At 38.0% G+C, this 72,089-nt stretch overlaps 4 protein-coding genes across 4 annotated transcripts in view; all 4 read right to left on the reverse strand.

The window, feature by feature from the left end:
- Window positions 1-648, reverse strand: part of LOC134670964 (uncharacterized) — a 1,996-nt gene extending 1,348 nt beyond the window's left edge. The window contains exons 1-2 of the mRNA XM_063528789.1: window positions 178-648; window positions 1-73 (exon numbers count right to left, since the gene is read on the reverse strand). The exon at window positions 1-73 is cut by the window's left edge and continues 47 nt beyond it. Of these exons, the coding sequence (XP_063384859.1) occupies window positions 1-73; window positions 178-313 (209 nt within the window). The 5' untranslated portion in view covers window positions 314-648. The remainder of the gene's footprint in view (window positions 74-177) is intronic.
- A 15,946-nt stretch (window positions 649-16,594) lies between these two features.
- On the reverse strand, window positions 16,595-18,559 carry LOC134670611 (uncharacterized). The gene is made up of 3 exons (XM_063528412.1): window positions 18,175-18,559; window positions 17,951-18,070; window positions 16,595-17,854 (listed from the first exon to the last, which is right to left on the reverse strand). The coding sequence occupies exons 1-3, from the start codon at window positions 18,308-18,310 to the stop codon at window positions 16,650-16,652; spliced, it is 1,461 nt and encodes a 486-aa protein (XP_063384482.1). The 5' UTR covers window positions 18,311-18,559; the 3' UTR covers window positions 16,595-16,649.
- Window positions 18,560-20,877: 2,318 nt separating this feature from the next.
- LOC134670612 (uncharacterized) lies at window positions 20,878-22,844 on the reverse strand. The gene is made up of 3 exons (XM_063528413.1): window positions 22,458-22,844; window positions 22,234-22,353; window positions 20,878-22,137 (listed from the first exon to the last, which is right to left on the reverse strand). Exons 1-3 carry the CDS (start codon window positions 22,591-22,593, stop codon window positions 20,933-20,935), a joined length of 1,461 nt encoding a protein of 486 aa, XP_063384483.1. The 5' UTR covers window positions 22,594-22,844; the 3' UTR covers window positions 20,878-20,932.
- A 49,130-nt stretch (window positions 22,845-71,974) lies between these two features.
- LOC134670965 (myb-like protein X) overlaps window positions 71,975-72,089 on the reverse strand; it is a 2,007-nt gene continuing 1,892 nt past the window's right edge. The window contains exon 2 of the mRNA XM_063528790.1: window positions 71,975-72,089. This exon is cut by the window's right edge and continues 407 nt beyond it. Within this exon, the coding sequence (XP_063384860.1) occupies window positions 71,975-72,089 (115 nt within the window).

The raw sequence follows: 72,089 nt of genomic DNA on the forward strand, positions 1-72,089 counted from the left end.
TTATCAATAACATTCTTCAGTTCGCTTGCTAGCTTTTGAATAGTTTCTCTAACATTTTCGTCATCTACGCCCGCTGTAATATAAATAAATCATAAGTTTAGTAATACAAACAAATGTTCCTATCTCGTAAATTAAATTTGGTACAAGAAGCATCAACATTGTTTGATAATGACTTACCGGTCGCCTGAATGATTTCGTCCAATATTCGCTTCTTTTCTAGTAATCTCTCATTTTCGTCGTGTCGAACTTGATTATAGTTACAGATTATCGTAAATAACATGCTCCTCACACTGCTTCTAATCGGTTTAGCCATTATAATACGATATAAACTATAAACTTCCGTAACGAATGAACTAACATGAGAATTTGTGAATCTAGGTTATGTGTAAACTCGTTTGACAATATTTTTGACACTTTTGACAGCTAAAATTATTGCCATATATAGAATTCTCTAAAAACGCTTGTGCAGCGACTCGCTGGTCAAACATATGTTTGCAAATAAAAACTCACATAAATGTGACACAAATATCAATATTGTTTGGTAACAGAAGCTGTCAACATTTTGACAGTTGTTTGACACTTTTGACAGATAAAATTGTTGCCATATGAAGAATTCTGTAAAAATGCTTGTGCAGCGACTCGCTGGTCAGACTCTATTGGGCGCCAGCACGCCATAGAGCGTTACAAGAAAGGTAAAAACTAAGATGAGAAATAAAAGAAAACTATTGTTTAAGCTCGAGATACAGTTTATAATATTTATGTTTTGCATAAAGAAACAGTACAGGAAGGCATTAGAAAAGATAACCTTATGTTATTATTAAGTATACTAAGAACGCTATGCTATTGGACTGGTTACGCAGTCCTAGTTAAAGTTTGTTAAGTTTATTCACTAAGTATGCACTGAGCACTTGAAGTCTGTTAAGAAGCCACTATTGCGTGAAGCTAATAAAAAGTTTATGGACTTAGCACACCTAATCACGTGTCCATAGTGGAAAGCAGACGAGCTGTGATCACGTGTTGCCCCAGAGGCGCAGGGGGACTGCCAAAAGTCGCGGTGACACGCGGTGAAACCGTCAGCCACGTGTCCAAGTGGCTGCTGATCTACTACGCCAACGTCGCGATGCGCAACATAAATCACAAGCTCGAAAGAGCCAACAACAAATTAGATCTGACCACACCTGAGTCACGTGTCCGTAGCAGAAGACGGTGAAGCCGTGGCCACGTGCTGTTCCAGAGGCGCGCAGGGGGGACAGCCAAAAGTCGCGGTGACACGCGGTGATACCGTCAGCCACGTGTCCTGGTGGCTGCCTATCTGCTTCGTCAACGTCGCGCTGAGCAGCACGAAGCTCCAGCCCAAGGTCCACAGCAACGCCCAGCGCCGACACGTGTCCGAAGAAAGAGCCCAGGGTAGGGACCGGCATTAAAGCTAAAGAAAAAAACACATATTGAAACCCAATATCAAAAGGATTGAGGTTACGCACATGTCAGACCTTGTCTTTACGAGTGCATTTGCTGTCCTATTTTCCACAGAAAACTAACTAGACAATAATTAAATAGATTGCCACGTGATCTTTTGCCACACAGGGAAAAAGACGAAAAGGAAAACTACACTTTCTACAGTAAAATCATAATTGCTTACCCGGATTTTAAGTGAAGCGATTGGTGCTACACTGCTGACATTTATAAAGAAATAATTTTTGAGTGTCCCTTACACGGATTTAGTGTGCGACGCCATATTGTTTCGCATGCTGTAACAAAGAAATGTAAAAAAACTCAGTATAGACGAACGTTACAGAGTCCGGGCTATATTTCTCCTAACACTAAACATTTTTATTGCGACTTACCTCGCCACTAAAAGTGTGGGTGCATATTTTGAGGGATGCCTCCCGAACGGATCGGACCTGGAGCTACGACGCCGAACTGGTTCACATCGTTCTTGCAGTCCAAGTGCTCGTCATGTTCCACAAATCAAATTCCTCTCTTAATTTATTTTCTAAACCTAGATCCATGCTCCAGAGCCACGGATTTTTGCCAGGCAGTGTAAGCGATGTAACAATATTTAGAAATTAAATATTAAAAGACTAACGATATTGAGTATTAATATTTTAGAAGAATTAAACCTAAATATTTCAACCATTAAAGAAAATATTTAATGTTAAATAATAACCATAGAGTATCATAGAATGACAGCTCGCGACTAGGTGATCGAGTACCTCTTGATGCGGACAGATGGCGCTGAAAACAATCCTGTACAGCCTGTTTTACTACAATGCCGCTAGGTGTCGTTGTAAGTATCAAACTAAAAAAAGGAAATTGCCTTGTTTGAAACGTAACATTACCACCAAACTTAGATAAAAAAAATGTAAATGTAATTCAAACATTTTTTTTAACACCCTACTAACTATATTGACTATGCCATGAGGCTTACACAATCCTAACTATCAAGTTAAACTATGTTTATAACTAACATGCAAGAAAACTATCGACTAATGAGAGATTGGGAGAGTAAATCTCGGCGGTGCAGCGAGCGAAGAATAGTTCTAGGCGGGGTGCACGTCCGAGCTTTGCCTACTCCACAACCACTAGAAGCTAAGAGTAGACTGCAGAAACACCACAACGTGGCGTACGGACAGGAAGAAAACAAAATTTCAACCTTATCGACTCCATGGAGGCGTGCAGCAGAAGAACACGAACTCCCCATGCACGGACCGCAAGCGAAAATCCAATGCATGAAATTAAGTAGACCGCGACTTAGCAGTCAAATGCATTCCTTATTAAAAGAAACTACAAAATATTTTAAGTGTCAAAACCAGTGACACATTTTTCCCCTCTCTCCCCTATTGTACCAATTGTGCAGAAACACCGAACACTACCGTCCCCTTTCAGAGATACGTAGGTCACTCGATAAGTTTTGAGATACAGAAAAACTATTCAAGATATTAGCACTATTTATATTACATTTTTAGTGTTCCGTACAAAACTTTGTTTACGGAACACTTATGGGATCACTTCGGTCTTGCAAATCAGTTAAATACGTTTTTCTCAGAGACCGTTTGACATAGATACCTAAAATTTGGAACAGTTATAGCAATTACCACCACTCATATTGTAAATAAGTCAAAACTGCTTATTTCTTATTAAAGGGGGAGATTTAGGGGGTTGAGAGGGGTAGGCTGAAACTTTTTTCATTTGTAAGAATCGTGTGGGGTACCATTAGAAAGCTTGCAAAAAATTGAGTCGATGGACTGATTTTGACTTCATTTTAGACTGCAATAGTTTCGTCAAAAAATGCATTTAAAGTTGCAAGTTTTCATACAAAAAATTTCACCTCTGTCCTGGCGATTTTCGCGAAAACTATAGCTAACAGGCAGCTGACCAGTCAATACCCAACTTAAAGAAGCATGGAGACGGCGGGAAAATTATCAGCTTAACTTTATCTTTATTAGTTTTTCAACTGCAGCTTGACCTTTGATTGCTTAGGGCTAGCTAACTGATGCTTACACTGGTCAATTCATATTAGGCGAGAAACATCCTTAGTTAAAACGTTGGCATTGAAATTTATGACTTATGTCTTTGACACAAAGTTTAATTCTGCTTGCTTATTTTTGTGGGATATTTAATTTTATCTCAATAGCCTACTATAAGTATGAAAGAGATCTACAAAATACGACCTTATTATATTGCAAATAAGTTTCAATTTCGAACGGGCTTTCCAAGCAATGGACTACGTATCTCAAAAATCGGAAAAATTCAAATTAAGAATTCCGTTCTTGACTGTCGTTGTGTTTTTTTTTTCACAATAGGACACATAGAGTTAGTAAGGCGTATAGAGATAATAAAGTCATTTAATATTTATGAACAGCTTTGGCCTCATGTATAGATTTTATTGAGAGTATCTGATTCGTCGAAACAATATACACAATATTCCTTTTCATTAAGTACCATTACATTTCTGTATTAATTGTATAATTATAATATCTATTAATTATATTCAGTACTTATGTATATTTTTGAACGGATCGGTGAGCAACAAGATTCAGGGCTATAACCGCGAAAATAGAAGTTCGCAAATTGCGAGCATTTTTCTCTGTCACTCTAATTACGCCTTCATTGGAGTAAAAGAGAAAGATCCCCGCAAATTGCGAATTTCGGTTTTCGCGGTAGCCCCTCAGTCCTGTTACGAGAAAATAATTTTGGAAGACATTAATAGTATATGACAGTTAAATATCACAGTTTTTAGAAACAAAGGTAAAATTGACGAAATATTTAAAGTAAGCCGATCTTGTTTTTTAGCAGTTCTAAATAATATTAAAGTCTATATATATGGCATAGAACTAGAAACAAAATCAAATAAAAAATAATAATGAGTTCTAAATTCAAATTGAAGGAGTATACATTTAAGGTATTATAGGCCAAGCGCGCACCACGATATTAATTTTTGCGACACGATTTTAGAATCGCGCTGTAATATATCGCAGAAAATTCACTGCGCGCACTGCGATGAAAATGAAAAAGTCGACCAGTCGCTTGTCATGAAACGTGTCTTTAATATGCGATTGCTGTATGACTTTGAGCATTTATAACACAAAGGTGATCCCCGTCTATTTCCATAATTAAATGGTCGACATCTAGCATCTCATTTTGAGACTCCATTGGAGATGCAGGTGCCGAGATGTTGGGGTTTGGAGAGCGAAATGCCGACATTGCCGACTGAGGTCCGGCCGGGGTGCGATTTTATTATCATAGTGCTCGCGGGGCCATACAACTCCGCATGCTGCAATTCACTTTGCGACAATCGCGTCGCGAACAATCGCGGAAAAATGTGACAAATCACAATTTTAATATCGCTGCAATTTTTTTGTCGCATATGCGCGCACTAACATATGAACACATACGTTGCATTTCTGCGACAAAATTATCGCAGGACAAAAAATCGTGGTGCGCGTTTGGCCTTACTCTAAATTATTATAATACATGCATTCGCGAGATGCTCGACTTCGGTATTCAAACACAAAGCAATAGTACAAATATCTAACTAAATGCAAAGGCCGAAGGAGCGATTCGAAGATCCGAAGCGTCCGACAGACGCGCGCCTCCCGTAACTTTTCCAAGTATTTTTAAGTACAAGTGTCTAAGTCGCAAGATCCAAAGGCTGAAGTCGCATTGGGCCGAAAGCCCGAAGCATCCAGGAGGTCAGTTCTAAACACAGGTAATTAATAGGGATGTACCGACTAGTCGCCGACTAGTCGGGAAAGCCGACTATCCGGCCACATTTGTAGTCGACGATTAGTCGGCGACTAGTCGGCAAAAATGGCCGATTGGTCGGCACTTTATAAATGACAGAAAAACAGGGCAAAAAGAAATACACAGCAAATATTTACGATAAGTTTTTCACCTATTTTACCCACATTCCTATTTAGGGTGCTTACGAAAACTTTTGTTTGAATTATTGACCGCTTGGTCGCTTTCTTGTTTGCTTGTCGTACATATTATATATAGCCTTAGGATTTTTTATTCAGTTCATTTTTCAGCGTTACTATATGTATATTTATAATATGACGAATAGAGAGGGGTAAAACGGTTTTTTATTAAGTGCATCTGAACCGAACTTAGACGAAACTAATGATCCGGCCGACTAGCCGACTAATCGGCCATCCGAGCGCCGATTAGTCGGCTAGTCGGCCAAATCAATAGTCGGTACATCACTAGTAATTAATACAAGTGTCTAAATGCGAACGCCGGAGGCCGAGCTCCGCGTAGGGCCGAAGGCCCGACGCCTGCAAGATGTCAGTGGTTAAACACAGAACTGACAGCCTGGACGCTTCGGGCCTTCGGCCCTACGCGGAGCTCGGCCTTCGGCCTTCGCATTTAGATACTTATACTATTGTTCTGTGTTTAAGTACTAAAATCCTGGACGCTTCGGGCCTTCGGCCCTACGCGGAGCTCGGCCTTCGGCTTTCGCATTTAGACACTTGTACTATTGTACTGTGTTAAAGCACTGACACCCTGGACGCTTCGGGTCTTCGGGCTACGCGGAGGTCGGCCTTTGGCCTTCACATTTAGACACTTGTAAAGCTCTGTGCTAAAGCGATGACATTTTGCTAAAGCTCGGCCTTCGGCCTTCGCACTTAGACACTTTGTACTATTGTTCTGTGTGTGTAGTTGAATACAGTATCCTAAAAACAGGCAAACAACCTCTGTAAAATGTAACGATGCGAGCGGTACGGCTACCATCAGTTTGGCATTGACATAAACGCTACCGTGGGCGTGAACGTAATTTACTTTCTATGCATCTCGCTCGTACTGACATATTAGTGCGAAAGAGATATACCTATAGGAAGTAAATTACGTTCACGATATCGTTTATGTCAATGCCAAACTGATGGTAGCCGTACGGAACACTAAATGCCTCGAGCTATCTCGGACTTGGCCAAATTATTTCAAAATACTCTCTATCATTCTATATTAAAAGTTCCATTCATCTAAACCAACTTTGAAAACATTTTTGCCAGTCTTGATCCGATAGGGCAGAAATCGCAACTTCATCAGTTTGTTAGAGCAAACGCGGGATCTAACGACAACAGAGCTTCCTCACTCCAAGATATTGATGTAGGATTATATTAACGCTCCCCGAATTGACCACTAGGATCTTCTCTATGTCCTTGCATGTTATTCGTGGATCTTCTCGCACCAACATTTCAGTAGTCCACACGTTTTCTGTAGTTACTGCTATTTGCGGGCGACCACTTCGGTGGTCATCTTCGAGGCTGGTTTTACCCCTTTTAAATTCGTTGAACCATCTAAAAACTGTTGCCCGTGAAGGAGCAGAATCTCCTAACGCTGACTGCAATCGTTGCAAACACAATTGTTCAGATAAACCAAATTTAAAATCATAAAATATCATAGCAAGCAAATGTTCGCGGTTAAGCTCCATCGTTTTAAAGAAAAAACGCGGGAACCGTTTTGGAAAAATGACTGTAACATATTCATTTTTTAAATTGGAGCGAATCGGCAACTTGTGTCATATTTTTAAATAAATTTGCTTTTTAAAAACATATGATTCAGGTGCGTTCCATTTTCGAATTTCAAGCATCTCAAAACTTATCGAGTGACCTACGTACAAAGAGAAGCATCCAGATTAAACTATTTTATCAAAATATAGAGTTACGTGAGTATATGTCCTTAAGAATTTGTCTCAACAGAAGTGAAAACAATTTCCCATACACTGTTTATAGAGAGAGAAACAGTGCACAACAAACAGAACGTACCTACCCAGAGAACTTCAATTTTTAATTAAAGTTTAAAATCATTATAAAAGTTAGAGTTTTTAAAAGAGATGGGCACTAAATTGCCCCAGTCTCCCCTTTTCCAGTGTCACTATGTGTAGGAACACACCATGAAATTATTTCCATAATATAGAACACAAGAACTAACACTTGAACACAGATCCAATTAAGTTTTAAGTGAAACGAAACGCATATAGTTTGACGTATAGGCTTCGACGGGTACGTTAAGATAGTGCCGTTGGCCTACCATGTGGTTTCATTTCACGGTTTTTATGGCGGCATAGTACTGATTTTGATATGTTGTATTTTTCAGCCACATATTTTAAGCTTATATTGGTAGATGCTATCTCATCCAGAGCTTGTTTTATTAGTAGATTGTCATATTTTTTATAACGCTTGGCTCCTGGCTTGGGTACGTAGTTGCGAGGCATCCTGAAAAACATTAAAACATTAACTGATTTCATAAATAAATGTTAACATCGCGTGTTAAAGAAAAAATCGGAAACAAGAAAAATACTACATTATTAAGTAATATTTTTAAGTGAAAACTTATTAAAGAAAAAAAATATTATTTTTGCCATCAGCGCTGGTGGCCTAGCGGTAGGAGCGTACGAATTTCAATCCGAAGGTCGTGGGTTCAAACCCCGGCTCGTACCAATGAGAATTTCTGAACTTGTGTACGAAATGTCATTATATATTTACCACTTTTACCAGTCGCTTTTTAGTGAAGGAAAGCATCGTGAGGAAACCGGACTAATTCCGATAAGGTCCGGTAAGCTGACCATTAATGTCAACATGCCTTATATATTTTACCTTATAGAACAATAATATTTTCGTATATATTTAGATCGTATACATTGTAAAGTTATATATTTTAATTGTATACAGAGTGTTTCCTGTAATACGAGCAATAAATTAAAACGTAGATTCTACTCCTCAAACAACAAAACTTTTGTTCAACAACTTTTAAAAAATATGTATTTTGTAGATTGCCTCTTTTTCATACAAACTAAATAAAATTTTCAATGTACGCTAAAATCCGTCTATTTGACATTGCTTGTCACCCTACAGACATCAAATTCGGAATACCTACATTGCGTGTTCGGAAAAACTTTAAAATGTCCTAGTAATCAAACCATAAGTTATTTTTGAAAGTCGCTGAACAAACGTTGTCTGGTTTGAGGAGTAGAATCTACGTTTTGATTTATTGCTCCTATTACAGGAAACACCCGGTATATAACAGTGAACATTGCATTAGACATATAATACATAGGTATCTAGGTAGGGGCACAGAAGTAGGTAGGTACCTACCTACCTAGTAGCTACCTAAATAAAATTTCCTTAAATTTACTAAGATTTTAATTTTTGACAACCCTATTAGGCAATGCCAATTTTCCCCATTAACAAACCAAATAACCGGACGTTGTTCCAATTAGACCTGTTGACGTGCCAATTTCCCCCTTCACCGTTCCTATTATCTCAAAAATAACCTAAAAACGAGTGGTTATCGAAAAACAAAGATTTGTAATGAAATATTACAATTATTTACTTACTTTTTGATTTATATAAACCACAATACACTATTATGATCGATATTACACAAATTTCAACACTTTTCACAATATTACTTACCTAAAACTTGAAGTTAAAACGCACCATGCACACGTGTTGACGACTACCCTGACTTTAAATGTGTTTTTCTTACTGAAACGCCATTAGCTGATTTAAATGCTCAGTGTAGCCAGTAGCAAAAAATACCATGTTCGTTCAGAAATTAATAAGTTGACCTCCTGTCTCATTGTAATGGAACTAACAGACCAGTTTAGAAAAGCAGACTTTTATTCCAATTTACCCCGCGATTCCTATTTTCCCCGTTTTACGGTACATTTGATACTTATTCTGGTGATACTTAAGACATGGATCGTGGAGGGATAATGCACCTGACAATCCAGCTACACGAAATATACGTCTCGTTCCTAGGAGGTCTCAGAGGACAACAGTAGAAATAAGAAATGCGTTTGCTAACCACTTTCACCATTGATAACTTATTAACATAAATTTATTACGATATAATAAAGAAATGTAAACAATGAAATGTTTTACTTACCTCTGTATTCATAGACGCATTGCATTTGTATACACCTGACAAAAAACTATCCATACACTCGTAGGCGAACCATGAAGGACTGAAAACTTGAGATGCACCTGCACCTGATACTTCCGACTTCTTGACCTTAGTTCTATATCCTCGGTACATTGACATGAGAGAATCCTTCTTCTTTTTAAGTTCTTTCACCGTACATGTTGGTTCTCCCATATTATTTTTTATTTCAACCCAGGCATCGTTAACCTTTGTTTTTACCTTATGGCAACCATTTCTTGGATCCCAGATGCACGGCTGCATTTGATATAACTCCAGAAATCGCATTACTTTCTCGTTCGTCCACTCCATTTTCACATACACAGCACAATACTAGTAGGTACACGGTACACGTCGAGACACGACCGCCGTAAGCGAGTGAATGAGTGAACGAAGTGTGGGCAGTCGAGACCAAAGAATAATACTCACTAGGAGAAGAACGATAACTCCATACAAAAAAATGTCCCCAAACGTTTATACTCGTACTAGTAGCGCCTACGTTGTGTATGTGTACCAAACACTAAAGTTGACAACCGGTTTAGCCTGGCGGGTATTGGTAGGTATATAGTAATTCTGTTGATAAACATATGTGTTTGTAATCTTCATATCACGAAATATATGAAAGGTGCAAATAAACCCTTGTTTGTGGTTATCAATTGATTTAAATAAAAGGCATGTTTATGTTTACAACATTGTATTAATTATTAAAAAATGTTTAACATATAGAAATATACACTGAAAACTGGCAACTGGCCACTTACAAAAAAAATAGACATTAATAAAGCGCATTCACAAAGTTTTCAGTATAATACAAATAACATTAGGCATGCCTACCTATTACACTTTACACACAGATACACTACACTTTACACACGGCATTTTACACAGATTTCCAACTTCTATTCCTACATTTCTTCATGGTTAATTAATACGCTTTCTAGATGCGTTATGACTCTGTTCCTGAACCCACTAAAGCTGTAAATTTCACTCTGGCTGCTTCAACAGCCGTTGCTCCGCATTTAGCACATTTTCTATGTGCATTGCTGTAATCCATCTAGGTACAGACTTACAGTCTTAAGTGGTAGTACCGCTACGTTGTATTTATTATTTAAAGATTTAATAAATAAAATTTTCGTGATGAACTTTAACCACAGCAGTTTTGGACAAAGGCATTGACAAATATATTTTTGTATTATGGTGGGTAGATGTACCTACCCTCCATATATTTTATGGACATTGATAAAGACAGTTGGAAGCAAATATTCAGTTTTATAACTTAATCGCGTATATTTAAGTTTTAAGCGTTTTAAGTCCCGTTTTATGATTGATAATAAATAAAATTCGTGATAATTTAAATCAGAGTTGGGAGCAATGTTGCTGTAGAAAAATGTTTTTATTTTTATTACTCGCAACTTTTTCTCAGAGGCCAATGCACACATAGAAGCTTCAGGCGCACACATGCACAATTATTTGGGGACATAACTTTCTTAGGAAGTGAACAGGCCTTGGTCTGAGGAGCCAGTTGAGTTCTTGGAATCTGATTTTGAGTATGATAGTTATAGGTAGAATAGTTCTAGATTAGTTCAGTCCAGAGCAAGGCCTGTTCACTTCCTAAGAAAGCTATGTCCCCAAATAATTGCGCATGTATGCGCCTGAAGCATGTGTGCTTTGGCCTCCTAGAAAAAGTTGCTAGTAATCAAAATAAAAACATTTTTCTACAGCAACATTGCTCCCAACTAAGATATACATTTTCACGAATTTTTTACATTATTAATCATAAAACGGGACTTAAAACACTTAAAACCTAACTACACGCGATTAAGTTTTATAATGAATATTTGCTTCCAACTGTCTTTATCAATGTTCATAAAATATATGGAGGGTAGGTAAGTCTACCCACCTTTATAAAAAAATATATTTGTTAATGAATCTGTCCAACTGCTGTGGTTAAAGTTCATAACGAAAATTTTATTTATTAAATCTTTAAATAATAAATACAACGTAGCGGTACTACCACTTAAGACTCTGTAAGTCTGTACCTACATGGATTACAGCAATGCCCATAGAAAATGTGCTAAATGCGGAGCAACGGCTGTTGAAGATACATATTTGAGTGAAATTGATAGCTTTAGTGGGTTCAGAAGGAACCGCGTCATAACGCATCTGGAAAGCGTATTAATTAACCGAGAAGAAATGTATGAATACAAGTTGGAAATGTCTGTAAAATGCCGTGTGTAAAGTGTAATAGGTAGGCATGCCTAAAGTTATTTGTATTATACTGAAAACTTTGTGAATGCGCTTTATTAATGTCTATTTTTTTATTAAGTTGTCAGAGTTTAATTTTCAGTGTATATTTCTATATGTACGAGTAAAACATTTTTTTAATAAATAAAATAATACAATGTTATAAACATAAATATGCCTTTTATTTAAATCAATTGATAATACCACAAACAAGGGGTAATATTTGCATCTTGCATATATTTCGTGATATGAAGATAACAAATATGTTTATCAACAGAATTACTACCTACCAATACCCGCCAGGCTAAACCGGTTGTCAACTTTAGTTCCATTGGTACACAAAGACGGCGGCACTAGTATAAACGAATAAACGGTTGGGGACGTTTTTTTGTATGGAGTTACCGTTCTTCTCCTAGTGAGTATTATATTCTTTGCCTCAGACTCACTGCTTGAGCCCCTGTCACTGGTTACATTTATAATGAATGGTTCTAATGTTGTGACGATTCCATCTCGTTCTATATATTTTTGTTCCACGTGCAGTACATGATCAGTGCATTTTTTCCAGTCCTCTGGAGTTACAGTCCCAAATTCCGCCGAAATCGCTTTTTCTACTTCTTTTACAGTGAGACCCATATTTTTGCTGCCAACTTTCCTTTTAGCTAAACTCTATATTTGTTCAATGGCGTTAAGGTCACAATGGTATGGGAGCAACCATAGAACTTCATGTCCATTTTCATTTAAAATTTCGTCAACCTCATATTTTGGGTCGGGCTTGTATTTGTCCACCAGACACATCAGCTCTTCCTTCGACATGTAAGTTTCATAATCAATTCCATTGGTAGTGAGCCAATCTTGAATTTCTGCCTTTCTCTGATGCATTGTGGGTGGTTTATTTACCTGAGTTGAATGATAACTTGCGTTATCCATTATTATTACACTTGGTTCCCTTAAATTAGGGATTAATTTCTCTTGCAGCTATTTTAAAAAGTTCTGTCGGTTCATGTCATGATGATAATCAGCTGACATAGATTTTGTGCTAAAAACCAAGAGGGCATTAGGCACAAATCCATTTTCGGACCCGGCATGTACAATAATGAAACGTTTTCCTGGGGAAATTTTTTCAATCACGCCGCTAGTAGATGGACCTTGCAGCTCTCACGTGCAGCTTCATTTCGTCGGGCCGGATAATCTTTTGAACGAGAGATTTTGTCTCCTCACTCGATTTCAACTTGTCGACTGGGTAGATTGCGACTGAGCTAATGTTAGGGGGCTGGACGTACCTCGTTCCATTATTCTTAAGGGCGTCGGCAAACGAAACAGGTCCGGAAATTTGGCGGCTGGATTCTTCAATCGACTCCTTTAGGTCTTGGATACATTGTACAAGGTCCATTTTTTCTTGGTGAGCTTGGCGGGCCTGATATGCTTGGATTGCGTGATTTTTTAGGGATTGGTATTCTATAGCCATTTGTGAGGCTAAGTGGCTCACGCTGCGACACATGTTGTTAATCCTGATCTTCTGGTCAGTGTTAATGAAAAAGATGGGAAAGGTGGACTGTATATGAGTGGAAATAAAAGTGAGATATTACCTGGTGAATTATGTATTTAATTATGATAATATTTACAAATGGATAAGAAAAACACGTTCTTATGTGACAGCCAAATCGAAACCAAACATAACACAATATGACAATTTCCTTTTCTTCTTAATAATTTTGAATTTAGATAACTAGAAATAAGAATGATATGATGATTGATGATGATTCTCCAAAGAGTATGTAACAGTTAAGTTTACCTTCAGCAGATGTAGAGCAGACGTCTTGCACTTCTTGCAGGTTCAGTTCAATCTTTTTGAGCCATGTTTGGATATCACTTGTGGGAATTACCTTCGGGGGCTCTTCTTCCTGTTGCATGTTTGCTGGTGCGGGCCGGGCTGCGGCGTGGGCGTTGAGGGCGGGCTGCGGCGTGTTAGTCCACTCCGGTTAAATGGACTATTCCCCGACATTTTTCGATTACAATTGTTTATTGATGACTAATGACCCAGATAATGCACGATTCGAAATGCAGACAATCGCGAATTATGCACGCGAATAATTAATTATTTAAATAAACACGTCCGATCTCATAGACGACATTTTTTTTCTTCTTTTCTTTATTAATTGATTATACATTATGCTGATTATACATGGATTATATAAGCTCTTATACTACAGTTCAAAGTTATGTTGTTTCCATAATTTTTCCCAAGTGTGCGGCGGTATATTGATGAATCCCTGCAACTTCCAGTTGAATTCAAACTTGAGCGTCCTTTCATCGATTGCCTGTTTTGCCTGCGGCACCTTACAGTACATTTCAATCGGGTAATTACTGCACGTGTACAGGGTACAATTGTACACATCACATCGATCCTTGTATAAACTAGTAGGTACACGGTACACGTCGAGACACGACCGCCGTAAGCGAGTGAATGAGTGAACGAAGTGTGGGCAGTCGAGACGCATATTCGGCTTATTCGTTTCCTTTGAAGTGTGTCAAAAAACCGACAGGTGGACGGATAGGTCATAGGCGTATTTGCTATTTGCGCTTATGCGTTATGCGGGCAAATATAGCAAATATAGACGAATGAACCCTCCACACTTCGTCGTATGCGGCCGAATAACGCGCATAACAAATAACGCATAGCGAAGTGTGGTTCCGGCATCAAATAGACATAAGCTTAGTTAAGGTGAGACAGAGCGAACTAACTTTGACCTTCTAGAAGAGATGACCTGTGCCGAGAGAACCAGAGATGGCTGCGAGACAACGTTGAGAGGTATAAACCACCAGCAACATCCGCAGACCTGAAATTGACCAGCGACCAACAAGTTTAAGAAAAAAAAGAAGCAGATTAATTTTAGTGCTAGCGCTTGGTGCATTTTGGAGAAAGAAAATAATGTTTTAAAGTTTTACTTAATAGTGGTCTCTTTTTACATAAAAAATGAGTTCATCTTTGAGCAACAGTAAGCATACATATGTAAGCCTAATTTTACATACAGAGTAATATTATTATTAAATCATTGATATACAATTTAGGTACAGAGTAGTAAATCTTTAGAGAGTTTCTTATACAAAGTATCAGAAAATACAATTTTATGTTTTAGTGAAAAGTTATATTACATATTTTGATGTATTAGAGATAACATAGTAAAAGGTCAAAGTATTAAATAATTTGTAGGCAAGCAAGCAGAGCAAATAGTGGCGTCTTAAAAATAAAAAGAAAGATGTGCACAGTGCATTACAGAGCTCAAAAAATAGTAAAGAGAGATTTCTTCAGAATCCACAGACTGTGACAACATTAATAAAAAGCAAAAGCGTGGCCCCATACGTTGGGTGTCAAATGTAACAGGTGTTTTGGTTTTAGTAAGCCATGGACTATCGGTGGTACTCAGGGTTCGTGGGTCTGACGCTCTATTGTCACACTACACGTCTGTTATTCCTAAAAAATCTATTTACTAAGTAAATTAATTTCAGACATAAAGAGTGAGATAATAGAGTTTGACCAGCGAGTGGCTGCACAAAAAAAAAGCGGCAAATTCAAAAAATCTTTAACTGGTAACACGAAGCATAGTGCAAAAAAAGTAATTTGATACTTGGTAATTCATACGTAATTAATTTTTGTTTTGATTAGTGACTGACTGAAGTCTGCAACGTAGCAGACTGTAAATTTAATACAGTAAACAGACTGAGGATATCGTTGCAATGCAATTATAACCCCTGGCTTCTAATTTAGCCCACTTAAAAATTAAAAATATGATTGAATAGTTATCATTATTATCAGAGATACTAAAAAACGAAGGAACGAATTGTTAGTAGACTAATCAGTCAATCATTACAAAAATATGTAGTAAACATAAATATCTTTACTTCAACTGTACAAAAAGTAAGTTATTATATTATCCTAAGATTCCTAAGTTATAGAAAATGATACTTTGTTGTTACAAATAAATTTCAGGACTGACCATTAATAGCGATGTGACGAGTCCACTTTTTTTCGATTCGAATCATTCGAATCGATTCGGCCACTGATCCGAGTTGAAATTCGAACTGACTCGACTCGACGGTTTGCGTGGTTCGCGACAAGGTCACGGGCCGCGGAGCCGCAAACGAGTCAAGCGGCAGTTGTTGTAAACAGAACCTTCAGAACACCAAATTAAGGTTTATTTTTCAATGGCCATACTACCAGTGAACTCGACTCGGGATGGCGAATCAAGCGGCAGTTGTTGTAAAAAGAACCTTCGGGCTACGGAATTAAGGTTTATTTTTGAATGGTCATAGTACCAGTCAACTCGGATTGAAACGACGAATCAAGCGGCAGTTGTTGTAAAAAGAACCTTCGGGCTATCGAATTAAGGTTTATTTTTGAATGGCCTTAGCGTAGCGTTGACTCGGCTCGGAGAGTTGGTGAATTTGCGATTCATTCGCCGAGTCAGCGGACCAAGTTACCAGTCAGTTTAGTGGCCAAGTTGATTCGGATTGCCAATAGTCTTGATTCGAATCAACTCATCTGTAGGTTGATTCGGATTATTCGAATCAGATAACTCGACTCGCCCATCGCTAACCATTAAACGGCACCCTTTAAATCTCATTTCTTTGGTCGTTGAAGTCAACAACCAAGGCATATGTCATAATATTGAACTTGGTTCTCATATGACATTTATATTTTTGATAGGATTAAAAATTACTTTATTTGTGTTTTATTTTGAAGTTTTGAACTCGGGTTAATTACAGGCGATTATTTATTAAGCATAAATATTTCCCTTGTGCTATTAAAGTAAACCTTCACAAGGGAAATATTTATGCTTCCCGTTGTACTTATAAAGTTAGTAATAATAAAAAGTCACATATTGTATAATGGAGCTGAACTGAAGGTAGGTGAAAGAAAACACAATTTAGTTTCAATCTACTTTTAATATTGTTAGTTTATAAAGAAGGTGCCTATTTATTTAAGAATCATAATCGAAATCGGATTCAAGAAATTCAATTCCTGACAGAGAACTATCACTGTCATTGTCACTTTCCCGAACTTCTATTATGAATGGAGCTAGTTCAGTGTCTGTAATGTTGTCCTTAGACTTGTATTTTCGTTCCACATTTATTACATGGTCTGTACTTTTTTTCCAATCTTCCGGGGTAATCATTGCAAAACATTCTCGGATCAAGTTTTCCGTATCTGAACCCGGTAGCCCCACATTTCTGCTGGCTATTTTTCGCTTTGTGAGGCTCCATATCAACTCAATAGCGTTTAGATCGCAATGGTATGGAGGCAATTTAAGGACCTCATGCCCATGCTGCTTCAATAACTCCTCTGCTGCATATATGGGACCAATTTTATTTTCCTCAACGAGGCACATCAATTCCTCCTTTTTGAAACACTCTTCATATGGGATATTATTTTCCCTTAGCCATTTTTGAATATCAGCCTTTAAGCTGTGCATGGTTGGAGGCTTATTTATTTGTGTTACATGGTAACTGGCATTGTCCATAACAATTACACTGGGCTCAGTCAAATTTGGGATTAACATTTCTCGTAGCCACTTTAAAAAATTAGAACTGTTCATGTCATCATGATAGTCAGCTGCTTTGGATTTTGTGCTAAAAACAAGCAAAGCATTGGGCACAAATCCTTGCTCTGATCCAGCATGCACTATAATATGCCGCTTACCCGAGGAAATTTTTTCAACTAAACCGGAAGTTGAAGGCCCTTGCCATGACTTCTTCGGTCTGTAATTTTGATGGACATATGTCTCATCAAGATACACAATATTTTTTCCTTCTTCCCGTTTTTTATGTATAGCTCTAAGAAACCTTTGCCTCCACCCAGATATTTCAAACTTTTCCATGAGGATGGAGCGCTCTTCTTTATTTTTTTTAAACTCAAATCCGTTCTCGTGTAGTATTTTCCTCAGTGTTTCACAACATCCTGAGAATCCTATAGATTCTTTCAAATCCGCATGTAAGGCTCTTAGAGTAGGTACCTGCTTTTTGACGCAATAAAACTCATTAATTTTATTACGGATGGCTGACACATCAAAATTGTCTAAATTTGACAAAGTTGGTGGCCGGGGTCGTTTTTTCCCTGGCGTATTCCATTGGCCTTGGTTAATAGAACCCTCTTTTTTAATTGTGCGTAGTGTACGAATGCTTGCACCTGAAAAAAAAAACAGTTTTAACAATAGGAATTTTAACAAAAGAACACTAAAATATTAATAAACCTAGATGTGAAAATATAGATTATTTATATTACCTGTCATAGTAGACACTTTCTCTAAATAACTTGATTCTGATGCGTTATTATCAATAACATTCTTCAGTTCGCTTGCTAGCTTTTGAATAGTTTCTCTAACATTTTCGTCATCTACGCCCGCTGTAATATAAATAAATCATAAGTTTAGTAATACAAACAAATGTTCCTATCTCGTAAATTAAATTTGGTACAAGAAGCATCAACATTGTTTGATAATGACTTACCGGTCGCCTGAATGATTTCGTCCAATATTCGCTTCTTTTCTAGTAATCTCTCATTTTCGTCGTGTCGAACTTGATTATAGTTACAGATTATCGTAAATAACATGCTCCTCACACTGCTTCTAATCGGTTTAGCCATTATAATACGATATAAACTTCCGTAACGAATGAACTAACATGAGAATTTGAGAATCTAGGTTATGTGTAAACTCGTTTGACAATATTTTTGACACTTTTGACAGCTAAAATTATTGCCATATATAGAATTCTCTAAAAACGCTTGTGCAGCGACTCGCTGGTCAGACTCTATTGGGCGCCAGCACGCCATAGAGCGTTACAAGAAAGGTAAAAACTAAGATGAGAAATAAAAGAAAACTATTGTTTAAGCTCGAGATACAGTTTATAATATTTATGTTTTGCATAAAGAAACAGTACAGGAAGGCATTAGAAAAGATAACCTTATGTTATTATTAAGTATACTAAGAACGCTATGCTATTGGACTGGTTACGCAGTCCTAGTTAAAGTTTGTTAAGTTTATTCACTAAGTATGCACTGAGCACTTGAAGTCTGTTAAGAAGCCACTATTGCGTGAAGCTAATAAAAAGTTTATGGACTTAGCACACCTAATCACGTGTCCATAGTGGAAAGCAGACGAGCTGTGATCACGTGTTGCCCCAGAGGCGCAGGGGGACTGCCAAAAGTCGCGGTGACACGCGGTGAAACCGTCAGCCACGTGTCCAAGTGGCTGCTGATCTACTACGCCAACGTCGCGATGCGCAACATAAATCACAAGCTCGAAAGAGCCAACAACAAATTAGATCTGACCACACCTGAGTCACGTGTCCGTAGCAGAAGACGGTGAAGCCGTGGCCACGTGCTGCTCCAGAGGCGCGCAGGGGGGACAGCCAAAAGTCGCGGTGATACCGTCAGCCACATATTTTGATGTATTAGAGATAACATAGTAAAAGGTCAAAGTATTAAATAATTTGTAGGCAAGCAAGCAGAGCAAATAGTGGCGTCTTAAAAATAAAAAGAAAGATGTGCACAGTGCATTACAGAGCTCAAAAAATAGTAAAGAGAGATTTCTTCAGAATCCACAGACTGTGACAACATTAATAAAAAGCAAAAGCGTGGCCCCATACGTTGGGTGTCAAATGTAACAGGTGTTTTGGTTTTAGTAAGCCATGGACTATCGGTGGTACTCAGGGTTCGTGGGTCTGACGCTCTATTGTCACACTACACGTCTGTTATTCCTAAAAAATCTATTTACTAAGTAAATTAATTTCAGACATAAAGAGTGAGATAATAGAGTTTGACCAGCGAGTGGCTGCACAAAAAAAAAGCGGCAAATTCAAAAAATCTTTAACTGGTAACACGAAGCATAGTGCAAAAAAAGTAATTTGATACTTGGTAATTCATACGTAATTAATTTTTGTTTTGATTAGTGACTGACTGAAGTCTGCAACGTAGCAGACTGTAAATTTAATACAGTAAACAGACTGAGGATATCGTTGCAATGCAATTATAACCCCTGGCTTCTAATTTAGCCCACTTAAAAATTAAAAATATGATTGAATAGTTATCATTATTATCAGAGATACTAAAAAACGAAGGAACGAATTGTTAGTAGACTAATCAGTCAATCATTACAAAAATATGTAGTAAACATAAATATCTTTACTTCAACTGTACAAAAAGTAAGTTATTATATTATCCTAAGATTCCTAAGTTATAGAAAATGATACTTTGTTGTTACAAATAAATTTCAGGACTGACCATTAATAGCGATGTGACGAGTCCACTTTTTTTCGATTCGAATCATTCGAATCGATTCGGCCACTGATCCGAGTTGAAATTCGAACTGACTCGACTCGACGGTTTGCGTGGTTCGCGACAAGGTCACGGGCCGCGGAGCCGCAAACGAGTCAAGCGGCAGTTGTTGTAAACAGAACCTTCAGAACACCAAATTAAGGTTTATTTTTCAATGGCCATACTACCAGTGAACTCGACTCGGGATGGCGAATCAAGCGGCAGTTGTTGTAAAAAGAACCTTCGGGCTACGGAATTAAGGTTTATTTTTGAATGGTCATAGTACCAGTCAACTCGGATTGAAACGACGAATCAAGCGGCAGTTGTTGTAAAAAGAACCTTCGGGCTATCGAATTAAGGTTTATTTTTGAATGGCCTTAGCGTAGCGTTGACTCGGCTCGGAGAGTTGGTGAATTTGCGATTCATTCGCCGAGTCAGCGGACCAAGTTACCAGTCAGTTTAGTGGCCAAGTTGATTCGGATTGCCAATAGTCTTGATTCGAATCAACTCATCTGTAGGTTGATTCGGATTATTCGAATCAGATAACTCGACTCGCCCATCGCTAACCATTAAACGGCACCCTTTAAATCTCATTTCTTTGGTCGTTGAAGTCAACAACCAAGGCATATGTCATAATATTGAACTTGGTTCTCATATGACATTTATATTTTTGATAGGATTAAAAATTACTTTATTTGTGTTTTATTTTGAAGTTTTGAACTCGGGTTAATTACAGGCGATTATTTATTAAGCATAAATATTTCCCTTGTGCTATTAAAGTAAACCTTCACAAGGGAAATATTTATGCTTCCCGTTGTACTTATAAAGTTAGTAATAATAAAAAGTCACATATTGTATAATGGAGCTGAACTGAAGGTAGGTGAAAGAAAACACAATTTAGTTTCAATCTACTTTTAATATTGTTAGTTTATAAAGAAGGTGCCTATTTATTTAAGAATCATAATCGAAATCGGATTCAAGAAATTCAATTCCTGACAGAGAACTATCACTGTCATTGTCACTTTCCCGAACTTCTATTATGAATGGAGCTAGTTCAGTGTCTGTAATGTTGTCCTTAGACTTGTATTTTCGTTCCACATTTATTACATGGTCTGTACTTTTTTTCCAATCTTCCGGGGTAATCATTGCAAAACATTCTCGGATCAAGTTTTCCGTATCTGAACCCGGTAGCCCCACATTTCTGCTGGCTATTTTTCGCTTTGTGAGGCTCCATATCAACTCAATAGCGTTTAGATCGCAATGGTATGGAGGCAATTTAAGGACCTCATGCCCATGCTGCTTCAATAACTCCTCTGCTGCATATATGGGACCAATTTTATTTTCCTCAACGAGGCACATCAATTCCTCCTTTTTGAAACACTCTTCATATGGGATATTATTTTCCCTTAGCCATTTTTGAATATCAGCCTTTAAGCTGTGCATGGTTGGAGGCTTATTTATTTGTGTTACATGGTAACTGGCATTGTCCATAACAATTACACTGGGCTCAGTCAAATTTGGGATTAACATTTCTCGTAGCCACTTTAAAAAATTAGAACTGTTCATGTCATCATGATAGTCAGCTGCTTTGGATTTTGTGCTAAAAACAAGCAAAGCATTGGGCACAAATCCTTGCTCTGATCCAGCATGCACTATAATATGCCGCTTACCCGAGGAAATTTTTTCAACTAAACCGGAAGTTGAAGGCCCTTGCCATGACTTCTTCGGTCTGTAATTTTGATGGACATATGTCTCATCAAGATACACAATATTTTTTCCTTCTTCCCGTTTTTTATGTATAGCTCTAAGAAACCTTTGCCTCCACCCAGATATTTCAAACTTTTCCATGAGGATGGAGCGCTCTTCTTTATTTTTTTTAAACTCAAATCCGTTCTCGTGTAGTATTTTCCTCAGTGTTTCACAACATCCTGAGAATCCTATAGATTCTTTCAAATCCGCATGTAAGGCTCTTAGAGTAGGTACCTGCTTTTTGACGCAATAAAACTCATTAATTTTATTACGGATGGCTGACACATCAAAATTGTCTAAATTTGACAAAGTTGGTGGCCGGGGTCGTTTTTTCCCTGGCGTATTCCATTGGCCTTGGTTAATAGAACCCTCTTTTTTAATTGTGCGTAGTGTACGAATGCTTGCACCTGAAAAAAAAAACAGTTTTAACAATAGGAATTTTAACAAAAGAACACTAAAATATTAATAAACCTAGATGTGAAAATATAGATTATTTATATTACCTGTCATAGTAGACACTTTCTCTAAATAACTTGATTCTGATGCGTTATTATCAATAACATTCTTCAGTTCGCTTGCTAGCTTTTGAATAGTTTCTCTAACATTTTCGTCATCTACGCCCGCTGTAATATAAATAAATCATAAGTTTAGTAATACAAACAAATGTTCCTATCTCGTAAATTAAATTTGGTACAAGAAGCATCAACATTGTTTGATAATGACTTACCGGTCGCCTGAATGATTTCGTCCAATATTCGCTTCTTTTCTAGTAATCTCTCATTTTCGTCGTGTCGAACTTGATTATAGTTACAGATTATCGTAAATAACATGCTCCTCACACTGCTTCTAATCGGTTTAGCCATTATAATACGATATAAACTTCCGTAACGAATGAACTAACATGAGAATTTGAGAATCTAGGTTATGTGTAAACTCGTTTGACAATATTTTTGACACTTTTGACAGCTAAAATTATTGCCATATATAGAATTCTCTAAAAACGCTTGTGCAGCGACTCGCTGGTCAGACTCTATTGGGCGCCAGCACGCCATAGAGCGTTACAAGAAAGGTAAAAACTAAGATGAGAAATAAAAGAAAACTATTGTTTAAGCTCGAGATACAGTTTATAATATTTATGTTTTGCATAAAGAAACAGTACAGGAAGGCATTAGAAAAGATAACCTTATGTTATTATTAAGTATACTAAGAACGCTATGCTATTGGACTGGTTACGCAGTCCTAGTTAAAGTTTGTTAAGTTTATTCACTAAGTATGCACTGAGCACTTGAAGTCTGTTAAGAAGCCACTATTGCGTGAAGCTAATAAAAAGTTTATGGACTTAGCACACCTAATCACGTGTCCATAGTGGAAAGCAGACGAGCTGTGATCACGTGTTGCCCCAGAGGCGCAGGGGGACTGCCAAAAGTCGCGGTGACACGCGGTGAAACCGTCAGCCACGTGTCCAAGTGGCTGCTGATCTACTACGCCAACGTCGCGATGCGCAACATAAATCACAAGCTCGAAAGAGCCAACAACAAATTAGATCTGACCACACCTGAGTCACGTGTCCGTAGCAGAAGACGGTGAAGCCGTGGCCACGTGCTGCTCCAGAGGCGCGCAGGGGGGACAGCCAAAAGTCGCGGTGATACCGTCAGCCACGTTTCCAGGTGGCTGCTTATCTGCTTCGCCAACGTCGCGCTGAGCAGCACGAAGCTCCAGCCCAAGGTCCACAGCAACGCCCAGCGCCGACACGTGTCCGAAGAAAGAGCCCAGGGTGGGGACCGGCATTAAAGCTAAAGAAAAAAACACATATTAAAACCCAATATCAAAAGGATTGAGGTTACGCACATGTCAGACCTTGTCTTTACGAGTGCATTTGCTGCCCTATTTTCCACAGAAAACTAACTAGACAATAATTAAATAGATTGCCACGTGATCATTTGCCACACATGGACAAAGACGAAAAGGAAAACTACACTTTATACAGTAAAATCATAATTGCTTACCCGGATTTTAAGTGAAGCGATTGGTGCTACACTGCTGACATTCATAAAGAAATATTTTTTGAGTGTCCCTTACAGGGATTTAGTGTGCGACGCCATATTGTTTCGCATGCTGTAACAAAGAAATGTAAAAAAAAAGCAGTATAGACGAACGTTACAGAGTCCGGGCTATATTTCTCCTAACACTAAACATTTTTACTGCGACTTACCTCGCTACTAAAAGTGTGGGTGCATATTTTGAGGGATGCCTCCCGAACGGATCGAACCTGAGCGGCTACCGCGAAAACCGAAATTCGCATATTGCGGGGATCTTTCTCTTTTACTCCAATGCAGGTGTAATTAGAGTGACAGAGAAAAATCCCCGCAATTTGCGAACTTCGATTTTCGCGGTCATAGCCCTAGAGCTACAACGCCGAACTGGTTCACATCGTTGTTGCAATCCAAGTGCTCGTCATGTTCCATAAATCAAATTCCTGTCTTAATTTATTTTCTAAACCTAGATCCATGCTCCAGAGCCAAGGAATTTTGCCAGGCAGTGTAAGCGATGTAACAATATTTAGAAATTAAATATTAAAAGAGTAACGATATTGAGTATTCATCTTAAAGAAAATATTTAATGTTAAATAATAACCATAAAGTATCATAGAATGACAGCTCGCGACTAGGTGATCGAGTACCTCTTGATGCGGACAGATGGCGCTGAAAACAATCCTGTACGGCCTGTTTTACTACAATGCCGCTAGGTGTCGTTGTGAGTATCAAACTAAAAAAAGGAAATTGCCTTTGCTACGTTTGAAACGTAACATTTATATCATCAATATCATCATGCTCGAGTATATGTAATTTTGTTAAAAATATGACATTCGTGTTTAGTAGGTCATTGTCCTACGTTTCCAATATGAGAATATAGTTGCTATTGATTATCTTTTGGTTGCAGGAGGTTACTGGAGTCAGTTATGTAACGCTGCCATACATGACCCAAAAATTTTTTATTAAGCTATGAGCTGCATCACATCTGATATTTGAGTAATTCTAAGCATTTCTAGCCTGAAGTGGGGGGGGAGGGTGGGGTACAAAGACGGCCGCCATCCGTCATCTTTAAAAAAAATCTACTCTGATCCTGGTGGGTACTAGGGCAAGTTTGGTATCATTTTCGTATAAACCAAAGACGTAGAATTCATTGCTTATATTTGTTGTTTCAATTTCATAGTAATTTTACAAGAAAAACGTAAAAAGGTGAAAAATTTGGTTGGAGATTTTTGCTACGCGGAGCCGAAACTACAAAAGATAGAAAGTTGAAATTTGCACACTAGATTACATTTATAAAGTGTACAAGAGATAAGAAGCGATTTTGAGAAATTCAACCCCTAAGGGGGTTAAAAAGGGGATGAAAGTTTGTATGGGGTTCAAGTTTTATTTTAAGCTAGGAATTTGAAACTTCGTAAAACGATGTATTATTAAAATACAAGAAAACTAATTTCAGCGTTTTTGAAAATTCATCCCCTAAGGTGGTGAAAAAGGAGTTGAAAGTTTGTATGGATATCAAAAAAAATTTCGAACGCGGGACTTGAATCTTTGTATTTGGGGATATTATTAAAAGACAGGAAAAGTAATTTCAGCGTTTTGTAAAATTCATCCCCTAACAGGGTTAAAAAGGGGTTGAAAGTTTGAATACATTACAAATCCGAGTAGACACACATTTCTTATTGCCTCCCAGGCTTGAAATGCTTAGAATTACTCAAGGAACATATGTGATGAAGCTCATAGCTTAATAAAAAATTTTTGGGTCAACTTTATAACTGCTTCCGCTAGGTAAATCAATACCTTCCAGGGCACTATGGCCATAGGTCAAAACGTCCAAGGAGTCAATATGTCCAAGGGTCAAAACGTCCTAGGAGTGAATATATCCAAGGAGTCAACACGTCCAAGGGTCAAAACGTCCAAGGAGTCAATATACCCAAGGTGTCAAAATGTCCAAGGGTCAAGGGTCAAGGGGGTGTATCCTTGGAAGTCCTTGGAAGTAAACGTCGGAAATGATTTTGCTCTGGAATTTAGCTTCTTTGCGTAGCTTATTTATGAATAATATAATAATATATAAATTTGGCCTATTCTTCATCCTCTTATTTAAACGAGCATGCCACCCTTCTAGAGCATTGTTGGTGCGATGTTTCTGGCCTGCACAACTAAGGTACATTAAGGTTTTACTTGTGAGCTACTCATCTCTAAAATATTTTTCAAATAGTTTCATTGCTTCATCCTCTGGCATTTTGTGTACAATTGAATTCCAAGCTTTACGCAAAAGCGGTAAATATGAGCACATTCGATAGATTTCAGTAGCTCCTTTATTAAGATCCAAATTTAAATTATATTGACTCCTTGGACGTTTTGACCCTTGGACATATTGGCTCCTTGGACGTTTTGACCCTTGGACATACTCGTATTGACTCCTTGGAAGTTTTGACCTTTGGACATATTGACTCCTTGGACGTTTTGACTTTTGGACATAGAGCCCAGGCGGCGTAGCACGGTCGCGTTTTTATCCCTTGTCACCATGCCTGTCACGTTCTAACATGTATTTATATTATTCGGCGTCGGCAGTCGTCAGTTCAAATTCACTTTCTGCTTGTCTGCACTTAGTGTGACAGCCAATGTTGATAAATTCGATACTTGTCCCCACTTGGCCAATGAATGTTATCGTTGTTTAACGAACGGTACCAAAATACACAAAGGCCCATTGTTGGGCATCAGTGCCACAGCCAATGTTGGCAAATGCGATATTGCCTTTTCTTTCTCTCTGTCCCTATTAGGATTTGATGGAAATTTGGACATCTGTAGGTAATTTGCTCATACCTTAGAAACGGCATGGTGTTGCCTATGACTTATTTTGCATTCAAGCTTGTAACGGTTTGCATTAAGAGCTTTGTGCTGGCAGTGTGTCAAAATTTGAATATTTTAAAATCTCGTTCTGAAATCTGTCATAATAATTGTGAAAACAGTCACATATTTTCGCAAATAATCTTTTAAATGTCTTGATTTTAAAATTATAATATAATACTAACCTGGTGGCGTAGAACGGTCTCGTTTTTATCCCTTGTCACCATGCTTGTCACGTTCTAACAAGTATGTGAGTGCGATAGGGACGCGCATAGTGATAGTAGATAAAAATGGAACCGTGCTGCGCCCGCTGGACTCAATTTTGATCGCGAGTTGTCTATACAGCTAAAGTTGTCTTTGTCATTAACGGTAATATATGATGGACTCTAGGCTTGGTGAAGATGACTGTTGTGTATCTGTGGTTCAGTACACTATGTTATCTTTGATCCTGTGTCAACATTTACAAGTTTTTAATAAAGCGAGTTACTCTTACAGAAGTGTATTATTGAAATAAAACATGTCGCAGTCTATAAAAAAGCAGAAATATATTGTGAAACACGTGCAAAAAGTTCTATAAGTTGTTAAAGATGGAGCATTCCATCAAGCTGCCACCAAACTTTGCGAGCTGCCAATGCGGCAACAGAATGGCGGCTATAGCGTCTCTGTTTTGAGGACTACTTGGTGGGTTCAGGGCAAGATAATGCCGCAGATAAGGTAAAATCGGGCCCCTATTGAGAAATATGTTAGGAATGGAAGCTGCCAGAATAGTCCCAACGTCGCTAAAATTTTCCGAGAGTGAAAAAGATAATTACGACTCTGTAATGAACGCAATCACAAAATATGTCAGCCCGCGTGTAAATGGAGTGTTCGAACGTTTCAAGTTTAACAATAGAAAACAACTAGAAGATTCTTTACGGAATGTAAACAATTAATTTTAACATGGAACTACAAACAAAACAAGGCTTCAATAGAAGATTGATTGTTGAGGTGAGGTTGAGTTGGTGGTTGAGGTTGTTTATTATAAACATTCATCGTCTAGTTAAAAATATAATCTCGTGATGCCGTAAATAAATAAAATACTGTGCATTATTTTAAAAGTTCATTTATTATTAGTGGCGGGGCCGTAGCATAAATTTACATTACATTGCCACGACCCCGCCACTGTTGAATCATGTATCTGTCGAAGACCGCTTCCTCCATCTCTAAGCGCCGCCTTTCGCCATCTCGTTCATTGGAGCCGGGTATCCTGATGAGCGCAGACGCTGTGTGTGAACGGTCACTGCAAACCGCCGGGTGGTTCTGCAACGGCACTTCCTTGTAATTTTCTGTAAATACAGTGAATCACTAATAGAAATCTGGTAATGGACTAGAGATTAAATTATCGATTACCAACTTTACCCACTTCAGGCATACTCGTATGTATCTACCTATAGATAGGTACATATATCTATTCTTTATTATAGATAGAAACATAATACACTAAAGTCACTTTAAATACCTAAGTAAATAATACAGCAGTCAAGTGTACTTGTAAAAATTTGGGTGTAAACAACTGTTCAAAAATATGTATCGACCACTCTTCTACCAGCGTACCTAATAAGAGCGTCGTACCATATTATTGAGAACCTAGACTAATGATACGTAGCTAGCTACAGATGGGACAGTGCCCTTGTGTTAGTTCCGTTTACCACAGTTGTGGCGCTGTAAACTTTTATTTTATAATTTGTGAGTTATTTGACAGTCTAGACTAGGGATTTCAAGAATGGAACTTGTCGATATCGGTATTCTTTAGTGTTGTGACTACGACAAATAATACTTGAATAAGGAGAATAAAAATAAAACTAAAGAAAGAAAGTGTTTAAACATTATTTATTTTTAATCTTATGTTGCTTTTTGTCGTAAACGATGCGCTTTGTATTTTTAGGGTTCCGTACCTCAAAAGGAAAAAACGGAACCCTTATAGGATCACTCGTGCGTCTGTCTCTGTCTGTCTGTCCGTCTGTCACAGCCTATTTTCTCCGAAACTACTGGACCAATTAAGTTGAAATTTGGTACACATATGTAAGTTTGTTACCCAAAGACGGACATGTAACGTAAACAAATGAATTTTAAACATGGGGGTCACTTTTGGGGGGTAAATGAGAAAATCAAAAAATAAAGTTTTTCAAACTATATTGGTTTATATGTATATCAAATGAAAGAGCTCAATTGCAAGAATCTCAAACATATTTTTTTTATAATTTTAGAATAAACAGTTAAGAAGTAATTCAAGAAAATAGGCAAAAAATGACCATTCCCTCCCCCCCCCCCTTTATCTTCGAAACTACTGGATCTAAAATTTTGAAAAAAATACATAAAAAATAGGTCTTTACCTATAGATGACAGGAAAACCTATTAGAAATATGTAGTCAAGCGTGAGTCGAACCAATTACTTAGTTTTTGATCCGGCCCCTACGGGTTTTTTAAAGGCAATTCACTCGCGTTTATATATATATATATATAAATATATTGTTAAAAATTTAGTAATGTAGGTACGGCACCCTTGGAACGCGAGTCCGACTCGCACTTGGCCGGTTTTTATATGCAGTATCGTGCGAAGTATGCATTTTAAAAATATATTTTTCTTCCATTTTGCCATTTAAAATTCTGTTTATGATGTTACACCAGTTGTGTACCTGCAATCGTATTACTAGTCATAAAATTTTTTTTCATTAATATTTTATGACTTTTACATCCCAGCCAAGACAAGTCGCAGCGTGATTTTGTTATAGCAATAATATTTTTTTAATATTATTTGAATGGCATGCCGCGTTTAAATAATAGTGTACTTATTATTTGGGCACATTCCCTATACAAACATACTTTTCTCGAATTTGGGTAATTCTAATTGGCATTTTTCAATCTCTTGTACTCCCTATGTTAAATGTATTCATGGATCCCTTGCTTCTGTCGTATAACTTTTTGCACATTGATTACAGTTTGCTTTTTTGTTATTTTTCGGCATAATATCTCTATTATTAATTTTGTCCTGACGGGACAAGGGGACAGAAGACGATGACGGCGTATTTAAATTTCTGGGCCAGTTTAGTTTTCTTTCTCATCCTGAGGTCACGTTGTCAAGAACAGATTACTTAAATTAATTAGGGTTCCTCCGTCATTGTCTTCACAGTTCATTGATGTGGACTGTGGAGCCAAGATATTTGAGAGGACTATAGATTTAAAAAAAGAATAAATAAAAGTGTTTGCGTCGGGATTTACATTTCTGTAATTTATATTGAGTTATTACCGGGTTGATGATGAAAACTAATACTTGTACCAATATTTTAACTTTATTCATTTGTTACAAACATAATAACAACCAATTTACAATAAAATATTCAAGACGTCTACACTCTAACTTGTCCGTACTCGAACTGGCCACTTGTCACTGTCATACCGGCCTTTTTATAACAATTCAAAATGGCGGGCACCAGTGACAAGTATGAGTCAATTGATACTCTTTTATAATCTAATCATAAATAAAAGTAAGAATGATCAAAATATAAGCTATTAATAAATAATGATCCTTACAGCTCGGCCATCCTGTTCGAGGCGAGACCCTTCGCCATGAAATAGTTAAAATGATAAAAATAATGACAAATTTATAAAAATTATGAATCGGCAATGTATACATCAAGAACATACCAAGATTTATTTATCCAGTATTGCTATGTGAATGATATTTAGGCACATAATATGCGTATAAAATTATAATAAGCAACAAGAGAAATAGTTACAAACATAATACTCATATGCATATCATAAGAATAAGATTACAATTATAATGTGTATTATTGTTAATTATTAAGTATCAATAAAATGTCAATTGATCAAAACATAATATTATTAATTGTTCAAATTATGGGTTTCAAAGAACTTTTATTAACTCTGTTATTAAGGTTAAAGAAACTGTATATGTCATCGTAGAAACGAATAAATGTAATTAGATCGGCCTGCAGAAATATAATAAAATATTAAACCATAGAACAATCATAAGCGGAATTCCATTTTCAATCATTATGTATAGTTAAATTACACAATCTAGTATTATTAAATTTTCTTCAAGACTTGTTAAATTTTCAAGAATTTTATGAGCAAGAAGTACAATATATACGTACACAACACTACCTATTATTCACTTTTACACGTAAATATTCAAACCGTTATCAATTATATCGTATCACCACATAATTCCCCGACAGAAGATAGTTGCGCCAACGCGTGCTGCTCTTCTTTGTTGCTCTGTTGCTGTCCGCGATGAAGACGCCGGCAACCACGCTAATGCTGCTCACCACAGGGCACCGGATGTCGCGCTGCTACTAGCTGCAGCCTTGTGTGCCATGATGCCAGCATTTGAAGACTCTGCGGTGTAGCAAGGATCGTACTTCTGTGTAGAAGCACCTTGGTTTTGCCAAGGAACAGGAATGTCATCGCCCTGGCCGTCTCACCTAGGCACTCCTGGGCGGTAAATGAAGACCAAACCCTGGCTCTATCACCTGAGCACTCCTGGGTCCTTCATCGGAGTTGAAATTGATTACACACCCCGACCCTCTCACCTGGGTACTCCTGGGTGGTAAACGAAGACCAAACCCTGGCCCTGGCACTCCTGGGTCCTTCGTCATAATTTAATACACTTTCCGGTAAACATAGTTTACTCACTGATACAAACGAAAAAGAAAATACAACCTTACGTTCGTGCGGCGTGGCAAAAATCCTATCGATTTTTGTTAGATCCAACTTCTGATATATTGAGTTATTACCGGGTTGATGATGAAAACTAATACTTGTACCAATATTTTAACTTTATTCATTTGTTACAAACATAATAACAACCAATTTACAATAAAATATTCAAGACGTCTACACTCTAACTTGTCCGTACTCGAACTGGCCACTTGTCACTGTCATACCGGCCTTTTTATAACAATTCAAAATGGCGGGCACCAGTGACAAGTATGAGTCAATTGATACTCTTTTATAATCTAATCATAAATAAAAGTAAGAATGATCAAAATATAAGCTATTAATAAATAATGATCCTTACATTAATTGCTCTTATACGTCCAGTCCAAATAAGTTTTCGATCGGATCCTGATTGACAAAACGAGGGTAAAAGTATTTGACTTTATAATAATAAAAAATAAATTTAAAATAATATTTTTGACAATGCCAGGAAACTTTTTATTGTGATTATCCACTTATCCACCCTTCCAAGCACGGAACGCGTACATGCCTTGGCTAGCCATTAGTTACGTATCGCCAGTTTGTTGGAGTCTAAAAATGACATACATTGCAATGTTCTTATAGCATTTAGCCAAAAATCCTTATGGCTTGATTGAAGTTTCTTTGACGGCACATAGTTTGCCTTTGCCTTGGCCTGGCAATCCATTAACGCTGTCAAAAAGCTCGTCAATAAACGAGACGACCGCAGCTGTCGTCTCCATCGTCTCTTGTGGACTATTCACTCGTTTGTCTGAAAGAATAAATTGGTATCTACAATGATGCTACGATGCTCTGATGCAATGATGGCTCGTACCAATGAGTTTTTCGGAACTTATGTACGAAATATCATTTGATATTTACCACTAGCTTTACGGTGAAGGAAAACATCGTGAGGAAACCTGCATACATCTGCGAAGAAATTCAAAGGTGTATGTGAAGTCCCCAATCCGCATTGGGCTAGCGTGGGGACTATAGCCCAAGCCCTCTCGCGCATGAGAGGAGGCCTGTGCTCAGCAGTGGGACGTATATAGGCTGAAATGATGATGATGATGATGAATGATGCTACGAGTAATAAAACTACATAAAGCCCGTCCACGAAAAAAAGTGGTTGGTGTTACAACGACAAATTAGAAAAAAAACTAAGAAAAACAATTTCATGGGCTATTTAAATTAAAGTTTTATTAGTGTTCTTTAAAATTAATAAACCTCCTGTTTAACAAATTAACACTGGTAAAATGCCCTGACTTTGCTTCGGACTCCTTCCATCAATCTCTGTACATCACTTTCGGTCACCTTTTTACATGTCGTATCCCACATTCTTTTGAACTGTTGCTCATTTGTAGCAATTTTACCACTATTTTTAAATTTTCTTTTCATTATTGCCCAATAATGCTCTACCGGCCGGAGTTCTGGGCAGTTTGGTGGATTTGCTAATTTCGATACAAAGGAGATATTATTTTCAGTGTACCATTCTAAAACAGATTTGGCATAATGTGAGGACGCTAAATCAGGCCAGAATATGACAGGCTCGGTGTGGTTTCTTATAAACGGCAATAAACGTTTTTTCAAACACTCTTTCGTGTAAATGGATTGGTTAATCGTACCCGTAGTAACAAACGATTTGCTTTTTTGACCACATGTACAGATGGCTTGCCAGACAAGGAATTTTTTTGCAAATTTATCAAGTTTTTTTGTTGTAAATTTTTTATCGGCATTCCCTCTTTGATTTGCCACATAGAACTGCAAACCTGGTAATTGCTTAAAATCTGCTTTCACGTATGTTTCGTCGTCCATCAAAATACAACCAAACTTCGTCAAATATTTTGTATACAACATCCGAGCCCGGGTTTTACATAATTTATCCTTTGTAGCATCGCGATTAGGAACTGTAGTTGCCTTGTACGATCGTAAACCTGCACGCTGCTTGATTTTTTGGACATACGATTTCGATACCTTACATTTTCTGGCGACGTCACGGACAGAGAGAGTTGGATTCTTCTTAAAATGCTCGATTACTTTTTTTGCCTTAGTTTTATCAGCAGGACCGCGTTTTCTACCCGAACCACCTTTTCTTGAAACAGACAATCTGGACTGATAATTAGCTAATACCTTTTGCACGGTTGACTTCGGAACTTTTAATAATTTGGCTAAGTTTCCTTGCGATATACCGACATTTTGGTTGTAGGTGTACACGATCTTTTTTCGGATGTCCAGTTGGCTAGACGACATTTTATAAATGTTACGAATTTATAAACCCCAAAAAGCCCTAAACGATAGTTTATTCTTCCCGCTATTTAACAATCAAAGTGACAGATGTCAGTTGTCTTTTATTTTATATATTTTTTTTATTAAATGCTGACCACTTTTTATCGGGGACAGACCTTATTTAAAATACAACTATTTTATAAGGTAAATGTACTGCTACAACTATAGGTACAGTCAGCAGCAGAAGTCGCTATACACTCCAGGTGCTCGAAGAGAGGTAAACGTTTAAACTGTCAAAAAGTTGTTGACTGTCATGGTAGTATTTACTTGTGAGCGCTCAACGTGTCACAAATATGTTAACAGTCGCTATTCATTAATTTCTACACTTACAACAAGTCATTGATAGCTTAGCTGTCAAAAAACCAATGGTATCTAAGCGGTCAACGTGTCAAATATATCTGAACAATATGGAAAAATAGACTTTAAAGCGTACAAGTATGGTCGAATATTGAATAAAAGATAGCCATGCTAATTTTAGGTAAAGCGTTTTGACAATCATCGAAAGCAGTACAGTCTTGTCATCACATACATCTATCTCACGTTTTGCCCTTCAACCATTTGACAGGAGCCTCTCGGTCGGATAACTGGATCTTACTGCAAACTATTTCTTTTAACAGAATCGTCAAGACGAATGACACATAGCAAAAGCTAACTGAAGCCGAATTTAGAGCCAATTGTCAAGGCACGTCGTGGTCTCAGTAACAGGCGTTTGCTTTTCGAAGCAGAGACCGCGGGTTCAAATCTCAGTCGTACGCACCTAGAGATTACAGCTTTTTTTTTTTTTGGGTTTCATTTCTATTATCAATTTGTGTCTTCTGGTTTTATGTTAATTTCGCATTAGTTTATATAATTTTTGAAGATAATGTCACATGTAGCGTATGTACGACTTTCTATCAGGACGTTGTAGGTTTGAACCCGCAGTGGGCGTTACTTAGATTACTCCTGTGCGGAATGCCATTTGATATTTACTACTCAAAAATCACGTTTGTTGTATGGGAGCCCCACTTAAATCTTTATTTTATTCTGTTTTTAGTATTTCTTGTTATTTATAATAGCGTCAACAGAAATACATCATTTGTGAAAATTTGAACTGTCTAGCTATCACGGTTCCTGAGATACAGCCTGGTGACAGACGGACGGACGGACGGATGGATGGACAGACGGACGGACAGCAGAGTCTTAGTAATAGGGTCCCGTTTTACCCTTTGGGTACGGACCCCTAAAAATGCTGGTCTCTTCGAAAACTGACTAAATTAAATTAAAGGATATGAAAACAATGCATTTTATTAATTTCAGACATCATGTTTCATAGTAACATTTATTGCTTAAGACCTACACAATCGATATCTAAATAGAAATAGTCTTGTTTTATTTTTCAAAACGTTCGGGGTTCGATTCCCGAGCTGAGTACACATTTTTTTTAATGTATGAATGCAGTTTTCCGTGTTACTAAAATCGATGACATGATTCCTAAGAAGAGATCGGTGTATATCGTATAGTATCAGATTTTCCCATACTGGCCGATCTAAATGGGCCATCCTGTATAGTATATTTTACTACAATAAGTGAGCTAAATAAATATATTAACATAGGTATATAATATCATCAACGGTTTGGAAGAACAGCTGCATATGACAGTTAAAATAAAAAAACCGATCATTCTAGTAGAACCTACTTATTTATTGTATAAGTTTGACACTTAACGATAAAATACTTCTTTAAGAAAGGAGGTGTCAATTCGTAGTGCTACAGTATTTATTTTAAAGTTAAACAGATATAAAATGTTGATGCTTATTGCTTAGTTACCATTGAAATAACAACTGCTTAGCAACTGGTGGCACCCTGGCTGCTGACGTACGTGATTGGCAGTGCGTGTAGGTATTAATGACAGCAGCTTGAATTTGATTGCTTAGTTACCACTGACTTTTTAACCGTTATTGTCATTGTGATTAAATAAGGGTGTATGTGTTAAAGAAAAACTCAGAAGTTAAGGTATTTGTGACGAACTGAAAGCCTACGTGAAAATGACATCTTAGATGTCCTTATTTTTGTGACGATTGAAGTGTATATGTTTTCTTGGACACCTTACCCGCTCAGGTATATCTGCTGCTGACTGTACAGGGGTTACATCTTTAAAACCTACCATACACCGGCCGCTTTTGACTGTCCGACTGCTTCATGTGGTCCCTCATGGGAGCCCAATATCATTGAAAACTAAATATGTCCAACTGTTGAGCACAGTGTCCTCCCAGTGTTTAACGGGACATTAGATTATAGTTCTCAAGCTAGCCAAAATACAGACAAATTAGCAAGCTAAATAATTGTCCACATAAGTACCTGGCATGCCTATGAGTATACTGCACTGCAGTATCATCTCGTTCTTGATTTGTGCAGTAGTTATGTTCATTGAGAATTCCCGGAAATTCCCGGGAATTTCATTGTATAGATATAACCGGTACTGAAGTCCCGGTACCGGTACTTCCTGGTTCTCATCAGTATGCGTAATATTCCCAATTTGAATAGTAGTTCTTTAGCTTGGGACATTAAATCACAATGTTGCTCTCTGAAACGGGGGACCCCAATAACCCGACAAATTAATCCAATCGATATTACATTTTGGCCCGTGTGACTTAAAGCTATATTTTTTAACAAATTTTTAATCTTAAGTAAGTAGGATATTATATTCGAATATTCTTCTTTCTTTCTAGGAAGTTGGTTTTATATGAAAAAAATTCCGTAGTCGGGTTGATTTTTTAATTTCTATATCCTCCTGAGTCCCAGACACAAATTAGTTGAAATTGAAATTTCAACCTTATTGCGTCCGAGTTTTATTTTTCTCTCGGGAGGTTACGATGCCCTCTCCGGAAGACATCGTGGCCTACAGATGGTAGACCTAATATGGTTGATCAATATGTTTTTTGCGGCATTTTCGTCCCGATCAAACTCGCTGTGGCACGTCGGACAAACTCCCCAGCGCAGTCGGTGATTCATGCCAATTTTCTGAAACGCTCCCGTTCTCTGGTTGCACGCCGAACACGCCTCTGACGTGTACGCCTCATCCACAATTTCGACACGGATATTGGATTTACTGCGCAATCTCTTTAGCAACGAGTCGTGTCGAAACTTGCGCCCCGAGAACGACGCTGTGTTCATAAACTTGCTCCCGGCGCCGTACAGCACCAGCACGTCGCTCACCCCTCCTCCGTCAAACACTTCCCTCACGATTCGTTCCTCGCACTTGGCGATGCGAATGTACTTGTCCAATCCGAGCCGCGTCAGTTTGGAGTGCGTCTCGTACGGTACTTGCATGGCTTCGAACCACTTCATGCGAAAGACGCTGTATTCGATCACGTGATCCGTATTTTTGGAAGAGACCGGAAAATTGAGTGATTCTCTATCCTTTTGCATCTCGGCCAGTATCGGAGCGATGAGTTTGTTGCGTACGCGATCTCTCTTCCATTCGAGCGTGTGAGAACGTACATATTTGCGCGTGACCCGTTTGAAGGAGTACCGCTTGGATTTGACGGTGGCCAGGGGCATGCGCGAGCCGGGGTCCACCTCTATAACTCTGTCGTACTCGACGCGCCGCATCTTCTTTTTCTCCGTCATCTGTGGCTTGGCACACCGATTCATCGAGAGACTCACGCTCACGCCGTCCGTCTGAAGACAACAGCCGAATTTGGTGGCCGGCACGTCCAACCACGGTGTCCACAGTTGACTAAGATGATCGGTAATTTTGTTCCACGTGCCGGGGACGGTATCGGGAGCGACTCGACGCAGCAGCTCGAACCATCCTGTCGATGTATACATCACGTGCTTGAGTCCGTGCGACGGCTGTGGAAATAGACGGAAACTGCGCGTCTCCATTCCCTGCTGTATGCGCATCCATTCGGGTACGGTTTTCCACCACCGCGAACCCTCCACGGTGTCCTTGTTGATGACGGTACACACGCGAGCAATCTCCCGGCTCGTATTGTCGTCGCCGTCGGGCAAAATCCTGCTATAGTAGGCTCGAAAGAGACGTTCGTCGTTGCGCTTCACTTTGAAGTAGCGAGCCAGTCTCGAATACGCGTGCATAGTTATGTTGGTGCGCAGTGTGGTCTCATACTGCTTGGCCAGTTCTTGCACGATAAACGAACGCAGCTTACCATCGTAACGACGGTGATCGCCAAAGTACCTAGTGTATGATTCGGCGTACGGTCCTTTGCCCTTCATCGCGTAAACGAAATTCAACACGTCCGGTATGTCAGGTAGAACGGGGGCAGTCTTCATGTAGAGATTGTAAAATATGCCCAGTTGGATGTAGATGCGCGACAGGTCACGCACGTCCCGTCTGATCTCTTCGAGCAGTCTGGATCGGCGTTGAAGCGAGAGAAGAGGACACAACGCGGAGCACAGACCGCGTTTGACGACGTAGATATCCAGGGTTTGCGCTGCGCCATCACTCAATTTACGTTTTCGAATCGGAGGCAGGTAGTTGGTACACTTCGCAGAGCTTCTGCGATGGTGGCCTGTACCACCGCACGACTTGCACTGTTTTTCCATTACTGACGAGCCAGAGTCGTCCGTCATGCTTATATAGTTGTACGTACGGACTGGGCCCGGCATGTATACGAAAAAACGCCAATAAGGTTCATAATTGTTTGTTTTATATGTCCTTTGAAAAGGACAACAGGACTCAGGAGGATTAAAACACATGCCACTGAATGTAACGGGTTTTTGGAACAAAATAGGAAATGTCATTCGAAGAATACAACGGACGTAAATAGCGTATTTCCGATGAATACAACGGGAATACTTAGTTTTTATGAAATACTCGCCCGATGAATGCAACGGGGTTTTAAAGAAACAAAAAATATCAGCTATAAATTGCGTATTTCCGATGAATGCAACGAAAAACTTTAATATGGAAAAACTCAAATCACCTTCGTTTTGTACATCTTGTTGATTTTGAGGTACATTTTCTAATTCTTCAACGCGTCGCTTACGTTTTGCTTCAAGTTTTTGTTCATACATTTTCAGTTTCCTCAACCACCTTTCTTCTCGAGATTCGTGAGGACGCTTCGACATGATTTTTCTTGTGCGAAAGCCGCGCGCGCACTGACAAGAATGATGTTGACAGTTGCATACGCCGGGTCGAATAGTAGAGAGAGAGAGGGGAATGTGTTTTTTCTCTCTTTCTACGCTAAAACTTGTGCGATTAGGTTTGCGCGTAGCATAGGCTGCTACTACATAGTAAATGATTAAATCTCGAAGGACGAAGACAGGATAATGATGGGTTGGCACCGTAGACCAATAATGTCAGAGCAACACCATAGTTTTGATCAGTAAGCGGCAAGTGCTTGACTAGATCAAGAGGTTCACCTGATAAACGTGATATCAGATAATGTAATTTTCTCACAGGTTTGATAGCAGCACTCTCGTCAATTATACTTTTGAAAATATTTATGAAATTTGTCCATTTAGTGACATCTCCTGTAAATTATGGAAGCGAAATGCGTGGCAGAGGTATAAGCATGCAGAACTGTGAGTTAACTACGTTCGAAGACACTACTGGAAACAATTGTGCGTAAATGACACTTACATTGTTCAATTTTGCGTCGTAGTCTAAGAACTCTTGCAGGTGTTTGTCCGGATCGAAACCTGCACGCTTCCCCGCTTCCACCGACACATAAGCGTCTTTGAACTCGTTCTTAGTTTGAACAAGATCACTGCAACGTGTTTTAAACTCGATAAGTTTTGTATTGTCTTCTCCAGCACATTCCGCGGCATTGCACAACAAATCAATTTGAAGTTTGGCCAATTTGTAACGTATTTCAGCACTCATTTTTCACAACACCGCGTACTCCTTCAAAACACTAACACAAACCACAAAATAACAAAGCTACGGGCTTTATTATGTAAACTAATATAATGACAACTCGAATGAAAGTTAATTTTAACCTCGAAAAATTAACGTGACACTGACAGGACAGGAATCGAATGACACTTCACTTCCTTCAAGTCGTTCACGTGTGTGGGAACACTCGATTAACATCATGTGTTTTGGCAGAAACACAGAATTGTTTTGAAAAGGACAGTTGCGGTCAATTAAACAGAGAAACAGGACGTGCCCTGACAAGGGCAGTTTTATGTTGCTCTGAAAAGAACATTTTACGTTGCCCTGATAAGGGCAGCTTGCGTGCTCTGACAAGAGCAGGTTATATTGTCCTGAGAAGGACTGTTTAATATCTAGAGCCTGCAGCATCCTCGTCGATCTCGTCGTGTCTTCCAACTAGCGAGCACGTAGCAGCGGAGCGAGGCACGGCGATCCGACGACGCGATGTTTACTCCACGACGGCCGGCGAGCGAAAGGACAGTCGCCGGCGGTCAACTTAGCTTTATTCCAGCGCGGCACGCGCCGCGCCTGTGCAGTGACACGCGCGCGCGGTCTCGCACTCGCCCGCGCCCACGCATCGAATATCTCCATCTCACTCTATTGTAAATACGTCTCTTTCTTCCTTTTCTCAAATTGTGTATAAATATCGTGACTTTTGTAAATAAATTTATCATTCTTGTACATAGCAACAAGCGTTTCACTACAAACCTTCTGATCCACCAGTAGCCCTACCCTGCTAAACGAGCTTGAACTTGAACTTGTAAAAATCTTCTTTCTCATAAAGTCTGTCACTGTCGGTATAACTATGATGCGGAAGACAGAGGAGACTGGTATTTTTTGTCTTTAAATAAAATTAATTCCAAGGGGACGCGGTTGTCGCCCATTACCGCCATTGTAGAAGTAAAAAAGTTTTTTTACATCTATAAATGACTGAATGCAGTTTCGAATGACGGATATCCGGTAAAAAGAAAGAATGTAAATTTGAAGTACAATGTTGCTAGAACAAATAATATATTCCTAAACATAATTTCTAATTCATTTCCCGAATCGCGCCGATTTGTAAGTAAACCACACAGCACACACGGCGCCGCTCCGCGTGTTCTTCTAAACTGGATTGGATTTACGTATAAATACCTACATACACACATTCAGTCATTCAGAGGCAAAATATGTTAGGTGTTAATAAAAGTCTGCAGCGGATTTGATAGCCCACGCAGTCTATGTACTTATTATTTTAAACGTCATACTTATATGAAATTATGACATATAAATAACACTGGCACTGCGAGAGCTATCAAAATCACTGCAGACTTTTCGTGGCTTAACTCTACCAAATATCTATCTACTTAACCCTTATCTTAGCATTTTAACACCCGTGATAGTGATACATGGAATTTCAATAAATAGCAGGTTCACTTTACGAGTATTTCCTAACAAAATAATTCTGCCATCAATATCTCGAGCTACTCTCCTTTCTTATAGAAAAAAATAATGGGCATAAGTGTCATTATAAATTAATTAGTAATAATCACCATGGCGCAACGGAAACAACAGATTTCGGTTCGCACTGGAGGTTTTGCATTTATTTCTTAGATTATATATTATTTATCCATAATCTACATTTTGATGCATTTATCATCGGTTAGTGCATAAATATTTACAATATGTTCGAATTTAAAAACATTTAATAAACAGAACCTTACATGAAACTGTTATGTATTATATTTCATACATTGCCAAGTTGTCGTCAAAATAGTTATACATGACATGTTTTTTATATTTTTGGGGTAGTATAAGTATTTAATTAAATTTAATATTAGTTGTCGTATTATTTAGTTATTAAACTTTGTTTTTTTTTTAAATACTAGATGTTATTTAACTGTATATTCGTAAGCTGTAGCATTATTGCTACGCCGTAGCCCGTAACACGGAAAAACACGTGTATGGCAAAAAATGCCCCCAAAGGGCCCAAAGTAAAAAAAAAATATTTTTTACTATTAATTTATTTGTTTACTTTTCATATTTTACTCAACTTTCTTCTGACGACTTTTTTGAAACTTTACGGGATCAAATTTTCCGCCCATGTGATCAGGTATTCGTAGATATAATTTATTTTTATAGGTGTAATAGTCATCTGATGCTTTAGATTGCGTTTAATTAGCAATAAATGATAATTTCTGTTGCATGTTTTATTTTTGTTAAAATCCATATTTATCTTCTGAAAAGTAGGTAACTATTTTGTCGAGGGATTGGCATTGTATCAAATATGATACATATGATTTTCCGAAACTGGAAAATCCTGGATTTTGTATTGGATTGGATTTGGAAAAACGCGACCATCCAAATATAGGGCTTCTAGAACAACGTTGGTTGGAACAGGGTTTTTTTCCCTTAACTCCATAAATTTAAGAAGGCTTGCGGCAAAGGGATGATGTATATTGCTAAACCTTTGATTTGCAATTTATCAATTGGATATAGAAATCTCCCACGGTTAATTGCTCTTTTTGAAGATTGAGAGTGCAGTCATACAACGGCTTCAGACAAGTTATTAATTGCTCGATTTCTTCCCAAAACTAACCTGAGGCTTCCTGATCCTTTTAAGGATTGAAGACGAACGAGCATATCATATTTTTAGGTCCATCTTGTTGCGCAATCAATAATAGGTCCTTTCAAATTTTCAACAGATTCCTGTTTGTAGGAATACGCAGAATCTTTACAATCTAAGTCTAAAGTTACTTGGGTCTCAACATTTTCATTGATAGCATCTTTAGTGGCTAATTGTAGAGTGTGGGCTGCGCATAACTGCACAATACTGATTTACCGTATGTAAGTATGTAATTGGATATTACTATGGGATCAGAAGGTACGGTAAATAAATTAAAAGATGCGTGTTCATTAGTTGGTGTTTACTGAGACTTCTTACGCGCCGAGCGCAGTCGGCTCTAACTTATCCTATACCTATATAATACGGATACATATGTTATGGTGGTGGCGGGGAGACTCGCCACAGTCCTCCGCCCTTAGAAAAATCTATACCTAAAAGTCCGGCCCGCACTTTTTATTTCACTATCTTAGGTTTGCACTAAGTATTTACACTATCACATGGTTGATTGTTTGTTGTTTCGGCGGCGGCGCTCCAATAGCGCCGGTTTGCACGGCGGCTGCGGTCCTTTTTCTTATGCTTTTCTCTATTCGATAGTCCACTGTTGCTCTAATGCAGCGGTTCTCAAACTGTTTTGGTGACGGAACCCTTTTGGAAAGCGAAATATTTGACGGAACCCCAAACTAAACATTTTCGTTCGTCACAGTCGACCAGATATACCTATTGTTTTTTTCTTATTATTACAAGTATTTTCGCGGAACCCCAACAGAGGTTTTACGGAACCCTAGGGTTCACACTTTGAGAATGGCTTCTCTAATGCGTTGTTTGCAGTAACGCCAGCCAATGTATAGGGTGGCTAGCATTATTAAGGCGCTGACCAGCACCACGGCTGCGAGAGACATCTTAAAGTTTGTGTTGTCTCCTGATGTGTCCTCAGTGTCCTCTTTCTCGATGTCCTCAGCTTGGTGTCCGACGCGACACCATTCTGGGCTACGATCATTGTTTTGCTTGGTGGGTTCCCCATGTTTGGTTGAGAGTGGATGTATACAGCTCGATGTCCGAATATGTACTGGTGTAGTGTAGACTGTGAGTGGAATGCTAAATGTCGAATCGCACCGTCTTCTTTACCGTGCGACCCGATCTTGTTCTCACCGGTGGTTCGGTTGAAGTGGTGTCATTAGTGTCATTACGCTGCGGTGTCGGTGTTGGTGATGTTATGACACCCGGAGATGCGGCTAATGTTTCACTTCGTTGAATGGGGCTTGTAACCGTCATATCGTCAGTCATTAAAAGATAAGCTGGTTTGAGGCGGTCAAGTGACACAGTGACATGTTTATCGTTGACTGTGATAACAAAGAACTTTGGATGTCGAGATAAAACTTGAAATGGCCCTTCGTACGCAGGTACTAAGGACTTTCGAGCTTCATTACGCAGATATACATGTGTACAAGAGACAACAATTGGTATGGAGCAACATGTCAACGATGCATTCAGAGCTTGCAATGGTTGTGCGTACTGTTTTAGCTACACCAGTCACTCAAGTGTCAGTGGAACGAATGTTTTCGTCCCTAAAATTTATACTTAGCCCTCTAAGAAGAAGTAACTTTGATTCGTCTCTTCTGTAACAAATGTTGTTGATAAGAGCAAACAAGGATTTGTTACAATAATAGCCTTTTCAATGGATGCTTATAGATATACCCTATTTGGATTGTAAACAAAAAACCACGTGACTTGGTCATTCAAGCAATCATTGCAACCTTTTGTGTCTAGTATTAATATCATATTGGCTGAATGACCAAGTCACGTGTTTTTATTGTTTACATTTAGTTAAATACCTATTCAAAAAGGGTATAGATTAAATGAAGGGGACAAGAATTGGCTTCTGTATTAAAATATTTTTCAAATTTCGTTTAATAATCACGTTCAACAATACGAAATTAATCTATAAATATAAAATCCGCAATGTTTGCAACATTTTTGGAGTGATATTCGAGCATAAAACTGTTTACTAATTATTTTATTACTTTATTACAGGTTGTGCATTTAAGTTTTTTAAATAAAACAAATACTTATTTATTAAGATGTATTTTCATTTAATAACAAAGCCCGGTTGCTGAACCGAAACAAATCCACTCATTAACTTATCTCTTTTAGATGTGAAATAAAAAAAAAACCATCCGATTATTTTTATTTGCTCAAAGCTGTTAATAATCAATACTTATGCCTTGCTGAAAATTAAAACGAATTCTAATAATTTGCCACATTATTTGGCGTCTTTTAATTGTTGGAAAGTCAATGGCACGCTTTATTAATTGACATGCACGTATATAGGTGTCTTTAGAATATTTTTGACTCTGGCAACTTGTGCGCTGTCATTCTTTCTCTTTGCTATCACGGATCGACCGGTGAACATCTTATTAGATTTACTCTCGATATTATAAGTTATTTACTTAATGTTAATGTCCTTATTGACGACTTTACATTTTTTTTTTTAATTATGAATGGGCTTACTCATGGCCACAGACTAGCCGAGGCGTAGACGTGGCCTACGATGGAGCGAGCTCGCCCAGAACACATCATCATCATTTGTGCATTTTGGAAATACATGGAGTGTTAAAGGACGACGTTGTTTTAGTTCACTATCGCACCACTTCCTCCTGCTGCGTATGCACCCAGTGACGGGCTCTGCATAACAGGTTATGGGCCCAGCATACCACGAGAAAAGAAAAAATCGTGATCCATCTAGTAAGTGGCTGTCGATCAAGTGGCAAAATCTACAAAATATAACCTCTTACGTCGTCCTACAACGTTAATTCTACATATTTTTGTCATAAATTGCCACGATGGCTGTAAATGCCACTTATGTCGTCATGGGCACTCCCGTCATCGAGAAGCTGGACGGGAACAACTATCTAACGTGGAAGTTCGCTTTGAAGATGATTTTGATCACGGAAGGATTGTGGGACACAATAGACAGGGAGTCGGACGAGGCTTTGACGGGCACAGATGCCGCGCGCGACCAGCGCGCTTTGGCACGTGTCTGTCTCAACATAAAACCGGCATTATTTCAATACGTTCGGACTGCGACAACAGCTAAAGAAGCGTGGAAAAACTTGTCGGACATATTTGAAGACAAAGGGCTGTATCGGCGAGTGTTACTTTTAAGGCAACTACACAGGGTAGATTTCACCGAGCATGCAGACATGGCTACATATATTGAACATGTAATGTCCCTAGTTCACCAACTCGCTGACATCGGCAGGGTGGTCGAAGATAAAGTTAAGGGAACTTTGACTCTAGATCAGAGTGAATATATCAGAAAACTACTTGTACGTTTTGGCATGGAAAATTGTAAGGCCGCAGCCACACCTATGGAAATTAACTGTAAACTTGTAAAATCTGAAAATAATGACTGTTTGCAGGATGATGTTTTTAACTATCGACAACTTTTGGGTTGCTTGATGTATCTGTCTGTATGTACACGGCCAGATATATCATATGCATGTAGCCAACTTAGCCAATTTAACAATTGTTTCGATAGGTCACATTGGTTAGCAGCTAAGCGTATATTGCGATATTTGGCAGGTACAATTCATTATTCTCAAGTCCGGTCGTGTATGGAGTATTGCAGCCACCTGTGGGATGGCTCAGCTAAATACCAACTCGCCGCTTTGGACTCAGTGGAGCGCAGAGCCAGGAGGATGATTGGCGACAAGAAGCTAACGGCTAAGCTTCAGACTTTGGCCCATCGGCGGAAAGTCGCCAGCCTGTCGGTATTCTACAGGTTGCACTTCGGGGAGTGTGCCCAAGAGCTACACGAGCTCATTCCACCGTCCCCATTTTACCATCGGACTTTTAGACGCACGGCCGGTTTCCATCCTTACTTGGTAGATATTCCGCCAATTCGCACGAAGCGCTTTGCTTCTACTTTCCTTATGCGCACTGCCAAGGAGTGGAATTCCTTGCCGGCGTCTATATTTCCGTGCTCTTATAACCCGGCAACCTTCAAATCAAGAGTGAACAGGCACCTTCTGGGCGAGCTCGCTCCATCGTAGGCCACGTCTACGCCTCGGCTAGTCTGTGGCCATGAGTAAACCCATGCATAATAAAAAAAAAAAAAAAAAATGTTTTCATAAGAATGAGAATTGGTCTATGTATGCTTATACTGACGCAGACTGGGCCAATGATATTACTGACAGAAAATCCTATACTGGCTATGTCATTAAATTGGGAAATTGTACAGTTAATTGGGAGTCTCACAAACAAAGGTGTGTCTCTTTGTCATCGTGTGAATCAGAATACCTAGCAATATCTGATGTATGTAAAGATGTATCATTCATTAAGAGTCTATTGTCCGAGATTTTGCCTAAACAAATTAATTGTATTGTACCGGGTGTGGCCTGTAACATGAGCAAATAATTAAAACATAGATTGTACTACTCAAACGGTGACACTTTTGTTCTACAACTTTTGAAAATGATGAAGTATTATGACTCTCTATTTTTCATACAATATATAATGACAACCAAAGTGCTCAAAAGCTTTTACAAGCTAAGGAATACTGTCATAAGCGAACGAAACACATCGACATAAGGTACCATTATGTTAAAGACTTAATATCTAAAAATGTAATTAAAGTAGAGTATTTGCCTACAGACAAAATGATTGCCGATGTGTTGACAAAACCTTTAGGTAGAGTTAAGCATAATGAGTTTATCAAAGCTATGAACGTTTGTTAATACTTTCAATAACTAGAGCATATAAAGTAAGTTGTGATTGTACTCTAAATTTATATTAAGTATTTTTATCTGTTGTTTTTTCTTGTATAAAAAGCTAACAGGTTTATTATTATTACTAGTATATGGTAGAGTCAATATGAATTTGTTTTAAATGTACATTCAATTTTTATTTGTGACATTTAATATGGTAGAGCCAAATTTAGTTGTTTCATGTTAGTTTTCTCTTTGAAATATTTGACTCTACTATGGTTATTATTTAGATAACAGTGTGCCCTTGAGGGGAAGTGTTGGAAAGTCAATGGCACGCTTTATTAATTGACATGCACGTATATAGGTGTCTTTAGAATAGGACAAGTCATTTGCCCAATCACTATCGGCATAAGCTACAATATCTAAATTATTACTTCTTTGAAAACAAAGACCATAATTTATTGTTCCAGCTAAATATCTAAGTACCCGTTTAGCAACACGCCAATGACTTTCGTCGAAACATGTACTATACTGACTCAGCTGACTGCAAGCGTAAGATATATCCGGGCGGGTGCACACTGATAAGTACATAAGTGACCCCAGAAGCTGTCTGTATTTATATTTTTCATCATCTAAACACGGCTTGTCAGATTTATCTAGCTTGCAGTTTACTGGCAATGGAACAGATACAGGTTTGCAATTACTCATATTAAATTTAGTTAAAATCCGCCCTATGTAGTCCGACTGATCTAATACAGTGGTATTATTAGTTACAGTTACTTTCATACCAAGACAATTTTGCAATTTTCCTAAATGTCGAATGTCAAAATTAGTCTTTAAGAGTGAGAGCAATTTATTAATGCAGCCGTTATAAAATACATAAAATCATCCTCTAAGAAAGCTACACTTCGTGAGTAAATTACCCTGTGAGGATTATTAGGATCAATTAATCTATAGCCTTTACATGTTTCACCATAACCAACAAATATATATTGTTTAGCCTTAGCGTCAAGTTTACGCCTTTTCTGATGTGGTACATGGGAATATGCTATGCAGCCAAAGACGCGCAAATGACTCAGATCAATCTTAGACCCAGTCCACTCACATTCAGGAATTTTATTTGATAATGATTTACTAGGGGACCTTTTTTTTAAATAAATTGCTGTCATCACAGCTTCACCCCAGTAACGATCATCCAAACCACTTTCCTGCAACATAGCCCTAGCTTTTGAAAGAATTGTTAAATTTAATCTCTCCGATACACCATTTTGGTGTGGGTTATAAGGGACAGTCGTTTGATGAATTATACCATGACGTTTTAAGAAAACTTGACAAATGACTATTGCAATATTCTGTACCACAATCACTACGTAAGATTTTAATATGCAACCCAGTCTGTTTTTCTACCATATTTTTAAAATCAATAAAATGGGAACTTACTTCTGACTTATTCTTCATGAGATAACCGAAGCTTTTCCTAGCGCAGTCATCTGTGAATGTGAGCAAGTAGCGGGCTCCATTCCACGTGCTGACTTGCATCGTGCCACACACGTCACTGTGGATCAGCTCCAGTGGTTTGACAGCACGGCCGCTTCCTTGCCTGGGAACAGATGTCACAGACATCTTCCCAGTAAGGCACGGCACGCAGCTGCTTGGCAAGTGGTCCTTAGGCTGAAAAACGACACCAACACACTGATTACCATCACCACCCAGTACGTACATTGCGTCGCGATGCAGGTGCGCCAAACGTCTATGCCATAAATGCATTGGCGCAGGCACAGCAGCGTTGGCACTCTGTGGTCCCTGCCTAGGGTGAAGGGACGCTGAGTGACCTAATTCGGGAATGTGCTGCTCTTGCAACTTAAGTCTATAAAGCCCATTATACTTATTAGCAGATAAGAAACAGTTGCCTGTGATTTTACATAAATTTTCTTTATAAATCTTACAGGATTTTTTTATCAAAAACAACAATGCAATTTTTTTCAGTAATTTGATTAACTGATAATAAATTACTTGCCAGCTGTGGCACAAAAACGACATTATCTATACAAGATTTTTTATTAAGAGGAACTTTACCTATAAGCTCACTGCTAAGCTGTTCTCCATTAGCAATGGATATCAAACATTTCTTCTTTTTTGTTTCTTGAAGGAGTTCTTGATTTCCCGCCAGGTGGACCGTTGCGCCACTATCAACGATGAAGTCTTCCGAGGTGCAAGCGGAGTAGGCTGCAGCATACAGAGTGTGATCTTCCTTATTTGTCTTCGCTTCCTCACGTTTCCTCTTAAAACATCTGCGGGCGACATGTCCATTACGCTTGCAGTACGAGCAGAAAAGCTTGGTGTTCTTCTTCTTAATCATATATGCTGTCGAAGTGTCATTGTTGTTCTGAATGTGGCTTTTTCGATGATCTTCTTGTAACAGACGTGTACGGACGATCTCACTAGTAAGTGTGTTTGTTAATCCAGCAGTTTCCAAACCAGATACTAGAACATTGTATTCTTCGGGCAATCCGGAGAGCAATATTTCGGCTACTTCACCGTCTTCAATAGTCTTCCCTATATCAGAAAGTTGGGCGACGAGCTTCATCACACCTTCTATATACTCAGACATACAGGAGAAATTGTGGTACTCGACTCTGTGTAATTGTCTTAGTAGGAGCACTTTCCTGTAAAGTCCTTTATCTTCAAAGGCGTCAGCGAGCTTCTTCAAGGCGTCTTTAGAAGTAGTACAGTCTCTTACTAACTGATATAAGCTGGGTTGAACTGACAGGCAGATGCGCGCCAGCGCTCTCGCGTCCTTGCCGCCGTCCGTATCCGTACCATCGACGCAGCCCCACAGGCTTTCCAACGTCAGCATCATCTTTACAGCAAATTTCCAGGATAAATAATTATCGAGACCATTTAGCTGTTCAATTGAAGTAGCATGAGTAGTAAAATGATTTGACTGTGATTCCGCCATTTTGAGGATGTTTGAGGTTATGTCACCGCGTGATCGTGCAAGTCGACAACAATTAAGTTTTATTCTACACGAATACACACAGGTCCTGTTATTCTTATTTCTAAACCCTTCCTGGGATAAAACAGTAACCTTTTATTGTCTGGGCCCATAACCTTTCAGCAAAGTTCAGGATGCACAGGAAGGTTTTCTCTAATGGTGGCGGACACAAATCAAACAATCCTCTGTCATGCACAATTATTATTATACAGGGTGATTCCGGGGTCGTGGAGCAAGCGATCAAGGCATGATACACAAGCCCATACTGAACAACTTTTACTATGGGACCAACTCCGAAATCGCGAAAAAAAAATTGGTAGTTTCATACATTTCGGCCGATCACTGTATTATGCCTTGATCGCTGGCTTTACTATGGGACCAAATCCGAAATCGCGAAAAAAAACTGGCCTTCCCATAGAACACGACAACATGTGATCGGCCGAAATGTATGAAACTACCAATTTTTTTTTTCGCGATTTCGGAGTTGGTCCCATAGTAAAAGTTGTTCAGTATGGGCTTGTGTATCATGCCTTGATCGCTTGCTCCACGACCCCGGAATCACCCTGTATACACATGTACATGGTATGATGTTATGATTACACAACGACTGTAAATTCGGAGTTGAAGATTAAATTAAAACTATTTAGGACGACACAGGTGACCTCGGAGTAATTAACAACGGAGACGCCATGTCTAAAATTTTCGGTACAAAATAGTCTGCCGTTTTTTGCGGGGGAGGGGCACATCAAATGTATAGGTACGTCATGTCAGATAAACGTCAGTCCATACATATGGTTGACCATTGGCCGCCTATTTTCGACAGAGGGGAATGCCTGTTAATGGCGGCTCCATTGTTAATTACTCCGAGCAGGTGACTTACATCTAAAGGCGGGATTGATATAAAAAGGGAAGAGTCTATGGTCATCCAGCTTTTTATAAGAAAGGACATAGACAAGAATGGGTTTTTTTTTTCTAACAGTTATTTATTAAACAGTTGTATTCACTTTTCATCGAGTTTAACCACTCATCACGATGACGGCTCGCCATTGCCTCATCATATGACTGTGGTTCGTCTTCAAGTACAGTTTGAGCGAGCATAGATAAATCATAATCCTCATACCGTTTTGGAGGTACTGCCACTACTGCCCTAATACAACGTACAGGCCTGGACTCCGCAGCTAACCCTTCGCCTCTAGATGAAGCCGTGTGAGGTGGCGTTGCAGGATCTTCACCCGCTGCACCCGCCGAGCAGTCATCGGAGGACTCCTGGTCACTGCCGGTGTTCCATTTATCTATGACTTATGTTTCATTAAGTAGCAGTAGGATTTCCTCGAGTAGTCATCTGTGAAGGTGACAGCAAAGTTTGCACCACCCAAACTGCTCACTGGCATAGGACCGACCACATCGGAGTGTACAAGCTCCAAGGGTCTAGTTGCACGCGTTCTACCACCTTCGAGTCTTCGCCATCTTCCCTTCAAGGCATGGTACACACTCTTCAAGTGTTTCGCCATCCTGGAACATAACACCACATGTAAGTCTATCCCTATGACAAAGCCTAGAATGCCATCGTGACATATCAGACCGCTGAGCAACTGTGGCACTCGGTGAGTCCTGCCTATCCTGCAGGAACAAAGAGTGGTCCTGTTTGTGCATTCCTTTGTCTAACTCATTTAATTTATAGATCCCATTAATTTCACTAGCAGAACAGGCTAAATTATCATTCTTGTCATATGCAAAACAACCTCCCGACTACTGACTGAGACTAAATTACAAGACAGTTGGAGCACATACAAAGTATTATTCAAAGTACCTTGTCTAATGTCCTTATTTTAACATCGCCGGTGCCTTCACACAGCACTTTGCTATTATTAGCCACTGCCACTGAAGATTGTCCTTTCTTTATAGAATTAAAACAGTTTTTATCATTAAACAAATGTCAGCTCGATCCGGAATCTATGTAAACGTCTAGCTGGGAGACCAGGAACGCGGCTGGCATGGGATCCTCTTTCTGCTTCTTATCTCTTTTCAGTTTGAAGCACTTGGATTTGACGTGGCCCTCCTTGTGACAGTAAGTACACGTAAACTTCTTCTTTGCTTTGAACTGTACTTTAGAAACAAAAGCAGGCTCAGATGAACATGTTAGCTTCCTGGACTTTGCAGTTCTGCCACTTCACTATCTTCAATTGTTTTTCCGATATCCGCCAGTTGTTGTACTAATTTCATAGTATGATCGATATACGCGTTCATACCGGCGTGATCGGCGTAGCTGGCCTTGTGTAGTTTACGTAGCAAAACAATTTGACGATAAAGCCCTCTGTCTTCAAATATATTTCTAAGATTAGTTATCCCACGCTTGCTTGGCACTCGTACAGCTGGTAAGGTAACATATTGATATAGAGATGGGTGCAGACTAAGTGCAATGCGCGCCAGCGCCCTTTGGTCGCGCACAGAGTCCGTCACTACACCAGTCACACAGTCCCATAAACCTTACAAAATCAATGCCATTTTAATCGCGAATTTCCAAGAATGGAAGTTTGCTTGTCCTTGTAGCTTCTCCATATGGTGCAGTAAAGATGCCGAGCCCGTCGTGGGGACAGCCGAAACAGCGGGAGGCGGCGCCATGATGGCCGCGCCGGCTCGGTCCTGCGCTGGCAAAACATTTTCGTCTCCAGTCATTCTTCAAAGTAGGATAGAGAGTAGTGGGCGCGATATTTTTGTCCTCCAATTGACACCAAGGTTCTAATCTGGGCGCAGAACCTATTGAGAAGGTCGCGGTGGACCGGCGCAGCATCGGCGTGGAGGTTGGTGTACTGCACACTTGGGCTGGTCTGGAGGAATCTCTTTAAAATAAACTCCACTTTATGTTGCACAAATAAAGAGCTTTTAGGTCATCATCACTTTTTACAATAATACGCACCATTTGCAGGTCAGGATTGCCTTAATTAGAATTAATACAATTATCATATCGCGCATAACAGTATTCAGTAGAACGGCCATTAGGAAAGAGAGAGATAGCAATATAGGCGGATACGGAACTATGTATCAAGTGACATTTGCTGTAACTATCATGCATTGCGTTTTGTTATATGCTTAGATATATTCGATAACTAGTTATTCACATAGGCACAGGTAAAATATACCACTGTTGATGATGTAACTAGGGTTGCCAGATCGAAAGGCGCTAATATCGGGAAAAATCATAAATTTTTCGGGATTTTGGGACTTAAGTCGGAAAAAAAAACATTCATGTTAAAGTAATTGTATTAAAAGCAACGATACATTTTTTACATTTACATTATTGGCACTACGTCAGCTGCTCTGTCCATAGTCGTTTTTATATAAATTATAGTATAAATTCTTTGAGATCTTGAACAAACAAAAAACTCGACGCGGGTCGCTCGCTCGCTTGACTATAGGTCGGAGCTTGAAATTGTTGTTTTATAACGTGAAGCTGTTTTTCGGGACATTTTTCACTTTGTCGGGAATCGGGAACACATGCTGAAAATCGGGAGAATCCTGCCAAATCCCGACCATCTGGCAACCCTAGATGTAACACTGAACAACTCGCGTCTTGACTTGGTTAGTTTTAGCTGAGCCAGAATAGAACATTGCACCCTTACTAGGAATAAGCAAAAGCAATTCATGACTGACAAACGAACCTTTATTTCGACGTTTCAATTAGATGTTCTTTCGGCATCTTTGATGTAGGGTTTCAGTTTTTCTATTAGCTCTCTACACAGCCCCTTAGTAAGCCTGTAGGTTTCTGTAGGCCCATGAGGTGGACGGACTAAATAAAGGCAGCAATGGACGGCCCCTTGCACGAATGCGCTAAACGCGCAGCCGTCAGGGAGGAGTGGAGGCGAGCCGTCAAACGTGTCACAAAGGGAGACTTCCAATGATGACTACGTCCGCTTTGTCAAGAGTGACCCGATAAAGAAGAGAGGTTTTTTTGAATTTATTGCACTCTGGGTGCTATAGAGGATACCGAGGTTCTTACCAAACTTGGGCAGGGATGCGCTATGCGGACGGAGAAATGAAAGTCGAGTCCTCCAAATTTATGCAGCTTTATATTTTATATATAAAGCAGTAACAAAATCTTTCGTCAGATGATAAAAATATGTTGATGATTATTCGAGTCGACGCGGAATGTCTAAGCCTGTATTCTTTGAGTCAGGTTTAGCTGTGAACGCCGACCGCTAAATAGAGTGTTGTTTGCCATTAGTGCGGGATTTCATAAATACGAGTCATAGAAGAGAAAATGTAGTGTTTGGGCCAGACTTAGCCTCAAGCCATTATTCCAAAAAAACCCTTAGCAAAATGGCGGAGTTAAACATCCCATACGTACCGAAGACATCAAATCCACCTAATGTTCCGCAACTTCGCCCTATAGAAGATTTTTGGGCAAATCTAAAGAGGCGAGTATATTGCAATAATTTTCGTCCCAAAAATGTACAGAGTTTGATTCGAAAAATAAAATCGGGAGCTGAATAAAATGCCGACATCTGTGTTTTCGACAGCGATGGACAAAGTACCCCCGAACTGCCGTAAAGCATCTCGCATGGGAGTAAACTATTTTTTACATTAAGCCTTGATATATACATTATTATAAGAACATAATTATTTTAAAAAAGAATGGTGTTTTTTTTATTTTAAACAATATTGAACTTTGTCCAAATTTCACTCCACATACGTTACAAGGACATCACCTTTATAGCTCAATAGTGGGACCGGATTTTTGCACTAAAAGTTTTGATAATTCTAAAGTTGAAAAAGTGATACTTATCTGATATGGGACATATTTTTAAGCATATTTGCAATATATGATGAAAAGTTAGAACGAGCGTTAGGTATAAATTAGGTATTTATATATTTTTAGTAATGATTTTTTAATATTGAATTAAAGTGCAATGTTTAAGTTCCATTGTTTATAATATGTATGACGCTATATAATGTAAAATTATTAGAAATTTTTTTAACGTGCTTCTTTGTCAAACTACAATTAGCTTATTATTTTGTCGATATTGAATTAAAGTTTAATAAATCCACAACAACATATCTAAATTTTTAAGTTAATAGGCAAGCTAAAAAGCTAGAAGAATAAGATATATGCTTTAGAATTAATATGCGTTTTTTGTCCTATAAGATCTAATATTGAATTAGAGTCTGTAAAAATAAGTCTATTACTATAAAATAATATACGCAGCCATATTATGGAAAGTAAGAAATTTCTGTGTGTAGCTTGCATTGTAATAGTAAAATCTAGTTAAAAAGGCGCGAAATTCATACATACGCCGCGCTGGTCCGTCAGTCGCCGGCGCGGCGCTCGAGAGCCTATCATAGCCTACCTATACCTCGCCCCTCGCCCCACCTCCCGCTCAGTAACACTGTCTGTCTTTTCTTATCATTCATTTGTTTGTTTACCGTGCACATATACAAATTAGATGCGGACATTACGTGAAATTAAAATATCTTATTACGTAAAAATACCTACAGCTGGTCAATCAGATCTTGTCAGTAGAAAGAGGCGGCAAATTTGAAAAATGTATTCGCGAAGGGATATCGTCCCATAGAAAATTTGAATTTCGCGCCTTTTTTTAGTGACAAGATTTGCTTGACCAGCTATATTTCATTATCTTCACTAATATTGTAATAAAAATGTACAAGATATTCACAACTATTTTTTACTATACATAGTTTGTCAAAGGACTGTCTCATTTCAAACATAGACAGAGAGAATCATCATACTATCTTTGACTTACACTAGTACTAGCACCCAAAAGGATGAATATAGTTTTTTGTTTTTATTTACTGACAAATTGGTTTGACCAACTATACCTACTTCTGGTTCCTATTGTCATGTCCTGTCCTATTCAACGTCAATATCATAATATGTATATTATAAACCAACTGCTCAATATTACACGGTATACATCCTGAATATACAATAAGGTAAGTGGCCTCACTTACCTTATTGTATATTCCGTGTGGGCCGTATATGCCTATATACAGCCCACCTTAAATTAAAATGTTTTTTTTTTTAATGAACAGGATATGAAGTATGAAAAACTCACTCAAATAGGTTTCTCATTTATTTAAGTTTCTTCATTATACCAAAATAGTTATAAAAATATTACGATACTCTTGGAAAATAAACCTTTTATAAAAGTCCTATTATCGGCCTTATTGAACACTAGCAGTGTATTACTTAATCCCGCAAAAATTTAATCATTTTGACTGTAGGTAATAACAGATTTTATTGTTTTTAACTTAAGAGTTATACATATACAAATAACAATATTTGATACTTCATATCAGGAGGATTTATTTATAATAAGTGAAAATAATTATTTTGGGCCTTAATAACTAAAGATTTAAAAATTGTCTAGTTTACGCGAAAATAGTAGGTAACTAAACATAAATCTTTATTAGTTACAGTATTATCATCTTTTAACATCTGGGGGCACGGAAGTGCCCCCGCCAAGACGAGCAAAGCGCACGGGCACTATCTACCTTTTCTCGAAGCGCTTTGTCGTTTTTTGGAACCCTCATAACTTGGGGTTGGATTATACCAGATAAACAAAGTTCTCGGACTTATTAAGCATATCAATTGCATAGCTCTTATACTTTAGATTTTATTCATATCTAAAAACTTTGATTTCGTCACTGACTCACTCACTTGATGATCATCAATACCGGGTACTTCCTGAAGTCCTCTAAGAAGCTGAAATTTGGTATGTAAGATAGTTTTAGTACACAAACAACAAATAAATTCAAAAACTTGAAATTTTTTATCCCTAAGAGGATGAAGAGGGGGTTTAATTTTATATGGGGAATCAATAATCGCTGAACCGATTTAGTTGAAATTTGGTATGTAGATAGGTATTGTTATGGGGAAGGATATAGAATAGATTTCAACCTCAAAGTTTACCCTTACGGGGTGAAGGCAGATTTCAACCCCAAAGTTTACCCTTACGGAGTGAAGGGTTTATATGGGGAATCAGTAAGAAGTACATTGTGTAACAGATGCCCCCAGATACTTATTTCAGGATTTTTAATAGTAAATCACCCCAACCCTTTAAATTAGGGGATGGAAGATTGTCATATGCAACTTACAAAAAGACGTGAAATCCCACCAAAAACATTTTGATGTAAAATGTTGCCCAAACGAAACCATAAGGCTCGCACTGTCAAAAAGTTATCAGATCTCTTGCCAAGCTTCTAACTCTACAAGCCCTCTAACTTTACTAGCTCTACACCAAAAGTATGTGGCTTGGCCGTTTCGTTTCTACAAGAACTATTGTATGTAAGTATAACACAAAAACCGCCCAAATGCGAGTCGGACTCCAAGGGGTCCAAGGGTTCCGTACATTACACAATTTTTAACAATATATATTTTTTTTAGAGAAAAGTGAGTAAAATGTCTTTGAAAAACCCGTAGGGATCGGAAAACTAGGTACTTAAGTCCGACTCGCGCTTGACTGCACATTTCTAATAGGTTTTCCTGTCATCTATAGGAAAAAAGCTAATATGTGTATTTTTTTCATAATTTTAGACCCAGTAGTTTCGGAGATAAGGGGGGGGGGGATGGTCATTTTTTGTATTTTCTTAAATAACTTCTAAACTATTTATTTTAAAATTATGAAAAAATATATCTAAGATTCTCACAATGCGCCCCTTCATTTGATATATAACAAGATATAATTTTTTTTCTTCTATTTATCATTCATCTCAAAAGTTACCCCTTTATTTGAATTTCTGTTATTTACTTTACATGTATGCCCTTGGGTTATAGACTTACATGTGTATACCAAATTTCAACTTATTGGTGCAGTAGTTTCGGAGCAAATAGGCTGTGACAGACGGACAGCCAGACACACGAGTGATCCTATAAGGGTTCAGTATTTTTCTTTTTGAGGTACGGAACCCTAAAAATAATGAATTAGATAAATTTTTCACCTTATGCCCATGTGGCGGTAGCGAAACAGCCAAGCCACATATTTTGACTAAGGTGTAGAGTTAGTGAAGTTAGGGCTTGTAGAGTTTGAAGCTTGGCTCGACAAGACTGTGCCTCCAGTGTAAAAGGGTTAAACTCAAAAAATGAAATATTTCAGTATGGCCGAAAAACGTTTCACACCGTGTTTTCTCTGCATTGTTTCTAAAAAAATTGGTTTTTGTTTTTAGTTTAGATAGTTTAAGTCGTGAATTATAATTTGTCATTTAAATTAATCTGACTTATGTGAAAGTAACGGAAATATTGGCTTTTAAAAACAACTTAAATCCCTTTTCACAAAAATTATGAATGTGTGAAAAGGTTAAACTGCACTTTCTCTAGTGTTGCTAAAATCTTTTTGAACTTTTGTATTGTGTAAAGAAACCATTTTGGGAACTAAATATTGCATTTTTTGTAGATTGATGGTAAAAAAGACAAACCAAAAAGAATAATATCAATGTAATTAAAGAGTGACTTAATATATTTAATTACTCTGTTGAAATTGTTAATGGTTACTGAACCATTCACAATTTCAACAAAGTAATGTTGTACTATAGTAGTGTTGTACTGACAACAGGGCAGTTGTACTTGTTTGTCTTACTTTACTAACAAAGATGGGGCTTTGTTTTTTTTTTTATTGTTGCACAATTATTTTATAATCAGCCTTTTAGATGTCTTTACTTCTACAGGACTTTCTTTTTGTTATTTGACTTCCACCGTTTTGCACAACATTGACCAACTAAAAAAAATATATGGAAAGGAATCTAAGTGAACATTAACCATCATCATTAACTCAATTTAGCGAAACTAGATGGTGAAAAACGGTCAAAGTAAATTATTTATACCCCTTTACACATAATGACGTCTTAAAAAATGTTTGTGAATAATAAAAAAACTTAAGTTTTACCGTCATTCACGAACTAGACTCGGTAGTTGAGATAGATCTAAGTGAATTTTGATTTTTTTACACCTAATGTTTCTTGAAATGTATTTTATTCACTAAGATTAAACTTTACTTTAACCATCGTTCGTAACACGATTCTTAAGTTACAAATTTTTTAAACGAGATTATATAAAAATAAATCGTTTTGAACATAATGGTTGTGATTTTTGGAAAAGTTTAATCGCTTTGCACAATCGATATCTCAGCAATTAGAAGTCATAGGGCAGTGGGTGTCAGCACAAAAGATGTAGTTTCATGAAATAAACCTTTTACTGGCAAAATTTGTAATTTGGCCAAACTCGAGTTTAACCCTTTTACACTGGAGGCACAGATTAGAGATCTGACAACTTTTTGATAGTGCGAGTAGTGGTTTCGTCTTGGCAACAATTTACATGAAAATGTGTTTGGTGGGATAATTTTTTACAGTATAAATATTTATTCGTAACAGTAAGTATTATCTTTTAACATAATTTTTACAGTACATCTGGTGCTACATTACGACACCGGTGCTATAATAAGCACATTAAAACACTCCCGTTGGCCGTGTTTTAAAATTCGTCACTCGTTGCAAAATATCTATTTTTCGCACTTCTATCGTAAATACCTACCTATGTATTAACAAAAAAAAGTCACTTGTAAATAGTACAAGGCAGTACCTTTAAAAAGTATAAGTGCCTCAATGTTATTAGACTTTTTGATTCTTTAAAACGTCTTTAGGTCAATAAAGCAAGTGAAACATTATTAGAGTTAGACCAAGAAAAGTCTGCAGCAATTTTGACAGCCCACGCAGTGCAAGTGTTATTTATAAGTCATAATTTCATAGAAGTTTCTTCAAATCGACCTTATTAATAAGAGATTAAAAATATTCAAAATTTACTTAAAATATTTTAATCTAATATTTCATCTCATACGTTCAATAAGGCCCGGGACTGGACCTTTTTACCTGCACTGACAGTGGGCCTTCTAAGCAACAAGTAGAAATTCAGAATAATTGGGAATAATAGGGAGCAACTGCTACTTTTGAATGCTGGGCCTTGTTACCCGCCGGGCCTCATATGCCTGCACCTCACCTACTTTATTTATTTGTTTTACAAGGGGAAAAGTTGTTTATTAACCGCTCGTGCATTTTTTTATTAAATAGGAGGCAAACGAGCAGGTGGATCACCTGGTGGTTAGCGATTACCGCCGGCCATGGACATCCGCAACACCAGAAGGGTTGCAAGCGCGTTGCCGACCTTTAAGATGGGGGTCTTTGAAGGTTTGAAGGTCGTATCGGACAGTTCATTCCACAGTTTGGCTGTGCGAGGCAGGAAATACATTCACAAATTCAAACATTCTAAAATTGAACCACGAGCGTAGCGAGTGGTTCGTAAAGTTGAACCTTGAGGGTAGTGAAGGTTTCAAGGGACGAAGGTTAAATAAAATTTTCACCACATCAGCTCGTAAAGGCCCTCTTGATTGTTCGAAACGGATAAGAAAAGTGGCATTTAATTTGATGCAAATTTTGCGTAGGTAAATAGGATCAGTTGGTTGGTAATATTGACGTTAAAATGATAAATATTGAATAACGTTAGTTTGAAATTGATTTTATAATAAAGTAAATATTATCGGAGATGATCGCTCTTAAAAAATATATGTCGCTAGTCATTTATAACCTAAAAGCGCCAAATTACGCAAAATTATATTGAAATGACACCTGTGTATTGAATTTGAAGAATATTTTAACAAGGGTAGTTATCTGTATGACAATGCACCTAAAATAATTTTCAAATGTATCTATTATTTCATTTATTTCTATACTTAACACGATAACGAATTCTACGTATACGAAACCGCGGGCAATCCCTAGTACATATAGAAATAAATAAGGGAAGGTAAGTTTCCATTAGTGTACTGTGTAAAATAACTATTTACCATTGATAATAATTTTATAAACGCTTTGCGTATTATTAAGGGCACCGCGCTAACCGCTAGCCCGCGACCGTCGATCGCTGCCCCCTGCCACGGCGCACAGCGCGGCGCGCGAAAACGCCGTGCGTTTGAAATGTAACTTAATATAAGCTCGGAATGCATACTTACGTATCAGTATTTAGTGTCGCCGTGATTTTATATTTCTAATCTTTTGTGTGAGAAGTAAGATCTTTATTATGACCGTGTAATATTAACTCTACAAACTTTAATTCAATATTGGCTATACTGCTTAACCAGAAATCAATATCTAGACAAGCACATTGTCTACATTTCTAACTTTTTACATGTATACTAAGTTGATAGATAATATCGTAATTTTGCAATATCAGCTACTCTAATTCTGTATTTGCATAATAATTCGTGTTTTTACGTTCACCAGAAAGCAGCTGTTCCAGATTTCTAAAAACCGAATATTGTGAATAAATTAAAGTGTTATTGAATATGTTAAAGTTTTTTGTAACTTTAATTTTATATTTACATAGTTATTTAGCAAAAATTGAAATATTTAAATATGGCCGAACGCTCCACCTAAAATTTTCTAACTTTTTACATGAATGTTATTTAACATGCTTCCAATAACATATCAAAAAAGAAAAAACTTTAATGTTATCAAAACCCATTTTTGTTCCACCGCTGGTCTATTTACCAAAACATTTCATTTTATGTTTACTGGCCGCTATTATATAACTAGTACCTGGTTTGAAGCTAATAAAGTAGTCCTTTTTGTTAAAAATGTTCACTGACGCGCCTGAATCTACACACATCACATCGCTGGGAACGACCGCCAGAGCTGTTGCAGAAAGAGCCTGCTCCACAAACATCGGAGAGCCCCTCCGTTCTCGTTTCCTCTTGAAGCAATTCTTCTTCATATGACCCGGTTTCTTGCAATAATGACACCTGGACTGCGTCCTTTTCATAGATGCAAGTGCAGTTCCCTCATCCGACGATGTCCTCCTGGACTCCTCCTGCAGAAGCCTAGCACGTACCACTTCACTGGTCAGCGTACTCGTCAAGTTCATGGTCTCCAGGTTGGACACGAGGGAATCATACTCCGAAGAAAGCCCGCTGAGCAGTATTTCCGCAACCTCCTTGTCTTTTATAGTCTTGCCGATGTCGGCCAATTGTTGGACTAGCGTAGTTGTGGCTTCAATGTACTCTGACATAGTGGAGAACGTACCGTAATCGATCCGATGAAGTTGTCGTAGGAGTAAGACTCGACGAACCAAGCCGCAGTCTTCGAATACGTCCGCTAAGCATTCCCAAGCGTCTTTGGCAGTCTTGGCATTTCTCACATATTGGTACATACACGGCTTGATATAGAGGCAGATTCGGGCAACCGCACGCTGGTCACGGGCGTCGCCTGCTGTCAGCCCGTTTTCCACAATTTCCCATAATCCGTCATGCATGAGCGCCATGCGGACGGCGAACTTCCATGAGAAATAGTTCTGGGGGCCGGCCAAACGTTCAATCTGCGCCCCGGAGACAGGAGTCACGTTGCACGTGTTGGTCTCGGACATAGTGTGTAGGTTATGTTGTGACTTACTGATTTGTGTCTTCTCTTCTCCGCCTTCCTCTATCTCGGCCTTTTTGCTGGGACCGGCTTAGGCCGTATAACCTATTGCACTCTGGGTGCTATAGAGGATACCGAGGTTCTTACCAAACTTGGGCAAGGATGCGCTATACGGGCGGAGAAATGAAAGTCGAGTCCTCCAAATGTATGCAGCTTTATATTTTATATATAAAGCAGTAACAAAATCTTTCGTCAGATGATAAAAATATGTTGATGATTATTGAGATTACTAAGGATATATATATCTAAGAGGACAACACAAATTACTTAATTAAAGATGGCTTCGAGATCAGAACATAGATCGGAATGATCGAGTATATATATGTGACAGCTAGCCATAGATAATTTATTCATCAAAGAGTATAAAGCTGTGTACATATTAAGACGTTTTTGTAAGGCATAATCTTCAATAGAATTTCCTTTCGTTTTGCTGGAAAGCTGCAAGGACTGCTTGAGCCGGCACCTGAGGGGGCCTCGCTAACGGCGCGGGTAAATTATTCTCTTCTTCTTCACTATATTCATTGTTTATAAAATGGATATTCTTCTAAGCCGGCCATCTTTCATGTAACTTAGTTTCAAAGTGAATTTGGATAGAATATGATTTAAGGCTGACCCATAAATTGTAAGTTTATTTATAATTTGACACTGACAGTCACTATGTTTTTATCGCTATTGCCGCCATTAGAGTTATTTTTCAGAAAATAAGGATTTAAAAAATATTTATATTTCAATCATAAACTAGCTAATCTAATAAACACAAAAAGTCTAATACATCAATTTCTTTAAGATATATATTTTTATTGGCAGCATATAATACAAATGCGACTAAAATTGTGGATTCCTACTTTCTACTGATACAATTAAACTCGAGTGGTTAATACACCACTCGATTCTCAGATTCTATCAGTCGAATTTCAAAAATAGCATTTTATCGTTTTTCACCGATTTTCGAGTGACGAAATCGAACGCTCGAAACTCAAAAATCGGCCCCCAGAACTTGTAGCCGCTGAGCCATTAGAAAAAACTCCAACGCACGATACGGCATATGACTTCGGGACTCCCTCGAGGTGAATTTTCATTTTGTATAGTTTTTTTTTTTTTAATATATCTTCCCTTCTTCTTCCTCGCGTTGTCCCGGCATTTTGCCACGGCTCATGGGAGCCTGGTGTCCGCTTGGCAACTAATCCCAAGAATTGGCGTACGCACTAGTCTTTACGAAAGCGACTGCCATCTGACCTTCCAACCCAGAGGGTAAACAAGGCCTTATTGGGATTAATCCGGTTTCCTCACGATGTTTTCCTTCACCGAAAAGCGACTGGTAAATATCAAATGATATTTCGTACATAAGTTCCGAAAAACTCATTGGTACGAGCCGGGGTTCGAACCCGCGACCTCCAAATTGAAAGTCGCACGCTCTTACCGCTAGGTCACCAGCGCTTATTATGAATATGAAACCATGAAACTGAAAAATATATAAAAGACGTATTAAAGCATTTTTTCTCTAGCACCTTCAGTTTTGACAGCATTGTAGAAGTCCCGGGACATTCACAACTGCACGTAGACTGGAAGACAGGCAATCTTAGTAAGTATATTTTGCATTTACTCAATGCAGATTGTTCCAAAGAGTCTGGTGATCCAGTTAACCTCTTTTAATCAGATCATTAGGGATTTACAAAAACACAAGCACTTTTTTTGTTACCTGGAGTTTCTTCTTACTACTAGTAAAATGGAGTAGTCGTTGATGATAAAAAGCCAGTTAAAATGTTACTTCTGACTAACTTGTTTTTATTGAGTCAGAATGACGGACAAGGGATTTACAAAACAGGACTGTACAAAGTTTCTTAAAGGTGTCCTACGGAACTCTGTTTCAAGAAGCAAATGTAAGCAAATACGAGTTTCTACAAGCAGAAATAGGCCAAAATGCATAAAACCCAAAATAAAAAGTCAAGCATTGACAGAAGAGGCTCAAACTCCGTGCAAACTAAATATAGCAAAGAAACCTGCGAAACCTGTGCCGAAATGTCGGTAAATAAAGGCAATTGAATAAATTCCGCGTTAGACCCGTCTAAAAATGTGAGTTAATATGTGCTCAAAACGCGGAAATTTTAAATATTATATAGTAATCGTGTCTCTCTTAGAGAACACTTTCATGTCGGCTTTTTGAAAAATAAGGTGCCGCACAATAGTTAAGTTTAGCGTTAGTGATTATTTTTATTTTTATTTAATTTTATTAAGGTGTAATATGGCAATTAGCCACTTTTAGTGTTAGCACTAACGCTTTGGTTTACTGCGACATAGACGCGTATTGCTTGTATCAGCGATAACTTCATATGTATAAAATAGGCAAGCTATCGAATAAAGAGTTCATTGCTATACCTACACTCGTCTATTATCTTCATAACCTCTATACTACCCTATTACCCCGGCTTCGCCTCGGTCAATATTATCTCCATATACTTATATTATTATATGGCGACCCTGCCATAAGTAACCAAGGAAAACAGAACGCAGTCAGATAAAATACAAGCAAGCAAACAAGAGTCAGAATATTAAGAAGAAAAAGAAGATGGACGCCACAACCGAGACCGCCATCAAACTTACCCTGGAAGGAGTAGACATCCACGTAGTGGGGCCGCCTCGTCATGGTCTAAGATCCGGGATATATGGTCGATGTTTGACGATGAAATTTTATCCGTAAGACGTATTGGTGAAGGTCGACCATATATCCCGGATCTCCTACCATCAGGTTTCAAATGTAATATTCTTATCGATGGATCTTATGGTATTCTATACCCGGCAATGAGTTTTTTTTGCGTCATTCAAATTTTTAAAACAACACCTATGCCTCTACTATCACAACGTTCACAACTAGTTAAAACTGCACCGACTGTCCAGTGGCGCCCCATAGTGTATCAGTAAACTGCCTTAAAAGTGAACAAAAAAGCCTAAACATAAACTGTTTTATTAATAAAATCACTTGAAGAACGGATAATGAAAAACAGTGTAAATAGAAATTTAATCTTAACTGTTTTAGTTTTTGCACTTGTACCGGTTAATCTGTTTAATATTTTTGTTCACTTTTAACTTGTCTTTGCGCCTTTACAAGGCTTCGGTGGCTCGGCCCTCTTGAGCGAATGGGAGGTGATCGGGCGCGGGCGGTGAAAAGAGCGTTTGAGGGACAACCGATAGGACGCCGCCCGGTTGGCCGACCTAGTTATAGATGGGCGGATGTGGTGGACGCTTATCTGCCCGAGCTCCGGGTTGAAAACTGGCGAGAAACAGCACAGGACCGGGATCAGTGGCGAGCAGTCGTGTTGGAGGCCAAGACACACTTTGGCTCGCTGCGCCAGTGGAGTAAGTAAGTAAGTTTAACTTGACTAATAATAACTACTTATATGAATCTTTTGAACGAACGTGGTAGTGATATTGTGAATTGGATTAAACCTAAAAATTTGTTGGTAAAACAACCCTACCCTATTTTGGATTGTTACCAAAAGAAATCTAATTTTGATGGGAATAAAATGCAAACTATAGTTGTTTTGGAATAGGGGCATTTACAAATTTTATATTAACGGAAAAAATTGAAAAATTACGCTTCCGGTAGGACTTGAACCCGCAACCTCCGCAATCCGTAACTCTCTCCTGCCCTGCAGATAACGATTTAGAGGATGATCCTGTCCAAGAGTTGAAGAAGGCGTATATGTCTGTTGTATGTATGGATTGTATGGGTACGAAAAATAAGACATGGCTGTTCGAGTTTTGCAGTGAGTAATATGTAAGTAATAGGTCTTTTTTTTACAGATTGCTCGAGTTACCATAATAATTTGTATAAATATATTTAAATAAATGGATTCTTCCCCATCATCTAATGATAAATGTAAGATTTTTCTTTATATTTATATATTTTAAATAGTATGAACCTAAATATTCATATTTCTGTTTAGTTTTTAACCTTGTTCTACCTCAGTACAGCGAAATAGTAGAAAATAATAATATTTTTTTCCCTCCAACAGTTAACGAGGTTACCACCAACAACGGCTGCAGCAGCAATGAAAGTAGCCACCTCATCATATCTTCAGAGCAACAGCATCCACAATCAGCAGCAGCAGCAGCTCTAGTACTCGTCATGACATCCACCAGTTCGCAAGAAAAGGACGAGAACAAGGGAAATCTAAACCCACTCTACTGTATTGAAGATGCTTATAAGAGTGACACCCCCGCCAAGAGGTCATACAATCAAAGAAACAAAGACAAGTGGATATATGCGTTCCATACAAATAAGCTGATGAGTAGATGGCGCCACCTAATGCCGTTACATATTTTTAGAGCGGATGTGTCAACATTATTAAAGCGGCTATATGGGCTATATTGAAGAATACCTCGATGACATTCATCTTTACCTGATGTCTGTAATGTGGGATGATATAAATGAAGAATTGGAAGGGATGGTGGGAAATGCATTATTTAATTATAAATATTGGATTGTGTTGTTGGGAAGTGTTTTCACGTGTGATGTTTACTTTAAAATCATTTAATTACCTACTAAATGTAATATTTTGTGTAATTGGAGCAAACATCATAGCATCACCTGATCTTGATGATGATGTTGATGAACATTGAGGTAATTTTTTTTTATGTAATTGCTGATGCTGTCTTTTCGAGTGTACATTTTAATTGTAATCATTTATATTCTCTTTTTCTCTCTTATATAATATTTTTTTTATATAAAGAACAAACAATAGGGGGTGTTTTATTTAATATGACCAAATTAATTCACGAGGAGTTAGTTTATTACTTAAAAAAATAGATAAACAATATTCTCTTAGCTATCCACTTTATTCTCGCGTCGTTTCAAAACTTTCCACTAGATAAATATCAATGTTTATAGAACTTTCTCACGGTCTTTGTTTAGAAAGGGTGTGCAGTAGTTTATATTTTATATACATAATTTATTTCTGCTTTTCTCGGTGAAGACAAAATCAAATATGTAAATCTAAGATTATTCAAATCGTTTCAGACGTTTTTGCGTTATAGTTGAAATTAAATAGAATGGAAATAAATGCGAAACATAGTACACAAAGCACCGTTGGCACAACAAAATCAATCAACTATTTTTTTCTAATATTTAGATTTATATATTTAAGTACAAAAATAAATTATTCGACTCGATTCGAATTCGTGTCGACAGCCGTCAAAGGCGGCCGTGTCAACTGCTATTTCTGAATTCTTTATACAAAGAAATACGATTTCTTTAAATGGTCTACAGTCTACTATGGATAACTCTGTCGGTAAAGTAGAAGTTTACTTAGCAAGACCAACAGATAGCGCTGCCACTGTCATCGGTAAAACAGGATTTGTTTTGGAAAGATGGCGAATATGCTGTGGTGAGGTTATAAAACCGGAGAGTGAAATACAAGAAATTAAATTGTGTGAAGTGGGAATCGACATGCCACTTAATATGCTATGTAATGTGGCAAATGCCCACTTTCCGTGTTTAACAGTAACGTTTTGGTTTAATGCGACATAAAAGCATATTGCTTGTATCAGCGACAATCTACGTGTATAAAAGACTAGGCATTATGAAATAAAGGAGATTACTATACAAGACTACACGCGTGGTATTACTCGCCTACAGTACTCCCCTGTTCCTGCCCGGCCACCAAGTAATCCGCATCCCTTTTGCATAACAACTACGGTTGTTATTGCAGGACGGTGGGAAATGCATTCATTAATTATAAAGATTGCATTGTGTTATTGGGGCGTGTTGAAACTTGAAGCGGAAGTGTTTTCACGTGTGATGTTTACTTTAAAACCATTACTTTAATTACGTACTAAATACGTATAAAATAAACGTAAATACGTATTTTGTGTGATTGGAGCAAACATCATTGTGTTGTTGGGGTGTGTTGGAGCGGAAGTGTTTTCACGTGTGATGTTTACTTTAAAATCATTTAATTCCGAACTAAATGTAATATTTTGTGTGATTGGAGCAAACATCATTGTGTTGTTGGGGTGTGTTGGAGCGGAAGTGTTTTCACGTGTGATCTTTACTTTAAAATCATTTAATTACGTACTAAATGTAATATTTTGTGTGATTGGAGCAAAAATCATTGTGTTGTTGGGGTGTGTTGGAGCGGAAGTGTTTTCACGTGTGATGTTTACTTTAAAATCATTTAATTACGAACTAAATGTAATATTTTGTGTTTGGAGCAAACATCATTGTGTTGTTGGGGTGTGTTGGAGCGGAAGTGTTTTCACGTGTGATCTTTACTTTAAAATCATTTAATTACGTACTAAATGTAATATTTTGTGTGATTGGAGCAAACATCACTGTGGTCTGTGTTTTTAGGGTGTGTTGGAGCGGAAGTGTTTTCACGTGTGATCTTTACTTTAAAATCATTTAATTACGTACTAAATGTAATAATTTGTGTTATTGGAGCAAGCATCTATATAATCTTTAAGGTCTGACACCTAGAGACATTTACACCTCAAAATATTATAGATTTTTTTTGTGTTTTGTATCTATATTTTTTATGTAATTCGACATTAAGAGACCATATACATCTCTTAGTAATTTTAATACGTTAGATTGAATTGTTAGTTGAATTTTATAAAATTGTTGATGTATTGTTATTATTTTTGCTAGTATGAATGAATGAATGAATGATTGTTTATTTGCGGAATATGGATTACAATAAGTTGTTACAATATTAGTTATATAGTCCATCATACTCTACTTAATTAAGCATGCAAATATAAAATCTAGATTTCGTGGCTGGAAGTCACACAAAATAAAGATGCCTTATTACTAAAATAAATGTAAATGCTTACATTAAACTACAACTAGCTCCTATTACTAAACTTAGCATTTAAAAACTCGCTTATAGAGTAAATACATAATTCACATAGCCACATATGCAATTTTTTCTTGAATTGCGTTAAAGGAAGATTTTTGACATCGCTAGGAATTTTATTAAATATTTTAACACACATAAAATAAGGCGTGCGAGTTGTTTGTTTCAGGCGTGCTTTAGGTACATTCAATAGGTTTTTTTGCCTTGACATCCGATTGTTGTATGTTATAACATCAACATTTTCATTAAAGTATTGCTTGTTTGTATGGACAAATACGGCAATCTCATAAATATATAGAGAGGGTAGAGACAAAAGCTTGTAGCGCTTAAAGACCGGTTTACACGAGTCAAGAGGCTTTAGTGAAAATATTGCTCTTACACATTTCTTCTGTTTGACAAATGCTTTTGTCATATCAGTGGAGTTTCCCCATATGATCAAACCATAACGAAGAATAGACATGATGTACCCATGGTATGCTACAAGTGCCGCCTCTCGCGATACAGTTTCACGTAGTCTTCGTAGTGGGAAAATGAATTTATTTAATTTCTTACAAACCTGTTCCACATGAGTTTTAAAATCGCCTAATTCATCTAAATGGATTCCCAAGAATTTGACACTTTTTTCTTGATCAACAGGGTCCCCCTTAAAATTAATGTCTAGTATTTTAGCCTTCCCTCTACGAGAAAGAAATTGTATGTGTTTAGTTTTAGTTATATTTATTGATAAGTTATTACTTTCTAACCACTGTATCGTCATATGTAATGTTTGATTAATTTCTTGCTCGTAGTTATTTTCATCTGTGCATGGTATGACAATAGACGTATCGTCTGCAAATAATACAGCCGGATGAGACGTTACTTTAGGGAGATCATTAATATAAAAACAGAACAATAACGGAGAGAGAACCCCCCCCTGCGGGACGCCAAAATTATTACATATATAGCTAGACTTATAGTTAACTAAGGTGTTCCCTTCCTGTTTCACAATTTCAGTACATTGCGTTCTGTGATTCAGATATGATTCCAGCCAGTGATTTACATTACCTCTCACACCGTAAAGATTCAATTTATCTAAGAGCTTTTTGTGTGATACTAGATCGAAGGCCCTGGACATATCCAGGAATAGAACGCTTACAGGTTGCCCTCTATCCACACTATCGAAAACATTTTTTATCAGTGAAAATGCAGCTGTCGACGTTGACTTGTTCCTTCTAAAACCATGTTGGTTTTGATGTAAGAGAGAGTGTTTATTCGCGAAATCGGTAAGTCTCTCCGCCATCACCTTTTCAAAAATTTTAGAAAGAACAGGAACCAGTGCGATTGGCCTGTAGTTGGCAACATCACTTTTCTTACCTTTTTTGTATAAAGGTTTGATGGTTGATTTTTTGAGACTATTTGGGAAAATACCTTCTTCTATCGAAAGGTTTACAATATACGCCAGAGGTTCAGATATTGAATGCGAGCAAAGCTTCAGAATTTTAGAATTTATTTCATCATAGCCTGATGAGTTCGTATTTTTGAGCTTCATTATTATTTTATATATTTCTAATGGGGTCGTGGGATAACAAAACATCGAGGCCGGATAGCGATTTAATTCTCCCATTGATGCTTTATAGTTTGTATGAAAATTATTTGATACATGTATATAATATTCGTTGAATATATTCGCAATATCATTTGGATTAGATATAACCTTTCCGTTGTTTAAAATATGTTTAATATGGTTAGATTGTTTAATGTTCCCAACCTTTTTATTTATTAAATTCCATGTAGCTCGACAGGTATTTTTCGCTTTGTATATGTAATTATGGTTGCTCGCTTTCTGCGCTGATTTAACGCATCTGCGCAATGTTTTAGTATACGATCTATAGGCTAGCTTATTTTCGTCACTCGGATTCATACGGGATCTGAGATATAGCAAGCGCTTCCGTTTGGAGCATGTTTTAAGGCTTTTTGTAATCCATTTTGCCTGCATAGGTTTAGTAGTTACTACTGCTTTAACAACAGGAAAGCATATTGAGTGAAACAAAATCAAAAGACTATGAAATTCATCAAACGCACTGTTTGTGTCTGGCCTATTATAAACATCTTCGTAACATACATTTTCCATACAATGGACAAATTTAGATAAGTTTTCTTCGCTATAGTCTCTTTTAAATATATGTAATTTCCTATGTTTATATATTTTCTTAACAGTTATATGTATAGTCTGGGCATTATGGTCTGACAATCCTAGCTCGAATGTCTGAATTTTAACTCGCGATAAATTTGATAATATGTGATCTATACAAGTTTGCGAAGTACTGGTTAAGCGAGTGGGTGTTTTTACGTGATTTACTAGATTATAATTTGTTAAAAGCTGGCTGTAATCTTTCGATGTTGTTGTATGATTTAGGGTATTTATATTTAGGTCCCCACATAATATAATTTTTTTATTTTTATGTATACTCAAGATAGAGTCTAGAAAATTGTCTAGTAAGCCCAGAAAGTTTCTGTCGTCGGACTGTGGAACTCTATATAGACATATAATGATACTGTTTATTGAAGCGATTTCAATTCCACAGCATTCAAAATCGTTTTCGAAAGCGTTTTTGCTAAGATCTAGCTCTTTATAATCAATCCAGGGGCGAACCAAAATACAAACGCCACCCCTCCTTTTGTTAACACGTGAGAAATGACCGGCGAGTTTAAAGTTTGGTATTTGTAGATTGGTTTCAAGGCCCTTGGGAATGAATGTTTCTGATAGACACAATATATCGATATTTACATATTTATCTTTTAGATTAGAGAGCGCTAATTCTAAGATATCCGTTTTGTTTAAGGCTCCTGCTATGTTTTGGTGCAGGATTCCGAGCGTGTTAGAAAAAACTCTTCGGTTTCACGTTCTGTTTCACGTTCAGTTTCGCCCTCAGTGTCACGTTCCGTTTCCGGCTCTGTTTCATAG

The sequence above is a fragment of the Cydia fagiglandana genome, chromosome 14 (assembly GCF_963556715.1).
Source record: "Cydia fagiglandana chromosome 14, ilCydFagi1.1, whole genome shotgun sequence".
Taxonomy (NCBI): domain Eukaryota; kingdom Metazoa; phylum Arthropoda; class Insecta; order Lepidoptera; family Tortricidae; genus Cydia; species Cydia fagiglandana.

Excerpts from the sequence above, each read along its gene's own strand:
- LOC134670611 (XM_063528412.1), bottom strand. The coding sequence starts at position 18,310 with ATGGCTAAACCGATTAGAAGCAGTGTGAGGAGCATGTTATTTACGATA. Across the intron at positions 18,071-18,174 it reads CGAAATCATTCAGGCGACCG|CGGGCGTAGATGACGAAAAT; the intron begins GTAAGTCATTAT and ends TTTATATTACAG. Across the intron at positions 17,855-17,950 it reads GAAAGTGTCTACTATGACAG|GTGCAAGCATTCGTACACTA; the intron begins GTAATATAAATA and ends TTTTTTTTTCAG.
- LOC134670612 (XM_063528413.1), bottom strand. The coding sequence starts at position 22,593 with ATGGCTAAACCGATTAGAAGCAGTGTGAGGAGCATGTTATTTACGATA. Across the intron at positions 22,354-22,457 it reads CGAAATCATTCAGGCGACCG|CGGGCGTAGATGACGAAAAT; the intron begins GTAAGTCATTAT and ends TTTATATTACAG. Across the intron at positions 22,138-22,233 it reads GAAAGTGTCTACTATGACAG|GTGCAAGCATTCGTACACTA; the intron begins GTAATATAAATA and ends TTTTTTTTTCAG.